This window comes from Alnus glutinosa, chromosome 4 (genome assembly GCF_958979055.1).
Source record: "Alnus glutinosa chromosome 4, dhAlnGlut1.1, whole genome shotgun sequence".
Classification (NCBI taxonomy): domain Eukaryota; kingdom Viridiplantae; phylum Streptophyta; class Magnoliopsida; order Fagales; family Betulaceae; genus Alnus; species Alnus glutinosa.
Genome location: NC_084889.1, coordinates 18,575,371 through 18,643,260, shown reverse-complemented (window position 1 = coordinate 18,643,260; position 67,890 = coordinate 18,575,371). Strand labels below are relative to the sequence as shown.

General features: G+C 38.7%; 3 protein-coding genes across 4 annotated transcripts; 1 reads left to right on the top strand and 2 right to left on the bottom strand.

The window, feature by feature from the left end:
- Positions 1–19,985: 19,985 nt before the first annotated feature.
- Positions 19,986–21,677, bottom strand: LOC133866195 (uncharacterized). Its single transcript, XM_062302736.1, has 3 exons — positions 21,203–21,677; positions 20,610–21,082; positions 19,986–20,426 (listed from the first exon to the last, which is right to left on the bottom strand). The coding sequence occupies exons 1-3, from the start codon at positions 21,675–21,677 to the stop codon at positions 19,986–19,988; spliced, it is 1,389 nt and encodes a 462-aa protein (XP_062158720.1).
- A 7,567-nt stretch (positions 21,678–29,244) lies between these two features.
- LOC133866442 (enolase 1, chloroplastic) lies at positions 29,245–33,619 on the top strand. Its single transcript, XM_062302972.1, has 7 exons — positions 29,245–29,943; positions 30,904–31,211; positions 31,539–31,693; positions 31,803–32,120; positions 32,390–32,536; positions 32,628–32,678; positions 33,300–33,619. Exons 1-7 carry the CDS (start codon positions 29,513–29,515, stop codon positions 33,363–33,365), a joined length of 1,476 nt encoding a protein of 491 aa, XP_062158956.1. The 5' UTR covers positions 29,245–29,512; the 3' UTR covers positions 33,366–33,619.
- Positions 33,620–47,202: 13,583 nt separating this feature from the next.
- Positions 47,203–50,348, bottom strand: LOC133866668 (plant cysteine oxidase 3-like). 2 transcript variants are annotated; one of them, XM_062303271.1, is made up of 5 exons: positions 50,047–50,347; positions 49,313–49,464; positions 48,772–48,934; positions 47,796–47,996; positions 47,203–47,631 (listed from the first exon to the last, which is right to left on the bottom strand). In XM_062303271.1, exons 1-5 carry the CDS (start codon positions 50,258–50,260, stop codon positions 47,504–47,506), a joined length of 858 nt encoding a protein of 285 aa, XP_062159255.1. In that variant the 5' UTR covers positions 50,261–50,347; the 3' UTR covers positions 47,203–47,503. The 2 variants fall into 2 exon arrangements, with proteins under 2 accessions (XP_062159255.1, XP_062159256.1); XM_062303272.1 differs by having other exon boundaries at positions 47,537–47,669; positions 50,047–50,348.
- Between the last annotated feature and the right edge of the window lie 17,542 nt (positions 50,349–67,890).

Genomic DNA, 67,890 nt, shown 5'->3' with positions numbered 1-67,890 from the left:
TAATGACGAGATGACAGTTTTATATGCAGAGTCTTAGACAGTTCAATATAATTATTTCACTCAACTCTCGCATAGGCCGTTCCCCGACAAGCGGCTATCCTCGGGGCACTTTCCCCATACATACTTTTTTATTAAAATATTTTCGTACTATCAAAGACCTTCCTCCTTTAGTACTTTAAGAGCCGTTCCAATCAATGTGATTATTATAGTTTCTGGTTCAGGAATTTCTCATCCGAACCTTTGGGATCCGTCCACTCCCAATATTATTAAGTTCATTATTCACAATATGTAATAATCATTCACACACATCCAATTAAAATAAAACATTTTTTTTTGATAAGTAAAAGAGATTTATAAAAAAACGTAAAAAGGCACCCCTAAGTACACTGGGAGTATACAAAGGAACGGCCAAAGCAACCAAATAAAACAAACAAGCCCAAAAAAGCTAAAACCCACGACCCAAAAAGAACACCTACAAAACAACCCACAAGATAAACCCAACTAAACCCACAAGGAAAACCCAAAATCCTATAACAAAACATCTCAAGACCCACAAAGGCTCCCTCTAGCCTTGGACTTTTGGCGAGCAACCATCTCATTCAGAAAAGCCAAGCACCTCTCGTGGAGACCCCCATCCTTAACTTGCTCAACCGGCAAACCATCCCAAAACTCAAGAGCCTTCTCCCAAGCTGCAGAGGGGTTCTTGGCGGACTTCTTTTCTTCTCCTTTTACTTTCTGCCTTGATTTGAGAGGTTCTTCCTTAGAATTACGATCTGGACCTGCAAAGGCAGACCCATCCACCAAAAGCTGGTTCTTGTCTTCATATTGATCAGGTTCTTGTTCCACAGCAGCAGCACCAGATCCGGACGGCAAAGGGACAGAACCTGAAGAAGAAGAAGAAGAAACTTCCAGGAGAACGCTCGACCCACCCCCGGAAATAGGGTGGGGTGGAGAACCGAGCGGCTTGGAGGCAGGATCCAGGTTTGGATCCACCGAAGCCACAAAAATCGAAACCGCCCCAGAATCCATCGGCGACTTGAGAAACCCCCGCTTGAGAAAGCCCACATCAACATGTTCTCCTTGACCCACAGCCATCTTCGGCGGCATCAGTGCACCTAGATCCTTAGAGGCAGATGCCAGAGCAGAAGTGTCCAGCCCAGAAAAGTTTGCATGACCCTCGGAGGCAGAATCGACAGCCATCAAGCAGAAACTGGCACCTTCAGAAGAACCGGAGAGCTCAGAGATGGTCGGAGCAGAACCACCGCCATCCAGCTCGATCGCCGTCATCCCCTCTGGCCGTTGAGAATCCAAATTAGACCCACAACCCACGAAAGGCTCAGAACCTGTTACAAAATCCACAAGAAGCCCTTGCCCTTGACCCAAAATCTCATTCATCTTCTTATTTTTGGGCTTCGCATGAACTCGGCCAAGACGGAATCCCTTAGTACTATAATTGGATTTAAGACCCAGTCCGAAACCAAACAATCGGCCTAACAACCCGACCCACCACTCTTACTAGAAGGTTCCTCCAGGTCCGAAATTTCAAACGAGGCGATGATATTCTTGTTGTACCTCAATAGTCTTGGGCAGAGGGAAGACGTGCTGAGTGTTCCTTTCTCCGCAACGGGTAATGCTTGGGTGAAGCAAAACTTCCGGATGAATTCCGGAAGCTTTGCTTCACCGTAGCACTGCCCCTCTGCAACATCAGCGTCAACTTCTTGCCCAACGGTTTCTTCTCCATTACCGAGCAGTCCAAATAAGGTGTCACCTCCTCTGAAACTGCTAGTCTCACTGTCGGGACAAAGCCAAGCTCACGCCTCTCAACCAGCGGGCACCGCAAATTCACAGGACCCTCTGACCTCAACACCTCCACGAACGACGGGAACGTACCACCCAAAGAGGGCCACGCCCCACCCGATCCCTCCATCCCATCCTTCCTCGCCACCGGATATAACACACCAATGGGAGGAGAACCAGACGATGTATCCAGGAAAACCAACACCTTGCCCAACTCATCAGCCACTCTGATCCATCCCCGCCCTCCTCGTCCCTTGGGAACAAAATGAATCCTCTCCGGCCACCCTCTGCATAAACCGCCAGCTCCAAAAATCGACCATCCTTATTGCTACCTATCCTAACGATCCAAGCCTTCCCCTTTTCCGGGAATGATTTGACAAAATCCTCGATCCCCTGAGACCGTAACGCCTCCTTCACCGCTGCTAAAACCCACGCAGTACACTGCAAACCCAACCGCACAACCCCTAAGAAACCTTTCCTCCTCTCCTCCAATCTTACCCCACACTTACCATCCTCTACCAAGAAGTGGAAGGTTTTGGCCTGCACGGAGAAACGCCTCTCCAAAGGCATCCCCTAGAACAGTCGAGAGAGAGAAACCCTAGCATGACGCGCGGGCACGCGCCACCTCTGTAGAGAGAGAGAGTCTTGGTGTGAATTTTAATTGTACTCGCAAGTGCACGAATCGTTTGCAATAAAAGGGTTTTGCAAGTGCGAGGTCGATCCCACAGGGAATTGTGTTCTTGAAAACAAATTTATGACTAAATTAATTAAATCTTAACCTAGTTCCAAAAAAACGTTTGATTTTTTATAAAAAGAAAAACAACATAAAGTAAATAAAGTAAAATAAAACAAAAGAAAAGGTACTAAGGTTTTGGAATCCACACCCACCAAATCATAGCAACATATTCTCATGTTCATCAATACAGATCCGAAGTTCTCACCATACAACTCTTATGTATGTTCTACTATGCTTAAAAAAATCATTAAATCATTCAATGAATCCGTTCTTTGCACAAATCACAAAAGATATCCGGTTTAAACCAAATCATCAAATGTATCCGTAGAACGAAACACAATGAATATCTAACGTTTTGATAAATAAAAACCCAAGCAATCAATTCAATGAAACTATCTCAAATCATCACATGTATCCGTAAATCACAATAGATATCCAAGAATCATTCCAAAAATTGAAAAGAAGTAAAACATTGGAAAAATTAAACCAAATAAAATCGGATAGTATAAACTTACATGAAAATATTGTTGCTCTTCAATGGTGAGGCTTCATCCTCAACCTTAGTTGAAAAATTAGCTACACATGGCTATGAAAAATAAATTCTAAACTAAAGAAAAACTAAACTAAAAAGAAAAGAATATATGTGGTCTCTAGCTTCTCCCCTTTTTCTTGAGCCTTAGAGTTTTATTTATAGGGAGAAAACAAATCTTAGAAGCCCTAGAATTCCTAGAAAAATCGGAGGTTAGTCTCCTAGTTTGAGTAGGAGACTCAAAACTCAATCCAAGAAGGAAAATGACTCCAAATCCGTCCAGATTTGCGGCCTTTTATTACGGGGCACTTTTGGCATAGCAGACGTCCGAATTAGGAAAATCATATTTCATAAGGATTTGTAGAAAATTGAGTTATCTTTCCAACGGCACTTGATTCACTTCAATCGGATGCTTGACTTGAAAGTTATGGCCAAAATACTATGATATATGCAAAATCTAAAATTTAGTCCAATCCGATTTTGACTCAAATTAGAGAAATTCCGATTTAGTCATCTCCTTGATTTGGTTGAACAAAACCACATCTTCTAGGTCTTCTTAAAGTGTGCTTTCTTTCACCTTAAAGCTATTGCTTTCTCTTAATGACCTGTAAAATACTAAAATACCAAAACTAACCAAAAACATTAGAAAATAACAAAACTAAAGGTTTAGTAAATGCAAATTAAGGAGTCCACATATGCAATATTTGACACTCATCAAATACCCCCAAACTTACATTTTGCTAGTCCCTTAGCAAAACAAAACACAACATAAAATGAAAGCTTGAAACATAAATCCTCTTTCGTGGGAGAAACGATTGCATTTAGCGTATGCAACAAGCCTTTTAAACCCCTATGACTCCCTAGTGGACGAGTGAAGTCTCGTGAGGGTTTGCCAGGAATGATACCCACAAACATCTTAAAGCACTATGTTGTTGAAAAATAAGAAATCCACACAAACACATAGTTTATACATCATGAGTAAGTTTAACACACTGAACAACACACTCACATCATTAGGACATCAAAAATCATTCAACTCATAGCTAGAAAATTGAGACAACTCAGGTTCAAATGTGTGCAAAGTGAGATTAACATAGACTCATGAGGTTTCAATTTTTCTCAAAGTTTGTGTACCCTAAAATTCATAGGAATCTTGTCAGCTGAAACAACCAAGGCTTAAATCAATTCTTTTTTTTTTTGTAGGCTGTGCAATGTCTGACTCCCTTAAGCTTTCTAGTTGACCCATGTAACGAGTGTTGGGCCAGTGACTCCTAAACCAAATGGTTTTAGGGCACTAGATGTAGAAATATCCCTAAGGGTTTAATTACTCAAGTCAAAAAGGCTACGAAGTCAAACTAGCCATATGATCAACCAAATTGAATTTCTCATCTTTCGACGCGAACACTCAATGCTTAATGAGGCAAGAGGCCCGGTTACTCAATGAGAAGAAAAACTGATGATATTATTGTTATCTTTTTTTTTCTTTTTTTTTTCTTTTTTTTTTTTTTTTTTTTTCTTTTTCTTTTTGGATTTAAGCCAAGGTTTCATCAACAAATCATCCGACAAATGTCAAGACACACATTCCTCAATTCAAATCTCATACCTCATAGAACCAATGTTAATGTGCTTGCGAGAAATAGTTCAAACAACTGAAGTCTCTCTAATCCAGCAAGTGAGTCAAAGATTCAGATTTCTAATGATATACAGTGTTCAACATGTTAAACGAACTAATGATATGCAAACCACAGTTGGGATGCAATCATGCTCAAACAACAACATAACACAATTTTTTTTTTTTTGAAAAGATTTTAGAACAAAAAGACAAATAAACAAACAAACAAATAGACAAAGTGTTTTTTCATACCCCCAAACTTGAATTACACATTGCCCTCAATGTGTAGTTTAGAAATACATTACTAGAAGTAAGGAAAGATCAAGGTGTGAAAAAGGCCAGGGCGTCCCCCAAACTTAAACACCAAAACACCTGTCAACAAAACTACCAACAACATTTTCTTATAGAAACAAATATCAAAAGGTTAATTGCTGTCAGTTCAAAATAAAATAACAAGAAATTAAATGAAAAAGGAAAAAGAACTCAGAAATTAAATGCAAAAAAAAATAAAATAAAAAATTACCATACCTGCCCCGATCATGTAGATGTCCAACCAATCCCTTCCACCTTTTCTTCTTTAAAATTTAATAGCACTCTAGGAGGATATTTCCCCATCGCAGGTAGCCAACTTGCTTGCTTGAAAATATTTTCTTGGGACGATGATTCCTAGATTTATGCCATTGTCTGCATAAATCCTTGAGAATCTTGGCATACAATGGCACTTTGAGACATTGAAGAATTAAAGCTTTGGATTCATGATGTGTCTCAAGAGGGACAATGATGAAGGAATGAGCATCAGTACTCACTTCCTTGTCATTGGACAGACTTGTATCTGTTGGGGGCTCAATTTTCTCTTTATGCTCAATTTTCTCCATGTGCTCAATTTGGTCTCTGTGTTCAATTTCCTCCTCTTTCTCTTCTTGTTCCTCTATGTGCTCAATTTGCTCCTTTTTGTGCCCAATTTGCTCCTCTTTTCCTTCTTCCTCATTGTTATCAATTTCATTACTCTCGAGTATGATGGTGTCAGGGATATTCTCATGACAAGAATGGCTAGCATCATCCTCATCAATCTTGTAATGCCCTTCAGCCATCAGCTGACTTTGAAGCTCTTCTTCCTCCATTCTGTTGAATTCAACAACCAGATAATCGATTTGTTCTTCTTTCTTGGCAAAAGCTTGATGTGTGAACTGAGTTGAATCCCTGATCTCATGTGTAAGCTCTTTTATAGCCGGGCTATTGCTCATAGTGGCATTCTTCAGCTCTTGTCTACTTTGTTTAAGCTCTTGTATAATCTGGTCGTTGCTCATGGTGACCTTCTTAAGCTCTTGTATATTTCGGTTGCTTGTCCATATGAATGCTTGGAGTGTTTCTTCTAATGATAATTTTTTAGGAAGGGGATCATATGATGAAGGATGGAGGACTTGGTTTTTGAACTGCGAATATTCAAGATGATGCAGTTCATTGTGTGAGAGAGCATAATTTCCTATGGCTTGATCTTGCCATGAGAAATCAGAATGGTTGCTCCAGTCCGGGTTGTAAAAACTGGAATTTGAATCAAACCCTGCATTGGAGAAATTAGCTTGGACACTTCTGAGCTTTTGTATATTCTGTTTGCTTTCCTGTATGAATGTTTTGAGAGTGTCTTCCAATGATAATTTTTGTGCTGGATAATTGTAGGATGAATGATAGGAAGATTGGTGATTGAACTGCGAATATTCAGGATGGTGCAGTTCCTGAGGTTGGGGAACACAATTTCTCATGGCTTGAGCTTGCCACGAGAAATTAGAAGGGTTGCTCCAGTCCGAATTGTAAACATTGGAATTTGAATCAAAACCCGGACTGGAGAAATTTATGTTCATCTGCTCATATGAAAAATTGGAGCCTTGTCCCCAAGATGGACAATTACTGGAACTATGATAAGGATTAGAGCAATATGAACATGGTTTATATGGGTAAAAATTGTGAGTGTAGTTGATAGGAGCAGGTGTCCTACCACTAGGTGAAGCATGTTGTGCAGAAAAATTGTTATAATTATCATAAGAAAAATCCATGCTTCACTCTCACTTTTTAACATGCAAGTATCCCACATAAAACATCAACCAATTTTTTTTTTTTTTTTTTTTTTTTTTTTTTAAATTAACAATAAAATAAAATAAAAACAAACAAAACAATGAAAAGAAATAGGAATAACAAAAACAAATTGCAAATAATAATAATAAAAAAAAATCCTAATTATAACTAGTAGAAAGATAAAATCAATTTAGAAATAAACAGTTTTAAAAAATTCAAACAATTCCCCGGCAACGGCGCCAAAAACTTGGTGTGAATTTTAATTGTACTCGCAAGTGCACGAATCGTTTGCAATAAAAGGGTTTTGCAAGTGCGAGATCGATCCCACAGAGAATTGTGTTCTTGAAAACAAATTTATGACTAAATTAATTAAATCTTAACCCAGTTCCAAAAAAACGTTTGATTTTTTATAAAAAGAAAAACAACATAATGTAAATAAAGTAAAATAAAACAAAAGAAAAGGTACTAAGGTTTTGGAATCCACACCCATCAAATCATAGCAACATATTCTCATGTTCATCAATACAGATCCGAAGTTCTCATCATACAACTCTTATGTATGTTTTACTATGCTTAAAAAAAATCATTAAATCATTCAATGAATCCGTTCTTTGCACAAATCACAAAAGATATCCGGTTTAAACCAAATCATCAAATGTATCCATAGAACGAAACACAATGAATATCCAACGTTTTGATAAATAAAAACCCAAGCAATCAATTCAATGAAACTATCTCAAATCATCACATGTATCCGTAAATCACAATAGATATCCAAGAATCATTCCACAAATTGAAAAGAAGTAAAACATTGAAAAAATTAAACCAAATAAAATCGGATAGTATAAACTTACATGAAAATATTGTTGCTCTTTAATGGTGAGACTTCATCCTCAACCTTAGTTGAAAAATTAGCTACACATGACTATGAAAAATAAATTCTAAACTAAAGAAAAACTAAACTAAAAAGAAAAGAATATATGTGGTCTCTAGCTTCTCCCTTTTTTCTTGAGCCTTAGAGTTTTATTTATAGGGAGAAAACAAATCTTAGAAGCCCTAGAATTCCTAGAAAAATCGGAGGTTAGTCTCCAAGTTTGAGTAGGAGACTCAAAACTCAATCCAAGAAGGAAAATGACTCCAAATCCGTCCAGATTTGCGGCCTTTTATTACGGGGCACTTTTGGCATAGCAGACGTCCGAATTAGGAAAATCCTATTTCATAAGGATTTGAAGAAAATGGAGTTAGCTTTCTAAAACCACTTGATTCACTTCAATCGGATGCTTGACCTGAAAGTTATGGCTAAAATTCTATGACATATGCAAAATCTAAAATTTAGTCCAATCCGATTTTGACTCCAATTAGAGAAATTTCGATTTAGTCATCTCCTTGATTTGGTTGAACAAAACCACATCTTCTAGGTCTTCTTAAAGTGTGCTTTCTTTCACCTTAAAGCTATTGTTTTCTCTCAATGACCTGCAAAATACTAAAATACCAAAACTAACAAAAAACATTAGAAAATAACAAAACTAAAGGTTTAGTAAATGCAAATTAAGGGGTCCACATATGCAATATTTGACACTCATCAAGTCTCTTAAAGCTTATTAAGAGGAGCTTTCAGATGTTAACAAATTGCGGCACCATTAGACATTAACAATGTATTTAGCCAATACTACCCTCAGTAAGTATTTTATACTTACAGACCTTTTGTGCAATCTCAGATCATCATCTGCATCAAATACATACATACGTGCATAGAAGGTCAATATTACTTTTTTAGAAATTCGTGCCAAAACATGAACCTTAATCACACAACATTATTACCATAAATTAATTAACTTAATAACTCTAGGGACAATAATCAACTATAAATCAATTAACCGAATTTAACAAAATATACTCAATCAACTAAACCATGAAAATCATATTTTATTACTTTTGAAAATAACCTTTATTCCAAAGCTTTACAACTAATCAAGTACTTAAATTAAACAACATCTAAGATGTTAATTTAGAACATTCAACACAACTGCATATCATTAGAGCATGAATACATAGTATTAATATCACAATCAATTAACCCAATCAGCAAAATCACACATAAATATATACATCATAGGACATCATTATTATCACCCATTAGAGTCATGTCTAAACATGAATCCTATTTATATACATAGAGATATAATTATCGTTTTAGTTTGAAAAGCCATTTATATCTATAAACACTTAACATAACATGTTTTAGTCTTAATATTTACTTAATTAATTAGCAAATCAATACCCTAGAATAATATCCAATCTAGTGATTCAATAATTATTAACAATTGAGTACAATCCAAAAATTACAAAGATTACATGGCTAAAATTATTAAATCATAACTCCTTAACAAACCCGGGTGATTTGAGAACTCAACAATCACTGTTTAATTAATTTTGAAAGCTTAACCTCAACTCGATTGATTAACAATGAATCATGTCCTCTCTCTCTCTCTCTGCCCTAGGAGCGGCGCGTGAGAGCACGTTACGTTAGGGGTTTGCCCTGTTTCGCCTATCAGACTTCCGGTTGCTGTGCGGGGATAGTTTCTTGAGCATTAGGTGTTTGTGGGTTGCGCTAGTAGCTCGCGTAGGGGTGTCAGCCGGTGGGTTTTGTGACTGTGTGGCTCCTTTCCATCGAAAATGTGATCGTTCTCTGGGTCGGCCGCTTAGGTTCCGGGTGTTCTTTGGGATGGAGTTTAGTTTTATCGTGGAGTCGAAGACTTTTGTCTTCTCGGTTCTGGATGGGGCGTCGACGCTGAGGGTGGGGGAGAAGAGAAAGAGCTTCTTCGGTGAATTTTTCATCAGTCCTTCGTGCTCTGAGTGGTTGGCTTTGACGATTGAGATACTTGTGGGTTATCCGGAAGATCAAGCCTTCATCAAATCTTTCAGGGAAGGATCGAGAGTCTTGATTGCTCGGAGAGGGTGTAACCAAGTAGGCCGTTTCTTAGAGGCAACTTCTTTTGGGATGGGTGGCCGGAAAGGGTTTATACTGATTCCTGAGGGACGTGGAGGGTGGGGATGGATCAAATTCTCCGACGAGCTGAGAAAGGCCTCTGATTCCTTCTCTGCTTCAGTGGGCGGGGGGGTCTGGGTCCTTGCATGAGTCGGTGGAGAATAAGGGGAAGGTAGTTGAGGATTGGCCGGTTTTGGTTCCTTTCTCGAAAGGGCCTTCCTTTGTGGAGGTGTTGAAGGCAAGCTCGGTCTCTGTCGTGAAGAAGGTGCCTGTAATGGGGGGTCGTTTTTCCGGGAGTAAGGTCGTGCCAGTGGAACATTGTGAGCTTGACTTTCTTTCGACGATGAGGGTGTTAGATGCAGATCTGAGGTCAGCGTTGGACTGTTCTACTTTGGAGTCGTACGATCCGGTGGGTAAAGACCAGCCTTGCCGTCCGCTGGTTAAGTCTTATCCTCCACGTGCGAGTTTGAAATTTCAAAGTTACGCACATGGAGTAAGTGGGTCATAGGTTTCAACTTGGATTTGGGCCTGGCTGCTAAGAAGCTTCTGGGCCTGCTTGAAAGGAATGGACTGAGACGAAAGGGCTTGCGCTTGGGTTGCTTTATGCCAAATCATAGTTTCTCCCGGTCGTCATTGCCGGAGACGACATTGGTGGCTTCTTCTGGGCTATGTGATCACATTCTATCGGAGATGGTGTTTCCCTGTGGGGGTCCTTTGTGCGGAGACAGATCTAGAAGAGATCTCCGTCTCTTCTTTTCCTTCTCTCTCAGGGGCCTCTGAGTTGGGGAAGAAGCTTCGTTCTTCCCCCTCCCCCTTGCTGCAGAGCCGCCCATTTAAGCAATACTACAAGAGGGCTAGGGAGATCAGGGCAGGGCAGACTGTGGTATGGAATGATGGGTTAATCTAACTCTTTGGTAGCCTCAAAGCTGTCCGCAGAACCTGGTCTTTTTAAGGAGACGGGTGGAGAGTTTCATGCGAAAAAGAAGACTCAGACTCCAGCTAAACAGGGGCTTTTTAGGAAAGGTTTTCTCAATCTTCTCCCGATTGTTTCTATCCCTCCCGTTTTGCTGCGGGAGGTCAAGGACGTTGGGGTGGTTGGTCCTTCCTCTCCTCCGAGTGGCTGCATCTTTCCTTGTTCCGTGGAGGGAAATGGATTCTCCCATTCTCAGAGTTGGCCTGTTGGTTTTGATCATAATGGGGAGATCGTAGTTTGGGAGGAGGAGGAAGATGATTATTGGGATGGTTTGCCCTTGGATTGGGCTTTGGAAGGGGCTTCTGGGGAGGAGGCCCTGGCAATTAGGGATGCCATGGAAGAAAAGTTTCAGCGGGAGAAAATGATTGAGCGTCAAAAGTCTAAAGGAAAAAGGGAGCTTCTAAACCTGCATAGCTCCATCAATTATGGTGATGTGAAAGATCCCACTAGGAGTAGGAAAGGCAAGGCACATTTGTTGTAGGTTTGTGCGCCTTGGTGGGTGGTGGGTTGTTTTGTTCTTAGTTGGGTTATTTTTTATGGGTGGTGGGTTGTATTTTTCTTTGGTGGGTGGTGGGTTGTTTTGTTCTTGTTGGTTCTATTAGGTTTTTGTGGGTGAGCTTTGGTTTTTCCTGTGTATACTGCCTGTGTACCTAGGGGCGCCTTACGCTTTCATTAATAAAGTCTTTTTACTTATAAAAAAAAAAACAATGAATCCTATCCAAAACATCAAATCCTAGAACATTACTAGCAACCGGTTACAATACCACACCGTGATCATTAACAACCAAACATCTTTTAAAACTCATCAAAATCCCAACCATAAAACCAATTACCAATTACCAACTTCCACATAATTACTCACACTTACAGCAAAACCCCTTCTAAATAACCGTCAACACTAGCTCAAAACACATAATATTAAAACATCAAGGCATCTGAATAATTCCTAAGCATAATAAAACAGCCCAAAATATCCATTCGGTCAAACCATTGAAGACTACCCCAAAAGTCATCAACCTAAAATATCCACAATTAGCCAATAACAAAATAGGGAAGCATTACAAAGTAAAACATCAATATATCACACAATCGGATAACCACTAAAATCAGAGGAACAAATTTCTGTTTCAAGACAACATGGCTAACACTACTCAGTCAAAAACCCATACGGCTAAAACATGGAAATATTATGCTATACACAGGTTCGGCCAATACTAACACAAAACAGGAACACTCCAAAACACCCATACAAAAATTAGTGAAGATACGGCTGAGTAGGGGTACATGGTCAGAATAACAACTAATCACCAAATTTCAAAACCAATACCCGGCCGAAGCCTCTAGTCGAAAAACAGGGAAGACACAAGCAAAACCCATAGCTGAAATTTACAAATTTTCAACCCATGTTGGGGATAAAATCAACACCGAGGACACGTGGATCCTGACCTTGAGTCACCTCGGTGTTATATCTCGGACATTCATCGTGACCCTGTATAGAAGGATTGTCACGGTATGATAACACCTCGGACCTACCGAACTCAACAACTGTGCGAAATATCCCGAGATCTCCTAGTATGGTCGGAGCGAACATATCTCCGATATTTACACCTTGGCGAAATATCTCAAGATCTCCTAGTATGATCGGAGCGAACATATCTCGAATATTTACACCTTGGCAAAATATCCCAAGATCTCCTAGTATGATCGGAGCGAACATGTCTCGGATATTTATGTCTCGGAGGATTGGTCGAAGCACACTACAACAGTCTCTGAGGTATCTTCTTAAACTCGACTAATAAGTGATTAAATGTTAACAGAGCACTGGCATGAGTCCATCCCTGAAGCCAGAACGCTGCACAGTAGGACAAGGCCCATATCCCGGAAGCCTAGAGGCTAATCTTTATCCCATAATTAGTGGGATAAGGCCGTAATGGTATAGAACAACGATTAAAGAAGCAGAGTGCTATCCAATCCGGACTCTACTGTTTATTCAAATCTCCTGAAGATAAGGTCAAGATTCAAACCCACTGGGACTTAAACTCCTAGTCCAATTGGGTTTCAAGAGTCCCAGTAGGTCTGTAACGTAACCATAAGCCTATAGATAAGACTGTTACGCTAGGTATGAAAACACACAGATTCTCTGAATCTTTGAGATTACTGATATTCTCCAGAAAATTGGTTCGACCTGACTTAGGCATCGGAGTGGGCGTAGTCGGTAACCTCGACTAGTCGTTTGTTATTTTGCAGGTTTCGAGGTAGGCTGATCGAGGGAAACAACGAATCACCAAGCGACACGTCACCATACCGGAAACTATGCCAACAGTTTGGAGCTGTCTGTGGGAACGAAGAATTGTTCTTACGAAAAATAAATCCGTGATGGTGACTACTCGACGTTCTAATCCGGTTCAAGACGAAATCCAAGAAGAAGCGCGACGCCCTAATCTAGGCCTAGATGATACCCGTGGAGAAGCAGAGTCTGCTGGTCCAGAGGCCAGAATAACCCAGCTGAGCCAACAGTTGGCTCAGGAGCAGAAGAATGTGGAGGACTTGCTGGCTCAGAATGCCTTACTGATAGCTGCTCAGACTCCACCACCATTGAATCATGATGCGGTTGAAGGAACAAATCCTAATGGAAACCCGGAAGGGTCAGGGGAGAGAGGCGAGTAGCGGATCAAGGACCGTGTGGAGCCTATTAACCCGGTTCCACCCCTACCAACGGATGCTGAAAGAAGGTTGCAGCAGATGGTCCTGGACTTGAACGCAAAGTATGATGCATTGTCAAGAAATATGGATCAGAAGCGCGATGGGAAAGAGTCTCTCGTGGATAACCTCTTCTAGCATAAGGAGTCTATATTTACCGAAGAAGTATCCAACTTCGACCTACCCGGAAGGTTTAAGGTACCCGATATCTCTGTTTTCTCAGGTAGTGAAGACCCAGTGGAGTATCTGGATAATTTTCGATCTCACGTGTCCTTACATAAGACACCCGACGCTAAGGCGTACCGGGCTTTTCCCCTCACCTTGTCTGGAAAAGGCCCGAGACTAGCTCAGAAACCTTCCCCCAAGGTCAATTGATAATTTCGATACCCTAGGTAGGAGGTTCCTGGCCCAGTTTTGTCCGGAAGGATCAAGAGGAAACCCCGAGGGTATCTACTCTCCGTACGACAGGGGCCAAACGAATCTTTGAAGGATTATTTGTGGAGGTTCAACCAGGAGAAGTTGGGGACGGAAAGCGCGCTAGACGATTTCATTTATGGTGCAATTTTCCAAGGACTGAAGAAAGATGGACCATTGATGGCTGACTTGGCGTTGAAACCCCCGAAGGATCTCCATACCTTTATGGTAAAGGTGGACAATTACATTAATCAGGAGGAAACGCTTCGAGCCCTTCTCGGTGATTCTCAGCAGCAACATCAGCCTTCCACCGAGAAACCCAAGAAAAAGAAGAATCCCTAGGCCACACAGGATGCAAGTCCCGGGGAGTACAAGAAGGCAAAGAAGAATTTCGGAGATTACAAGTGGACTCCATTAAATGCCTCTCTCACTAAGGTGCTTATGGAACTCAAAAAAGATCCAAACTACCAGAGGCCGAGGCCCATCTCAGGAAATCTGCCTCCACGCTTGGCTCACAAATACTGTGCCTTCCAAATTCATATGGTCACCTGACCGAGCAGTGTGTATCACTGAGACAATTGATTGAGAAGTTCATCGAAAATGGGAAGTTAGTCCGATTTCTCATTAATGAGAGAAACCAACAGAAGCATGACCAATATCCGAGGCCTAGAAGAGAAGAAGATCGGAATGAAAGGAGAAACTATCAACCGAGGCAGGAAGAGAGGAGGTAGAAGCAAATAACCAGCACCTCGGCCTCGAGAGGAAGAAAGAAGGGAAAGAAGCAGGAGTAGAGCTTGGCTGGAGCAGCAAGGCAACCTTCCCATCACTCATACCATCTCGGGAGGATTTGGAGGTGGATGAGAGTCCAATTCGGCTTGGAAGGCTTATGCCAGGCAGCTGGATGATTTCGAAGTGTATTCAGTCCAAAAGCCCCCTAAGTCTCGAAAATGTAACCCTATGGTTGTAGGGTTTTCGGATGATGATTATGCTGGAGTTTCTCTTCCGCACACAGACGCCCTTGTGGTCACTCTAACAATAGTGAATTATCAGACTCGACGGATCCTTGTTGACACAGGGAGTTCGGCCGATATTCTATTTAAGTTAGCCTTTAACTACATGGGAGTCCCACGGGAGAAAGTGGTCCCGGTCTCATGCCACTTATTGGGTTCCTTGGAGAGAAGGTGCTGCCTCTCGGTTCGATTGATCTCCCTGTGACGGCAGGGACTTATCAGAGGCAAAAGGTCATCATGGTGAAATTCCTGATAGTAGATAGAGTTTCAGCCTATAACGCCATTATCGGAAGGACATCTCTCAACGACTTAAAAGCTGTGACCTCCACACCACATCTCAGTATGAAGTTCCCGACAGAAGAAGGAGTTGGAGTGGTTAAAGGAGACCAGAAGGAGGCTTGACGTTGTTACAACTTGTTCCTGAAAAGCACCCTGAGGCAGCACAATCTGGGTGAGAAAGCTAAGGAGGACGGGAAATAGCAATCATCGTTGAGGGAGCCTGTGGAAGGCTTGGAGGAGTTCGAAATAGGTGATCCAGGAAAGAAAGTCGTATAGGCTCACAACTCCCCCAACTCGTGAAGGAAGATCTGGTGGTGTTTTTGAGGCGCAATAGTGATGTATTCACCTGGAGCCATGAAGATATGCCAGGGATTGATCCCTCGGTCATTGTCCATAAGCTGAATGTGGACACGAATCATCGGCCAGTGAAACAGAGAAGAAGAACTTTTGCCGCTGAACGAAATCAAGCTATTGCAGAAGAGGTAGAGAAGTTGTTGAAAGCCAGATTTATCCAGGAGGTGGATTACCCCTAGTGGCTGGACAATATGGTACTGGTAAAGAAGTCTAATTGCAAGTGGAGGATGTGCGTAGATTTCACTGACTTGAATAAGGCATGCCCGAAGGATAGTTTTCCTTTGCCTCGGATTGATCTGTTGGTAGATTCGACGTCCGGGCATGAGCTCTTAAGCTTCATGGACGCTTTCTCGGGATACAGACAGATCTACATGGAAGAAGAAGATCAAGAAAAAACTGCTTTCCTCACAGACCGAGGACTCTACTGTTATAAGATGATGCCTTTCGGTTTGAAGAACGCGGGAGCCATTTATCAGCGACTAGTGAACAGGATGTTTCAGAGTCAAATTGGCAGAAACGTTGAGGTGTACGTAGATGACATGCTAGTTAAAAGTATCTGGGCAGCCAAACACATAGAAGACCTCCGAGAAACTTTCCAGACTTTGAGAAAGTACAAGATGAAGCTTAACCCTATGAAGTGTGCCTTCGGAGTTTCTTTAGGAAAATTTTTGGGGTTCATGGTATCACAGAGGGGTATCGAAGCAAATCCAGGGAAGGTCAAGGCTGTCCTTGAGATGGAGGCACCGAGAACAACGAAACAACTCCAACGGCTGATAGGAAGAATTGCAGCCTTGAATCGATTCATTTCATGATCAACTGATAAGTGCCTTCCCTTCTTTAAAATTTTGAGAAAAGTGTTTACCTGGAGTGAGGAATGTGAGGAGGCTTTCGAAAAGTTAAAGGAATACTTAACGAACCCTCCATTGTTGAGCCGCCCTACTGAAAGGGAAATACTCTATCTCTATTTGGCAGTATCCCCCTCAGCAGTAAGCTCGGCTTTAGTTAGAGAAGATGCAGGGATTCAAAAACCAGTCTACTTTACGAGTAAGACACTTCACGGAGCAGAGGAAAGATATCCTCGGATCGAAAAGTTGACGTTCGCTTTGATTGTCTCGGCCAGGAGATTGAGGCCATACTTTCAGGCTCATGCTATTCGAGTCTTAACGGAGTATTCGATGAAGAAGGTTCTGCAAAAGCCTGACCTCTCGGGAAGGTTAGTCAACTGGGCAATGGAACTAGGACAATTCGATATCGAGTTTCATCCTCGGACAACTATCAAGGGGCAGGTTCTGGCAGATTTCTTAGTAGAATTTTGCAACATCCCCGAAGCTGAAAAACTTCCAAAAGAATTAACCTGGGTCTTGTATGTGGATGGTTCCTCGACACGGGCCAGAAGCGGGGTAGGTGTCCTCCTCAGGAATCCTGAAGGTCAAGAGTTCGGTTTTGCTATAAAATTGGACTTTGTCACAATGAATAATGAAGCAGAATATGAAGCCGTAATAGCAGGTTTGGCATTATCTCGAGAGATGGGAGCAACTAATGTTGAAATCCGAAATGATTCTCAAGTAGTGGTGGGCCAAGTTCAAGGACAATTTGAAACACAAGAAGATCGAATGGCCAGATATCTGGACCAGGTGCGCCAATTCCAATCTTATTTTGGAAGGGAAGTTATCACAAAGATACCTTGGGAGGAAAATATCCGAGCAGATGAATTCTCGACGATTGCATCAGGAACAGATGAAGAGATTGAAGCGTCAAGACGGCAGATTATTGTTTTGACGGAGCCGTCGATAACCCCGAAGACTAACGTCATGGAAGCCGATACAACGCCGAACGAACCAGAATGGGCTACAGAGATTATTCAGTTTCTGTGAAACGGGTTGTTACCCGAAGACAAGGTTGCGGCTCGGAAGGTAAAGATTCAAGCAACACGGTTTTGCCTCCTCGGAGAAGTACTGTATAAAAGGGGATACTCCGAACCCCTGCTTAAATGCCTCTCTAAGACCGAGGCGGATTATGTTCTTAAGGAAATCCATGAAGGTGTGTGCGGAAACCATTCGGGAGGAAGGATGCTGTCACAAAAGACCATCCGAGCAGGTTATTAATGGCCTACGATTAGTAAGGATTCAGCTCTTCTTGTAAAGCATTGTGACAAATGCCAGAGGTTCTCAAGAATTATGAAGACAGTGCCCGAGAAGCATACTCCCCTCACTTCTCCATGGCCATTTGCGAAATGGGGGGTAAATATTGTCGGCCCAATGACTATAAGGAAAGGGGGTCGGAAGTTCTTAGTTGTAGCTGTAGACTATTTTACTAAATGGGTAGAAGCAGAAGCGTTAGCAACTATAACTACAACGAACATCACAAGTTTCCTTTGGAAGTCGGTGGTGTGTCGGTTCGGAATCCCTTATGCTTTTGTCACAGACAATGGGAAGTAGTTTGACTGTGAACCATTCCGGAGGTGGTGTTCAGAACTTTGTATCCGAAACTACTATGCCTCGTACTATATCCAAAGGCGAACAGGCAGGTAGAGGCGACAAACAAGACCCTGGTAAGGACATTGAAGAAAAAGCTCGAAAAGAAGAAAGGAGCATGGGTTGAATATGTTCCAGAGGTGCTCTGGTCGTACCGAACCACAAGAAGAACTCCAACAGGCGAGATGCCATTTTCACTCACCTACGGGACCGAGGCTGTGATACCAGCCGAAGTGGGATCCCCGAGTTTTCGTGTAGCTTACTACAATCCCGGGCTCAATGACGAAAAAGCCAAGTTACATCTAGATCTTTTATAGGAGAAAAGAGACGACGCTCAAGTTATATGGGCAGCATATCAGAATCGAACAACTCAGTACTTCAATAAATTGGTGGTCCTTATAAAGTTTCAGCTCAGAGATTGGGTACTCAGGAAAGAGAGCTTAATGACAAAAGATCCAACGGAAGGCAAAATGGCACCCAAATGGGAAGGTCCCTATAAGATAATAGGATGCCATCAAAAAGGAGCTTATCGTCTGATGACCGAGACATGGAAGATGCTCCCAAGATCGTGGAACGCCGAGCACTTGAAGAAGTATTATATGTAATTCTTTGTTTTTTCTCTACAAATTTTATCAACAATAAAGAAGATCTCTTTCCAATTCGTTTCAAAAATTGTGGAAGTCTAAGAAATAGCCCAACTTCCCCCCTCGAACGACTTGAAAGAGTTATGGTGGGGATACCCAGATAAGAATCCGCCCGCATCCTTTCCTCGGACAACCCAAAAGGGTCATGGAAAGGACGCAAAGGGAAGAAGCCCCTCGATTGGGGTTTTCCGAAGGGCTAAAGTTAAGAATTCGCCCGATTCCTTTCCTCGGACGACCCGAAAGGGTTATGGGAAGGAAATCAAGGCAAGAAACTCCCCAGTCAGTCCAAAACCGAGAGGAAGGAAGAATTGGCAGTCCCCACGAATTGATTGATCTCTGCTAAGAAGAAAGCAGCAGTCCAGAACAGAGTAAAAACACTTCTTCATCAAACTTCTCCAAAGATGATCAAGCTACATCAACATCCACCCGACTCCCAACCTCGAACAACTCAAAAGGGTTATGGTGGGGATGCTCAAGGAAGAATCCGCTCGAATCCTTTCCTCGGACAACCCGAAAGGGTCATGGAAGGGATGCAAAGGGAAGAAACCCCTCAGTTGGGGGTTTCCGAAGGGATGAGGATAAGAATCTGCCCGATTCCTTTCCTTGGATAACCCAAAAGGGTCATGGAAAGGATACAAAGGGAAGAAACCCCTCGGTTGGGGGTTTCCGAAGGGATAAGGCTAAGGATATCCAGAAAAAAATCCACTCGAATCCTTTCCTCGGACAACCCGAAAGGGTCATGGAAAGGATGCAAAGGGAAGAAACCTCTCGGTTGGGGGTTTTCGAAGGGATAAGGTTAAGGATATCTCGATAAGAATCCGCCCGAATCCTTTCCTCGGACAACCCGAAAGGGTCATGGAAAGGATACAAAGGGAAAAAACCCCTCGGTTGGGGGTTTCCGAAGGGATAAGGACATTCAGGAAAGAATCCGCCCAAATCCTTTCCTCGGACAACCCAAAGGGGTTATGGAAAGGATACCAAGACAAGAAACCCCTCAGTCGGGGGTCTCCAGATGCTATGAATATGGATCATCTAAATTCAGAGATAAGGAAATTGAAAGGTCAAGATTTCAATTCAGTGATTTCAATTCAGTGATTTCAATTCAGTGATATATAAAATCTTTTACAGGTTACAAAGATTTCAAAACGAAAGAAAGAAAAATTCAAGCCCAGGAAACAATCCTTAGTCCGCAGCTTCTTCAAGAGGGTCCTCTCGGGGATCCGGTGTGTCAGCACCCCAACTCGGAACATCAGGCATGAATTCTTTACCGAAGTCATCCATTTCTTGGACTGTTTCATCCGGAATACCTACTAGATGCGGCCCAACAGTTTCAGGGTCGAACTTATACTGAGGGTTCTTCACCAAAGTTCGAAAGTTTTCGAACCCCCAGTTGAATCCCCAAGCCTAGCTCTGGTCTTGAAGAAATGGCACATAGCTTAGCTGCTTCAGATAGCGCTTCAGTTTCACTTGGCCCGCGTCATATCTGGCTCTAAGTTTGATCAAAAGACTCTCCAAACGGTTCTGTGCCTTGACAACTTTGTCTCTTTCGGCCTCAAGCCTTTCAACCTCGGCCTTCAGCTTCTCCTTTTTGGCTTCAGCATTTTCAGCATTCTTGCACGCTTCGGAGCATTCGTTTTGCACGGCCCGCAGGTGAGAAGCCAGTTGATCTGCACGGTCAAGTTCAGCAAAAAGACTAGCAACAGAGCGAGTATACCGCTCATTTGCCTTAAACACTTCCTTTTGTAAACGAGCTTTAGCGGAGCGCTCCTCGGATATAATCAAGTCCCGAGAAGCAAGCTCTTTGTCCCTGGATTGAAGGAGAGCTTTCAAAGTTGCTACTTCCTTCTATAGACCCGAGAGTCGAGCTTGCACTTCGGGAGTTGGAGCAGCGGGCTGCACTTCTTGACGATTTTCATATCTTTGCTAGAGAGCTGTCATCTTCACCAGAAGCTATAAAAAGAAGGTAGGCAAATTTAGAATAAAGTGAGAAAAATTGGTTAAAACAAAAGTTTGTTTTTGGAAACTCACCTGGTAATGGGAGATAAGAATGCCTTGGGCAATTTTCTCTGGGGAGGAAGCCCCTGCATTTCCCAGGAACCCTTCGGGGATTAGGTTTTTTATGGCCTCCATCGGATGACTAAGAAGGCCTCTGCCCAAGACTTCAAAGGCTGCTGTAAGTCTAGAAGAAGAGCTAGGGCCCGCAGAAGGAGCAGCTTTTGTATTCGGGGCTGCCTCAGACTCATTAGGCCTTAATTCAGAAGTGCTAGCCTCGGTATGGGATCTATTTCTATCAGAAGCTTCAGGATGCAGATCTGCCTCGGGAGTAGTGGCCTCAGTATTGACTCTAGATCCCTCAGGCACTCCGAGATGTTGGCTCGCTTCGGACTGATCCGCGCCCCCTACTTCAAGGTCAGCACCCGGCGTATTCTGAACCCCCGCTTGCTGAGAACTTCCTGGCACTTTAGTACTTACCCCCCGGGTGTTCCCATTTGAACTTCGGTCTGATCAGGAGCCGTGTATGATTCTGGAGGGGTAGCATGCTCCATCTTGCAGTCATAGCTAGGGGGTGGAGGAGTTCCTAGACGCTCTGTTGAAGGAGTTCGAGGAGTATGCTTTTCCACCATGTCTTCGGCAAAAGCTTCGTCTTGGGGGGGTGCTAACATCCTCATCCCTCTCTTCAGCAGACTCTTCACCTGAAGAGGCAGACTCTTGTCGGACCTCCTCGGCATCAGAAGGCCTTATGACTGGCCTACCCCACATACATTCAGCCTCCGAAATTATTTCGGCCAGGTGATCTCGGGCACCGAATTTCTTTTTCCTCGCCGGGTTCTTCACCCGACGCATGGCTTGCACGGTACAGGCCTCAAGTATCGGTTCACCCTCCCCTTCTGATCTCTCTGGCACCGGACTTGTTGTTGTGGAGGCACCGGCGTTGGTTTCCTCAAGAGGAATATCTGAGCCCCGGTATGAGGCGTCAGAGCCAGACTCATCTCTTAGGGCAAAATGGGGCAAAGAGCCAGCTCCTCGGGTTGGGGAGACTTCCGGAACAAAACCCCGAAAGCTCGCTGATCCCTCTTCAGTGTTGGTTCCAGCCATGGACACCCTCGGAGAAGTTCTCTTCGCACCTGAGGCGGCCAGAGGAATGTTCCACTTTTTCCTCAAAGGAACATCCTCAGGAATTTCTTCAGCTCTGCCAGAAGGTCTCTTCTTGGTGACAAGCCTCGGAGATGGAGGTGCATCACTTCTTTTCTTGGTAGCTCCTCTTTTGGTGATCGTCTTCTTGTCCCTTGGATATTGTATCCAAGAAATTGCCTCAAATTCTCCTTTGTCACAAGGTTGTCAAATTCAACTTCCTCAAACTTCTCGGCTTTAACCCTAACTGCAGACCAGTCGCTTATCTTCATGACATCTTCCCAGTCGGATATGCTAATTGAAGGTTGTTCACTTCGGTTAGGCTGCAACAATTGCCAGGTCCGAGACATCCTATGGTTCTCAGGCAAAACAGTACCTTCGGGGCATTCCCATTCCCCAGATACTCGAAAGAACTGTTGCTCCCAGAACTTGTTGTTTGTCAACCCACTCTTAAGTTTGATGAATATAGGGGGGTGACGGACAGACAATTTGATCATTCCCTTTGAAGTCTGGCTCGGCCTATAAATGTTCAAGAATTGAAGAATCTTCATCTCCTTCTTCAATACTAGCCTCCAGAAGATGTACGAAGCGAATAGATATCTCCAGGCGTTGGGCATGATCTGACTAGGAGCAACCATTAGAAAGAGGACGAAGTCCCGTGCAATCTCCGGGAAAGGTAGTGGGAGTCCAGCCAGAAACATCCTTTCGAATAAAGTGACATCGCCGCCACCAATAAGTCGAGCCCCAAGGGCCTGATAGAACATCCTCACTGTAGGACGAATGTCATAGTTCAGCCATAGTACACCCTCATGCCTTTCAAAGAGGACGGTTTCCACCCTGCTCTCCAGGGGAGAAAGGTCTACGTGGCCGTCGGACCTTTTGGTTCGAACCCGAGAGGTAGGGGGAATATTTGAGGTACCTTTCTTGGGAGCCATTTCAGAGAGAGAAAGGAGGAGTAGAAGTTTCATAGAAGGAAAAAATTCAAAAAGATGGAGACAATGGTGGATAATGAAAGAGTACGAAAGTATGAAAGAGGATGAATAGTGAAAGCAGTCAAAACATTAAATATCCCCCACGCGTCCAGGATATCAAGAGGCGCCATCATTTCAGTATCTCCGAAAACTGAAGGGGTGTACGTTTCAGATCCAGAAATTAAATGTACCAACAGAGACGCAACCTCGAGAATATCGCTTCATGATTATAAAGGAGTGGCGGCGTTAGGGCTTCCGTCATTATGAGAAAAAGAAGCGGTAAAGTTCAAACTTTCAAAAAGGCGCGGCATTTATGACAAAAGTAATAGCAGGGTACAGGTTCGCAGGCAACAAATAATTCCCATAATTTCAATTTATTATTGAAATTAGAGAATTAGGGGGGTAACTGTTGGGGATAAAATCAACCCTGAGGACACGTGGATCCTGACCTTGAGTCACCTCAGTGTTACATCTCGGACATTCATCGTGACCCTGTATAGAAGGATTGTCTCGGTATGATAACACCTCGGACCTACCAAACTCAGCAACTGTGCGAAATATCCCGAGATCTCCTAGTATGGTCGGAGCGAACATATCTCCGATATTTACACCTCGGCAAAATATCCCGAGATCTCCTAGTATGATCGGAGCGAACATATCTCCGATATTTACTCCTCGGCGAAAAATATCCCGAGATCTCCTAGTATGTTCGGAGTGAACATGTCTCGGATATTTATGTCTCGGAGGATTGGTCGAAGACAACCGTCTCGGAGGTATCTTCTTAAACTCGACTAAGAAGTGATTAAATGTTAACAGTGCACTGGCATATTATCCCTGAAGCAAGAACGCTGCACAGTAGGACAAGGCCCATATCCCGGAAGCCTAGAGGCTAATCTTTATCCCATAATTAGTGGGATAAGGCTGTAATGGTATAGAACAACCATTGAAGAAGCAGAGTGCTATCCAATCCGGACTCTACTGTTTATTCAAATCTCCTGAAGATAAGGTCGAGATTCAAGCCCACTGGGACTCAAACTCCTAGTCCAATTGGGTTTCAAAAGTCCCAGTAGGTCTGTAACGTAACCATAAGCCTATAAATAAGACTATTACGCCAGGTATGAAAACACACAAATTCTCTGAAGCTTTGAGATTACTGATATTCTCCAGAAAATTTGTTTGAGCTGACTTAGGCATCGGAGTGGGCGTAGTCGGCACCCCCGACTAGTTATTTGTTATTTAGCAGGTTTCGAGGTAGGCCGATCGAGGGAAACAACGAATCACTAGGCGACACGTCACCATACCGGAAACTGTACCAATAACCCAAATTAAGGGAATACCATAAACAGACCATAATCGGCTAAATCAAGAAAACATGACTAAAGATCGGCAAACCCACATCACAGTACACACAGCTGTCCAAAATCCCACTCCACCGGCCAATCAAGACCCAGAAAATACCCAATCAACTTCAACAAGAAATCAAACTTTAACCCAAACACTCAAAACCGATATTGTGAATCCACCATGCGCGGGTTCAATTCCCGTCGTTCGCCCATAAATAACACAGTTCTATTCTCCTATAAGTTAATTATCCTATTTACTACGGCGACGAAGAATCAAATTATCACTATATTTATTCCTTTTTCTACTTCTCCTTCCAAGTGCAGGATAACCCCAAGGGGTTGCGGGTTTTTTTCTACCAATTGGGGCCTTCCCTTCACCACCCCCATGGGGATGGTCTACAGGGTTCAACATCCATAAAAATAGTATGAAATTCTATAAATCACAAACATCCAATTTATCTATCAATAACACTAAATAACTGGAATTTACCTTTGGGGATTTTCACAGAAAATCCATTGGGAGAATGGTGGAATTGGCTTCATGGGTCTCTGCAACGTCACTTGCTGGAAATTGCCTCACATCGCCGGAAATCACCCATTGAAAACCCAGCTTGCTCACCGGCGTCGCCCACCGAAAATCGCACCTCTGTTCCGCCGAAAATCGGCTCTGCCTCGCCGACCTAGCCCACCCACCGAAAGTTGCGCTCCAAGTCGTCGGAAGTCGCGTCCTCCTACGACCCATGGAGGACCGGCCTCCTCTGGTTCTCTCTTCTCTGGTTCGGTCTGGGTCCACCACGATCGGCCCTCTCTCTCTCTCTCTCGCTCTCTCTCCCTCCCTACAGATCTCTCTTCTCATCTCTCTCTCCCATTCTCTATGTTAGAGCATTCCTAGTAGGCTCACCAAATTTTACTCACCAAAATAGCTAAAAATCACTTTTTGTTATTCTGGTGAGCCATTTTTTTAAAGTTTTCCCAACAGTCTCACCATTTTAACTAGTCAATATTCACTATTCCATTTAAATAATAATTTTTCAGATTTTTTTATTATTTTTCTATTTAATATTTTTTGAATGTTTGTCTTTTCCTAACGGTCATATTTTTGAATACTTATCTTATTCTAATGGTCATATTTTAAAAAATTTTGCTTTTGCTAACGATCATATTTGTGAATATTTGTTTTATCCTAACGGTCATATTTTTGAAAATTTGTTTTTTTTCCTAACGGTCATATTTTTTAAAATTAGTTGTATTTCCTAACGGTCATATTTTTGATAATTTTTTTTTTTTTTTTCTAACGGCCATATTTTTGAAAAAAAATCTGTCGTATGCTTTACATAAATAAGACAATTTCCTCCACAATTATCATTCACCCCAACTAATACTTATTTCCATTCAATCTCTATTTTTACTCTATGGCTCGTTTCTTCTTTAAGAGTCCCTCTTTTCTTCCCAAAATCCTTCATGATGACTCTGATGATGATTTAGAGATAATTACGAGGGCGTTGGAAGAGGAAGGATCAACATCACATCGTGGTGGTACCCAACGTCGTAGGCACATCGTGCGTAATCCGTTGCAAGGCCACGAAAGGCTTGTGCTCGATTATTTTGCAGAGTCACCAATATACCCTCCTAGACTATTTCGAAGGAGGTTCCGTATGAGGCGTCCTCTTTTTCTTTGTATTGTATCCGAGGTTGAAGATTACGAGCCATACTTCGTCCAAGAAAGAAATGCAGCTGGAATACTCGGTTAAAAGAAGGGGAAACACAAAGGAAAATGAAAGAAATGAAGAAGATAGAAGAGAGTGTGCTGAAGAGATTAAATAGGCGTGGAAACAACTTGGTTAACAAGTTAGAACGAAGGTGACTCATAAGGATCAGTCATTAGCCTCATCATGAGAAGGCTAAGTCACAAGCTGAGTTATCAATTGAAATGATAAGTATATAAAACATAAAGATATTTTGATTAACCTATGATTAAATTTTATCTTAATTAGTTTAACCTGAGTTAATATAAAGATATTTATTCAAAACTTACTAATTACCTTTTTACCGCAAATATTTATTACCTCGAGTTTTTACCATTTTAATCTAACTCATTAGGATTATAATTTTAAGTCCGTTTAGAGTCTAATTCGTTTCATAGTAAATATTATTATCTCAATAATATTATGACATCTTATATATATTACACAATAATATTACACGCAGTAAATATTACACAATAATTTTATTCATCAATATTACTATATCAACTAGTATATTGAATAATTCAGTCTGTCTATTAATTAATCCAGCAATATTATTAGAGTTTAATAATATTATTCTTTATTTATAAAATCATGGTTTATAAATAATAAGACTAAAGAATGTTTATTTTCATCAATATTCATATAACCTTATTAATTTATCGGGAATAAAATATTGTGTCATAAGCCACGTATTTTATTAACAGCTGGACATGAATATTGTTTCCAACAATATTAAGTCATTTGAGTCTTGCGAATTGAACGTCAATTCTATACTTGTCCATTTTACGCAGTCTTAAATTCTAATTTAAGACATTTTATTTTATGACTTCAAATTTGGGGCGCTACAGGGGTCATTAGGTTGATTGGGGGCGATTTCTCCATTTGCCCGCACACTTTGGGATCGAGTTCGAGGCATTGGTCTTTTGTTACATGACACAGCCAGATTTTTTCATTCCCATAAATAGCACCAAACTGCTAATATAGTATAACCGTCGCCCTTAGACTTGACCTACCTATAAGATGAAAGGAACAAAGGGTGACTTGTTGGCGTCGCCAGCGGGAGCACTCCAGAGAGGATTTTTACTGACGAGAAGGCAATGCAATGATCATAGAAGATTTAATTCAACATACCTTATAAGGAAAGTATTAGTAGCGAGGACCTCTTATAGGGAAGTTGTTGATATTAAGGGGATTTTCCTCCATTCTAATATCCCCATGATGGATCCTTTACTTAATAGTGGTACAAGGACCCATATCGGGCGGCGTAGTTAATGACTTGCGTGTTGCGATTGAGTTGCCATATATGAATCCTTTGGCTAGGACTCGAAACACCCACCATTGGCTCTTCACTATTTGGTTTGCAGGCGGTCAACCGACAGTCCGCTTACGGGTCACCCCGGGTTAGTTAACCTTCGTCCAATGTGCATATTGTTGGTACAGTTTCCAGTACGGTGACGTATCGCCTTGTGATTTGTCGTCTCCCTTCGAATTGATTCAACTTGTGACCTGCAAAATAACAAACAACTAGTCAGGGGTGCAGACTACGCCCACTCCAATGCCTAAGTTAGTTCAAACTATTTATTTTCTGGAAAACATCAATAATCTCAGAGCTTAGAGAATTTGCGTGTCTTCATACCTGGCGTAGTAGTCTTATTTATAGGCTTGTAGTTACAGACCTACTGAAGTTCTCAAAGTACAATTGGACTAGGAATCTGAATCCTGATTTGCTTGGGTCTCAACCTTATCTTCAAGGAATTTGAATAAGAAAGTAGAGTCCAGATTGTGAAATACTCTCCTTTTTCGATCTTAATTCCATCTTATCAGCAATCTTATCCTATTGGTGATGGGATAAGAGTCAATCCCGGAGATCCAGGGAGTGGAGTCTTATCTCTATTCTAATTCAATCGCAGATAGGAACCTGTGTCCATGAATCTTGGACATTGAGTTCTATGGATTCTCAAACACTTGTTAAACCTAAAACAATAACCTTGAGGCGATCATTTCGTATACTGACCAACTTTCCGCCAGGGGAATGTCCGAGACATGTTCGCACCGACCAAACTAGGAGATCTCGGACAATTCCGCACTGTGCAGAGTTTGGGAGGTCCGAGGTGTGATCTTACCGAGATGAACTTTCTATACAAGGTATCTGACACATGTTCGAGGTGAAAATATTCGAGGTGTCCCGCGGGTCGGTTCTGCCGTTCGAACCTCTGACTGTCACAGAATCCACGTGTCTTCGGAGTTGATTTTATCCCCAACACATATTGTTAGATTCCTTGACGTCATTTGAGGGACTCGATGGTTGCAGGTTAGGGGAGCCTATCAATTCGGGATACTTGAGGGGGACCAAGGGCCAAGTGGCAAGCCAGCGGTATTGTCTATCACCATAAAGTTTGAAAGTAAAAATATCAAGGTAGTAGCCTCAACATTATCTTCCAGGACTAAAGTTTTTGGAGAATACAGCAAAAAACCTATGTTTTCTCTCCACCTCTGATAAACCCTCCGAGCCAAACACCATGGGAGGGAAGCTCAAAGCTTCCTCCCCTTCTCTTCCGGTTTTCTTCCCTTTCTCTCCCCTTCCCATCTACTCGCGCTTTCCATGAGGCCCCTATCCAACTAGAGATCCATCTAGTCCTATCCGCCTCTTTGGAGGCTGTTTATCTACTTCTTTGTGTTTTTCGTTTCCACAACGCACCTCCCCTGGGTCATTTGCTGGATTTCGTTTGGTTTTTTTTTTTTATCCAAGTTTTTGAACCTAGATCTACACTTCTACTCCAGATTTGGAACAACACATTGTGCTGCTTGTCGTCCTCCGCCTCCGTCGACACCAGCCGCTTTCCTTCTGGACCTCCCTGCCACATAGCATGGTTTGCACACGCCAGAGAGTGCTTCCCACTCACCGGCGAGTGACAGCTTCACCCATCCCTCTTGCCTTTTCTCGCCCCTGCTGTTGGCAGGACATGATTGTTTGCAGCAAAATCAACCAAACAGAGGTCGTTCAGTGTTGGCGCGTGATCTACATGCGTCGGCACCGACGACTCCCAACCAACCGGTGCCGTGTTGTGGTTGTTTTTCCACTTTCGTATTTCTGGACTTTGTGTTTTTTGTTTCTTTATTTTTCCTGTAACTATATCTAGGTCCTCTGGACTCTTTGCACACTTTTAACCACCTTTACTGGTGACTCAGGTTTCTGGCATCCGTACCAAAAATCAATAGGTCGGCGTCATCGCGCATTGCCTCTGTGTACTTTTATTCTTAAGTATTTCTTGTCGGGTGCCCAGCCCTAATTTGTTGTTATTTTTCTTTATGTTATATGTAGTTTTTTTTCATATATCTACAAAATAAATAAATAAATATCAAGGCAGTACAACTGTTGGGGACTAATTGTATTTTTCCCATTAATTTGTGGAAGATATTTAAAGCCCATTTGACCGAGGACTCGGAACTCTGATGCGCCCAAGTGAGCAGCAAGCTTTGGCAAATTGACAAGCGAAGTTGGACGCTCATGCACGCACCTACCTCACACGCCCTCTTCGTAATTCTCAACTCCTTTCCAACCACCACGCCTCCAATTCCCTTTTGTTTTTTTCGCACTATACCAGACAGACTGCTTTCATCGCCCCTCGGCGGACTTTCCCACGCTTTCCCAACACTCTCCCTATAAGGCTATAACCCCCCACCCCACCTAACCCGATCGCCCCTCTTCAAACTCTTCGCCTTTCTGAAAGAAAAAAATGGCCTTAGCTTCCCAAGCTACCAACACTAGTCTCCTCCAAAACTCCTTCATTCCCTCCAAGCCCCTACCAAAGCCTCAAAATTCCATTCCTATCCCTCCCTTCACACCCCACAAAGCTCGGCACCCAACCACCGTCCGGTGCTCCGTGGCGGTTGCTCCGTCGTCCGTGAAAGCGTCGAGAGAGCATGCGGTGAGGTCGGTGAAGGCGCGCCAGATCGTAGACAGCAGAGGCAATCCGACGGTGGAGGTCGATCTGATCACCGACGCTCTCTACCGATCGGCGGTTCCCAGTGGGGCCTCCACGGGGATCTACGAGGCCCTCGAGCTCCGAGACGGCGATAAGAGCGTTTTTGGAGGCAAAGGCGTCCTCAATGCCGTCAAGAACATTAACGAAATCCTCGCTCCAAAGCTCGTCGGCGTCGATGTCCGGTAAATTTTAATTTTTGTTTTTTTTTTGTTTTTTTGGGGGTTGAGATATTCTTCAAACTATGACTAGCAGCTCGTGTTTGTTTCCCTGGAAAATGAATTCGTGAAACTTCTTTGTTTGTTAACGTGTTTTTGGGGTGTTTCTTTTTATTTTTAAGAGTATTAAGTATTTTTTTTTTTTTTTTTTCATGTAAGTGAGTATTCTGTATTTGAATTGTTTGATAATTTTTTTTTAGTTGAGAAATAAAAGATCGGAACAAAAATGTTAACATTTACCGAGAAAAGATTCGATTTCAGTAAAAGTGGACTTTTTATCTATAGTAGTAGCAACTAGGAAGTTGTAATATGGAATCAAAGAAAAGGTCTGGATGTAAGCCACGGTATGTTCACACGTTTTTTGGCTGTAAAAAAATTATTTACATAGAGAATAAAAATAAGTATGGATGTTATGGAAATGGAAGATCCTGAAAGAAGTGCTCATTGTTTGAAAAGTGAGAACCATCGAATCCGAAGGTTCTGTGAATAACATTAAGCGACCGTTTAAAATCCTTCGTAACCGTTAAATGGGATTGCTGAGAATCTAAAATATCTCTGGGGAATTTTAATTTTTTTTTTTTTTTTTTTTTTTTTTAAAAAAAAAGGCCTATCATTTTAAACAAAGAGTACCAATTTTTGTAAATACTGTTTCGTTATGCAGAAGTAGGAGATTCAAAAATAGGAAGTGGTTGTGAACAAGATCACTGTAACTGGACTGTCATACAAACAGGCTGCTACTGTTAACTCTCCTTGTGTGTTGTGCTTAGCTCTCTGCCTGTTGAAACCTAAGCTTTCTCAATTTTGTGGCCTTGCTCTTTGCTTCTTGTGGACCTGGATGTCTGTTTACATATACTGTTAATGATTACAGGTTGATTTTTCTTGTTTGTAGGTTATATAGCTCTGACATTTTTGCCTCTGTTTAACAAGGAACCAAGCTGATGTGGATGCTATTATGCTGGAAATTGATGGAACTCCAAACAAGTCAAAATTAGGTGCTAATGCATTATTGGGAGTATCCCTAAGTGTGTGCAGAGCAGGTGCAGGAGCAAAGGGGGTGCCCTTATACAAGCACATCCAGGAACTATCCGGAACAAAGGAGCTTGTTATGCCAGTTCCAGCTTTTAATGTTATAAATGGAGGCAGCCACGCTGGAAACAGTCTGGCCATGCAAGAATTTATGATATTACCAGTAGGTGCGAGCTCATTTGCTGAGGCATTCCGCATGGGTAGTGAAGGTAAGCAAAATAATTGGTTTCTTGCCACAGTTGTCTTTTTATGGGGTATTGTATCTGCCATTGATACTATTTTAGAACCATGCACATGCCTTCCTTTTCTGGTTGGCAATCTGATTGTTGGATGTGAATCAATTTGGAGTACAATTTCGAATTTGATATTGCGATTTATTTTCCACACTTATGGTTTTGATGCAAATCCATGGATCACAGCTAATTGAAGACTTGCTTTGTCATTGACATTATAGTTCTTAGATTTTTGTATAATTACATCAATTACCCATCATCAGTAATAAGAAAGCTAACCTGTTTATCTTTTGGATAAAACAGTTTATCATATACTGAAGGGAATAATTAAGGCCAAATATGGGCAAGATGCTTGCAATGTGGGAGATGAGGGGGGATTTGCTCCCAATGTTCAAGATAACAGGGAGGGCCTGGTGTTACTCATGGATGCCATTGAAAAGGCTGGTTACACTGGCAAGGTAGGAGGCACTAATTTAAATTATATTTTTGTTTGCAACGTACTTATCCAAAAAGAGTTATATTTTTGTTTGCAACGTAAATTTTTCAAGTTAAATTTTTGGAATCCAGATTAAAATTGGAATGGATGTTGCGGCATCGGAGTTTTTCACTAAAGATGGGAAATATGATCTAGACTTCAAGAAACAACCAAATGATGGAGCTCATGTGCACTCAGCTCAGAGCCTTTCCAAACTCTACAAGGAGTTTGTTAAAGAATTTCCTATCGTGTCCATTGAAGATCCCTTCGATCAAGATGATTGGAGCTCATGGGCTTCACTACAGTCTTCAGTTGACATTCAACTCGTAGGAGATGATTTGTTGGTCACAAATCCAAAGAGAATAGCTGAAGCCATTCAAAAAAAGGCTTGCAATGGCTTACTTCTAAAGGCAAGCATCTACCCTCATTCATTTTCTGATTCACTCAAAAGGAGTTATGATTTTACATTTTTCATTTTTTTCCTTTCCTCTTTTGGTTGAACGCCTTTCTTTTTTTAGCTCACTGTCATTGTTTTCTGCATTGTCCTCCAGTTTCCTTTTATCATCCATTCATTGTTCCAGTGTTTATCGTTTATAAATTTACATGGATTTATCATGTGAGAGAGAGACAGGCCATGTTGATGCTGCATTTAGCTCATCTTTTACGCATTCAATTGCAGGTTAACCAGATTGGTACAGTGACTGAATCTGTTCGGGCAGCACTTGACTCTAAAGCTGCAGGTTGGGGTGTCATGGTCAGCCACCGGAGTGGTGAAACTGAGGATAACTTTATTGCTGACCTTTCTGTTGGCTTGGCTAGTGGACAGGTTTTTTAATTTTTGGACTCTTCAACTTTGCCATCTCTCATGTCTTTATGTCATTTCTATGAAGTTGACCACTACATGTTCTGTCATGTAGATCAAAACCGGAGCTCCATGCCGAAGTGAGCGGTTGGCCAAGTATAATCAGGTAAACTGGAAACTTTAGTTGGTTATCTTCTCTCTTCCCTTTTGAGAATTTCTTCACTCTTTCTCTATAGCCTCCTTGCGATAATGACATGCTTTTCCAGATATGGACAAGATGTCTGAATTTGATAAAAGAATAATAATAATAATAATAATAATAATACAAAAGAAGATCATGAATATATGTGGAGAATTGAAATAAGCTAGGTTGTATGTTGTGTTATTGCATAATCAGGAATAAATTTGAATGCCTATGACATAGATTATAGTCTATTCAATCAAGTGGATCGCATGAAGACCAAATTCTAAAGGTTGGTCTGATTGCATGGTCCAGATCACCAAATTTCAGAAGTATTTGACTAGCAAAGACTAGAAGTATTAGAAATTAAAAACTGAGAGGCTTACTTTTTGATAGTTCATTCTTCTAGTTCTACTAGACTCCAACGTGAGCCCATATGATCTTTTCTAATAGGTATCCTGAAAATCGTTCTTGTTAATTCTTTACTTAAAATATTCCCAGAATACATATACATATATATATATATATATCATGATTATTACTCATGTGACCGGACTAATCTCATGTTAACTTCCCTTTGTTTCTGGGATTTCAATTTGATTGCAGCTTCTCCGCATTGAAGAGGAACTTGGAAATGTGCGTTATGCTGGTGAAGCTTTCAGATCACCTTAGGGAGAAGAAAGAGCCATTTCTCAATCTCCCAACCTTTTTCTTCTGCAATAATAAGGTAGTGGATCAAAGTCAAAGTGGGGATGCCATTTAAAAGTCTTGGAGACAAATTTTTGGTTGAGCCTATCAGCTTATTTAAAAAAGCATTAGCTGATCAATTATATTACATTCTGAATTGAAACTATAGTTGTGTGTGAGTGAATAACAAACAAGGTTGTGCTGTTTTTTAAGCATCTATTGAAATGTTTTGTCATGCTGCTTGCTGTAACTGTAAGGGCATAGATCGGTATGTTCTTCACAATGGATGGAAAAATACACATATGCCCTCGCATCCAACACATTTCAATAAAATTAGAACAAAGCCTACATGCGACCTTCATTATTATCAAACAAGTTATGCACACCCCACTGACCGCCAGAAACATAATCAATCAGTATCAAACGAAAAGGTTACGAGTCTCTTTTTCGAGCAAACGTACACGTACGGTTTATACCCCCCCATAACATAAACCTCTGCTTCTTGAAACTAAACAACAGCCCATTCACTCGATCCTCTCAGGCAAAAACAGAACGGAAATTTTAAAATTAGCCCTTGGGGTTTTATGCTATGACAGATAACTCCTTCAGATTTCAATCGCAGCAAATAACTCTACGTAGAATACTTTTATAATACATATTTCCATCCGTACAAATTCTCGCTATTTTTCCCTCGGTGTCATTATGAAATTACGCATTTATCCTCAAAAATTATAAAAACCATACGGGTGGTTAGCGCCTTTTTTTTATTTTTAGTTTTTTATGGTAAATGTGTAATTTCATAATGACCCCATCAAAAAAAACGGCTGAAATTTGCATGGAGGGAGATATTGATTATATAGGCATACACCACCACAAGTTATTTGTCACAATTAGGGTTGTAATCATGCCGAGTATTGCCTCTTCGAACTCGGCTCAACTACATCAGGCATGTGATCAGAGTTTTCAAAATTAATTTGTTTGAATTCAACTTGCCAGGACCATAGCTGAATTCCCAATCGAGTATTCGATTGGTTTTTTTTTTTTTTTTTTTGGTACGCTTCATCGTTAAGCAACCCTCCGCCCCCCCCCCCCCCCCCCCCCCCCCACACACAAAAAAAAAAATACACTTAAAAAACTTAGAAAACTAAAGAGAAAATACAAAGCGTTGGGCTACCATCAACCAACCCTCATGCGGTAGCCACTTCCTCCTACAATTCAACACGTGGGTTGCCTGGGTCTATGACTATATGCGGCGTTTTGTCGCTTCCTCCTAAGGTGGTTGTGCACGGTCGCATGCGTCGCTGATGGACGCGCAACATAAAATGAGGAGCGACGACCGATCAACATCCAACGTAGAGGAAAGATGCACGGCAGATGGCGCTAAGACGCTGAGCTATCTTTTTTCTAAGCAAAGAGACACTGAGAGAAGTTTAGAAGGTATGCAATGGGTTAGCATGTAGTGTTTCTGAAGGTAGAAGAAGAGAGAAGGTCAAACAATTGTCATACATTTGGAGAAATAAAGGGTAGAAATGATAGATTTGAAGTATTCCTGAGTAAAAGGTGGGGGGGGGATTTAAATTTGCTGAAAATATAGTTATGTTCGTGTACATTTAAAGATAGAAGGGAGATTGAAGAAAAAAATAGGAAGGGAGCTAAAGAAGAGGAAGATGGAAGATTATTTGTTCAAAGGGTTTCCACTTCATCAACAAATCTTGTGTTGTGGAAGTGTGATTGATTTATTGCTTATAGTGGTTTGTGTTATTATCATTGCAATATTTTTAATTTGATCTAATTTGTTTATGTTACTGTATTTGTAATTGTGGTTGTTTTGGGGTTGGAACTCGGTCCCTAGTTCCTTACAATTGGTATCAAAGCCAGTTCACTCCTTTTGGAGTAACGTCCTTAGTATGTTCCTTTACCCCTTGTGTTATGGCTACTTCTCGGTCCCTTAGTGTTCGGAGTAATGATAGGGACAAGAAAGAGAAGGATACTCAAGGCATCAAGTGCCATGAGTGTTTTGGTTTTAGACATAATCAAGTGCTTTTCCCAAAGTGTATGTGGTCCAAAAGAAAAGCCATGAAAGCCACCTTGGAGAAAAGGATATCCATGGCTTCTTTCACCTCTTTGACAAGTGGTGGCGGGTCATGTGTGGTTGACCCATGTGACCTTAGTGAATCATTTCAAGATGATTTATTTTATGAGGAAGAGGCCTTGTTTGTCAAGAAGTTTGGAAAATTCCTCACGCTCATAAGGGTACTAGCAAGAACCCTTCATTGAATGCAAAAGGTCAAGCCATGAATGCCTCCTTATGTGATGATTTCGAGTCCAATGACTCCAAGAACACCAAGGAGAAGAATGCTAATTACATGGCTTTCACCACCTCTATGAAGAATGCGGATGTTTCTTTTGTTTGTGACCCTTATGTGCTTGTTGTGACTTGTGAGGATGAATCACAAGGTTTTGAGGATGAGGAGATTTCCAAGAGGTCTATAATCAGCTTCATATGAAGTAGGAGGAGGTAGTGGTTGAGAATGAATCTTTGTGTGCTAAATTGCATGATTTGAATGTTGTTAATGATTCCTTGAGATATGAGAAATCAGTGCTTGTGGATAAAGTTAAATCTCTAGAAGATGACCTTGTTATTTGCAAATCTGATTTTTCTAACATTTCTGGTATTGATTATGATTGTATCTTGAGTTCCCAAAAACCCATTGGTTACAAGTGTGGATATGTTTTTTTTATAAAAGTGCTTCCGCTCCAAGATCCACACATGTCAACAAAGGGATTTTTAATCTTGTCCCTCTTTCTTGTGTTGATGATGTTTGCGCTACTGCTGTCAATAAGGGAAAGGGTGCCTTAGTGTCGATGGAACTTTGTGCTACTGTTGTTCATGCATCCTAGGACATGAATTTTTTAGTTTGTTTACATGCATATTTCTTGTTTTGCGAGTCTTTAGATTTGTAATGTATATTTGTTTTGTGTGCTTAGTTTTTAGAAAGAAAAAAAAAATGAGAGAAGACCATGATGGTTAGAATGCGCATTTAAAGTATCACAATTTACTCTTGTCATTCATTGATTGGTTCACTCATATTGTCATGTGTATACCTTCTTGCCTGAAAATTTATATATATGATGGATTTGTTTAGTGTGTGTGCATTTGTTCTTAATGGATTGTTTAAAGAATGTCATCTTCTTGCACGGTTGTTTCACAAGCTTGAGGCAGGCTACACATGTAAGATCGGGTAGACATTCTTGTGTAGAAATGTGATTTACCCAAGTTCAAATTGACCCTGCAAGTCGAACCTATGGCTAAATTTTCATGGCATCACCTTTTTCAAAGACATGCAAAACTTAATCAAAGATCAAATGTTTAAAAAAAAAATATAAAAATAAAAAATTGCTTCTAAAGTCCTTGTAGAAAGACGGTGTCCAACCATTGCCAAAAAAAAAAGTGAAATTCCTACGAGATTTAAATTGTGAATATACCTTGGACAATTGAGAAGGAATTGGTGTGTAATTATTTTTTTGGGGACCAGGGAAAAGGGTTTGACTTTTATTTCTCATGGTTTACCTCATTTTCATGTGAGATATGTTGAGGTCCTTGCATACGTAAGCTTGTGTCCTCACTTGTGGAATTTCTACGATTGCCTTGGATGTGTTTTAAAAACTATCATGTATATGGAAAAAAAAAAATTGTGCATTTTGGTACACATTGTAATCATATTTGGTGCATCATTGTATATGACTATCACAAGTGTGTGATTGAATTTCTTCAAAAAATGCATGTGCTTGTTTATGAAAAGAAGAGAATTTTGTTTCAAAATATGATTGAGATGTGTCTCCTCAATCTTGGTCTCTCACTCTCACAAAAATGTGTACTTGTCTCAAAACCTTTTTGTTGATTGTATGTTTCATTCTTGTATGCATTTAGAGTCTTCATCTTGTTTTGCATCTCTTTTCATGCCTTTTAGATCGTAGGTTTGCATTCGTCATTCTTTTGCATATATCCTAAGATTAAAACTCAATCTGGAAGACTTGATGATCTTCGTTTCTTTCTACCTTGAGTTTGTGTTTGTATTGACATTGCATTATAGGACATGATAATATGCATCAGGATTCCACATTGTCTTTTTTCTTAGCCTTTTGGATGTGTGTCTCATTGTGATTATTGTTTGAACTTTGATGATCATTCATTCAAGTTTAAATCATATGACTTGTTGTAACGACTCCCCCTTATGATATAATATTGTCCGCTTTTGGCTCCCTAAATTAGATTTTCCAAGATGTCACCCACCTTGGTACTACTCTCCCATAAACACGCTCAATTGCGGAGTTCTAATAACTTTATGGCCATCGCAACTTTAAAATGCATTATGTCAAGAAGTGTGCAAATATACTTAAAAGCACATCCAAATTATATTCTAACTTAACTACTAAACAAGGCTCCTCACCTTTACATACTTTTTTTTATCATTTTTATATTTGTGCTACAGGGACTAATTTAGCATTCGTATTTCATATTGTGCTGCTCGAACTAGTAAACTGGAAAATCAACATCTTCAATCCTACATAAGATGGATGAGATTGTGGTATATATAGAGATATATATTGTTTAGCTAAAAGCATAATTGTTTTAAGCAAGGACAAAGTGGCATAATTTGGAATGTCCAATATCTAATGAACAATGATTAAGATTAGTCCAACTCTATCATGGATTTAGTATATTATATCTTCAAACTTGTACTCAATCTTCAACATGGCATTCATTCATTAATTTATTTTGCCAAGCAACGTGATACATATATTAAACAAAATGTCCAATTAGTTACAAACTCTAGTATCATTAAAGTGACTACTTATGATGTAATATTGATTCCCATCCCCGTGGCTAATTATGTTGGTTATGTTCTCCCAGTGAGAGCTTATAGCGGAGGATTCTATGGGGAGATATTGTAGATACAGACCAAAGACCACAGAGGAGCCGAGAAGCAAATTTCTTAACTTGCTTCTGTTAGGATTTTTTGTTAAACAAACTCTTGTCATTTTATTATCGGTGCTGACATGATAGATTGACAGTTTCCATCAAAATTCAAATATGAGTTATTTGTCATTTTTACTTGCCACAAGAAAGTTTAAGCCATTTTTTTATGACAATTGCTAAAGTGTCTACCAGCGTCCTTCTCGAGTCCTTCCCGATGAGGTGGCATTCAATTTTTTTTGAAAAATTTGCATTGTCCATATGAGTTGCAGCTCTTTTGAGATTTAAAAAATAAAAATAAAATAAAAGAGTTATTAAATACAATTTTTTTTTAAAAAAAAATTAAGGCTTCTCTCTCCACATTCCTCTTTTCTCTCTCCCTTGTTTCATCCATGGAAATTGCACAGCTCCTTCTCTCTCTCTCTCTCTCTCTCTCTCTCTCTCACAGAAAACAATAGATTTGAGTCTCATCTCTCTCTGATTTTTCCTCTAACCCGAAAATCAAAACCCAAATTTGATTCATTGTAACGAACTTCTAGTGAGCTTGCCACTTGGATGGACATGTGGGGTGTCAATGGACGCCTGCCAGGAATAATACGCTGTTGTTGGTGGCTAGCTAGAGCTTAGGCGCATGCAAAATAAGTTTTGCCTTTTTTACATACGATCTCGTTTAGTCGTTTAGACTTGTTTTGAATTCCTGATAGGGGCAAGATGGCGCTAAACTTTGTATAAAAGGGAATGGGTAGTTTTGTAAGGATTCATTCAATGAGTTGTGAACGAACTGAATTTGGAGGTTCTTTGGCTCCTCGAATTGCCAAATTCTCTCAATAAAGTTTGCTAAGCTTGTTCTTCCATTGTTCTTCTCTTCTCTTTTCTCAATTTCTTCCTCTTTTCCTCTTAATTGCTTGAAGAATTACAGTAATAGGATCAAACCTGTTACAAGTGGTATCAAAGCGCTTTGATCCATCACTTATGTTCTGCTTCGTTCTTCGATGATGACTCAAACACGATTGGCGACTGTGGAAACACAGGAGTTACAAGACGGATTTTCCACGATCCAGATGGACATGGTGGAGGTTTAGAAAACTCTCTAGCAGAATCAAGTACATATGGAGGATATGATTCGGAAATCGCAGGTGGGTCTTATCTGCCAATTCTGAGCTATGCTCAAAAGGAAGGAACCGGAGATTGGCAATGATAATGCTCGAAACAACCGCGACGGAGCTCGCACTGGCGACGATCATGCTAGAACCAGTCGTGACGGCACTCACTCTGATGATGCGCTACTTTATTCACATTCTTCCGATGAGGCTTTCCAACCTAGGCCTTTACGCCTAGATTTTCCTCGATTTGACGGTGAGGATCCAGAAGGTTGGTGCTATCGCAGATAGGCAACGTTTTACAATTTATGGCTTTCATTTGGAAGGCAAAGCCTTAGTTTGGGTTCAGGCATTGAAAAATGATCATGCCACTAATTAGGCTGAATTTTTAACAACTCTGCAAACTAGGTTCGGAAAGGGTTCATATGACGATCCTATAGAAGCTTTGATCAAATTGAAACAAACTACTAGTGTAGAAGAGTATAAGTCTCAATTCAAGACTTTAGCTAGCCGTGTTATCGGTTTATTGGACTGCCTTAAACTTAGTTGTTTCTTGGGAGGTTTAAGTGTTGACATTCGACTTTCTGTTAGAGTGTTTCATCCGAATACCATTACTGATGCTTACTCTTTAGCAAAAACCCAAGAGGAGTTGCTATTGAACAGTAAGAAGTCAGCTAAGAGTCCTTGGAGTTCTACTCAATATAGGAGTACTCAATCTGTGACTAGCTCCTGTAATCCTAAAATGACTTTGCTAGGGCCACCAAAGACTTATCCAAACTCCATGATACAGGGGCATATAAATGGAGGGGATAACAATAGGGATGTAGTTCCGGTCCATAAAATTTCTCCTGCTCAAATGGAGGAGAGGAGGAGAAAGGGACTTTGTTAATCCTGTGATGCCAAATGGAGTCAGGGCCATGTCTGTGAAGTTTCAAAATTATTCCTTATTGAAGAGATCGATGCTAAAGGGATAGGAGAGGATGATGAAGATACTTATGTGGATGCTGTTGAGGAAGAGCCAGAAATCTCCCTCAATGCCATTATGGGAACTCCCACTCCTAAAACCATGAGGTTAATAGGATGGTTGAGAAATCAGCAGGTTATTGTGCTGATTGATTCAGGCAGCACACACAACTTTGTGGATGTGCATTTGGCTGCCTTACTTGGAATCCAACCTAAAGGGCAGGATACCATAAAGGTCTGGATTGCCATTGGTTACTAGCTCGGGCAAGAGTAGTCATAAAGGTCCGAATTGCCATAAAGGTCCGAATGTGCATTTGGCTACCTTACTTGGAATCCAACCTAAAGGGCAGGATGCCATAAAGGTTCGGATTGCCAATGGTCAGGAGGTTACTACCTTGGGCAAGAGTAGTCATACTCCTTTGAAGTTGCAGGGAAAAGAATTTGTGGTGGAATTGTATGTGTTACCTTTGGCAGGATGTGATCTTGTCCTCGGAATTCAATGGCTATAGCTTTTGGGCCCCATTCTCTAGGACTTTCAACCTCTAACCGTGGAATTCTCCTTTAATAACTATAAATGTTTGTTGAAGGGCTTCCATCAGGGGAAGGCTTGGAGCTTAGAAGATGCTAACAACTATAAGATTTTTGGGCAAAAAGGAGTTATTTTCCAATTGCTTCAAAGTTCTTCAGCAAAAATGGCTCTCACTGAAACTATGCAGCATCGGAGTGCAACTGAATTGCAAATGTTGGAGAAATTACTGCAACGTTATGCTGATGTTTTCCAAGAACCTATTGAGTTACCACCTCATCAAGCTCATGGTCACTCCATTGTGTTGCAGGCAAGGATACAAGCATTATCTATTAGTCCATACAGATATCCTTACTATCATCAGAAGGAGGAGATTGAAAGGATTGTGAAGGAATTGTTGGCTTCAGGGGTGATTCGACCCAGCACAAGTCCCTTCTCCTCTTCGGTCTTATTGGTCAGGAAGGCGGATGCTAGTTGGAGGATGTGCATGGACTACAGCTCCCTCAACAATGTCACCATAAAAGATAAGTTCCCTATTCTGGTAGTAGATGAATTGTTGGATGAGTTATGGGGGTCTCGGGTCTTTTCTAAATTGGATTTGCAATCTGGATATCACCAGATCAGGGTAGTTGAGGGAGATATACCAAAAACAACTTTTTGTACCCATGAAGGCCATTATGAGTTTTTGGTTATGCCTTTTGGCTTAACCAATGCTCCATCTACATTTCAAAGCCTTATGAATTCTGTTTTGGGATAATTGCACCATTGGTCCCTGTGGTATGCCATAATTATTTTTCACTCCCTATGGTTTAAAAAGTTCATGGGAGGTCCCTGTGGTATGCAATAATTACATTTTACTCCCTGGGTCGATTTTCCGTCCACCATTTTGACGGAATCTGTTAGCCATCCATGTCAGCGCCACGTGTCGCCAATAAGATGGCGACACGTGTCCATCTTAATAAAAAAATATAAATTTATTAAAAAATAAATAAATAAACTTATTTTTTTAAAAAAAACAAAAAACAAAAAAAAAAAAAGAAGAAAAAAGGGCAGGCCAAAGGGTGGCCACGCGCCACCCCCAGTGGCCGGGGGTGGCCATCGAGCCACCCCAATTGGCTGGGGGTGGCCCAGCCACCCCTTGGCCTCCCCCCCCCCCCCCCCCCCTTTTATTTTTTTTTAAAAAAAAAAGAAGTTTATTTATTTATTTTTAAAAAAAATTATTATTTTTTATTAAGATGGACACGTGTCGCCATCTTATTGGCGACAAGTGGCGTTGATGTGTAAGGCTAACAGATTCCGTCAAAATGGTGGACGGAAAATCGACCCAGGGAATAAAACGTAATTATTGCATACCACAAGGACCTCCCATGAACTTTTTAAACCATAGGGAGTGAAAAATAATTATGGCATACCACAGGGACCAACGATGCAATTATCCCTTCTGTTTTTAAACCCTATTTGAGAAAGTTTATCCTAGTTTTTTTTTTTTTTTTATGACATCCTTGTGTTTAGTCCAGACTTTAACACACATTTAAACCATCTCTCTGTTACATTGAACCTCCTTAGGGAACACAAGCTTTATGCTAAGCATTCAAAGTGTAAATTTGGATGTCATACAGTGGACTATTTAGGCCATATCGTCTTGGGTGATAGGGTGCAAGCTGACCCTGAAAAAATACAGGCCATGGTTGATTGGCCCCTTCCTAAGAATGTAAAATCCTTGAGAGGCTTCTTAGGCCTCACAGGATATTATAGGAAGTTTATTATAAATAATGGAACATTTGCTACCCTATTGACTTCTTTACTTAAAAAGAATGCTTTTGCATGGAATGAAGAGGCTACTCATGCTTTTCAGATGTTGAAGGAAGCTGTCACCCATGCTCCTGTCTTGGCCTTGCCAAATTTCACTCAATCCTTTGTCATTGAGTGTGATGCAAGTGGAGTAGGCATTAGAGCTGTCCTTATCCAGAGTAATCGGCCCATTGCATTTCTGAGTAAGGCTTTGAAGGGTCGAGCCTTGTACTTATCGACTTATGAAAATGAGCTCTTTGCTCTTGTGACGGCCATCCAGAAATGGAGATCATATCTGGTTGGGCAGACCTTCGTGGTCAAAATGAATCAACAGAGTCTCAAATTTCTACTTGAGCTGAAGATTGGCATGCCATGTCAGCAAAAGTGGCTTACTTAGTTGCTTGGTTACAGCTTTAAGGTGGAGTTTAAGAAAGGGTTGGGAAGATGATATCAGCCTGTCTCTTCTATCCATACCTACTGCTACTTGGATTTCAGAGGTCAAAGCTCATTACCAAGTGGATCAAGACATGCTAGATTTGCTTACTAAATGGAATGCTAATCAATTGGATACTAGAAAATATGCTCTTCGGGATGGACTGCTTTTTTATAAGGGCAGACTTTGTTTGGGCACTAGTGCAGACCTTCGAGCTCAAGTGCTGCATTTTGTTCACAGTGATCCGTTGGCAGGATACTCGAGGTGGGCTAGAAGGGATTTTTATTGGAAGAGCATGAAGGCTGATCTTAAGCGATTTATTAGAGAATGTTTTGTATGCTAGCAGAACAAGCATGAGAACACTCTATTGGCCGGACTTTTACAGCCACTTCCTATTCCTCATAGGATTTGGTCCGACTTAAGCTTAGATTTTATGGAAGGCTTGCCTACTTCACAGGGTTATTCAGTGGTCTTTGTAGTGGTGGATCGTCTTTCCAAATATAGCCATTTCATTTCTTTGCCCCATCCATACACAACAACTATTGTGACCCGGTCATTCATTGCCAATGTGATTAAATTACATAGCATGCCAACTTCCATAATGTTTGATCGTGATCCCACCTTCACCAATGCTTTATGGAAGGAGTTTTTTCGCATGCAAGGCAATTCGCTGAATATGAGCACCAATTATCACCTCCAAAGCGACGGCCAAACTGAAATTGTCAACAAAAGTCTTGAACATTACTTGCATTGCTTTTCTCAGGATCGCCCTAAGTAGTGGACTGCTTGGCTCCCTTGAGTTGAATACTGGTACAATACTAGTTGGCACTTTTCCATCCATATGACCCCTTTGAGGCAGTGTATGGCATTCCCCCCTCTAGGCTACTCTCTTGTGTTCCAGCAACTACTACTATGGAATTAGTGAATGTTTTGCTACGGGATAGAGCCCAGCTTATCACTCTCCTTTGCCACAACCTGCAGCAAGCTCAACACCACATGAAGAAATATGCGGATTTGCGAAGGAGTGAGTGCCAGTTTGAGGTTGGACAGCAAGTCTACCTCCATCCTCAGCCTTACCGTGAGAATTCACTAGTTACTCGACGTGCTCTCAAGTTAGCCCCTCGCTTCTACGGCCTTTATACTATCCTTCGGAGAGTCAGCTCTGTGGCTTATAAATTGGACTTGCCACCTACTTCTAAAATTCACCCTGTGTTCCATGTTTCTCAACTGAAACTGAAACTGGGGTCTTCTTCAATAGCTTCTGCTACTTTGCCTCCTGTTGATGTTGATGGCATTATACAGCTAGAGCCTGAGGAAATTCTTCTCCGCCATTTTCATCCCCAGAACAACTGCTCCATCACTGAACTACTAGTTCGTTGGGCAGGTCAGTCTCTAGAGGATGCTATGTGGGAGGAGTACCATTCCCTTGCGCATGCTCCCTCACCTTGTGGGTAAGGTGCTTTAAGGGGAAGGCAATGTAACGAACTTCCAGTGAGCTCGCCACTTGGATGGACACGTGGAGTGGTAATGGACACGTGTGGCAGGAATAATAAGTTGCGGCTATTGGCTAGCTCGAGCTGAGGCACATGCAAAATAAGTTTTGCCTTTTGTACATACACTGTCGTTTAGTCTTTTTGTCTTTTAGTCGTTAAGACTTGTTTTGAATCCCTGATTGGGGCAGGTTGGCGCAAAACTTTGTATAAAAGGGAATGGATAGTTTTGTAAGGATTCATTCAATGAGTTGTGAACGAACTGAATTTGGAGGTTCATTGGCTCCTCGAATTGCCAAACTCTCTCAGTAAAGTTTGCTAAGCTTGTTCTTCCATTGTTCTTCTCTTCTCTTTTCTCAATTTCTTCCAATTTTCCTCTTAATTGCTTGAAGAATTACACTAACAGGATCAAACCTGTTACATTCATACCCCATTTTCTCTTTCCCCCCCCCCCCCCCCCCCCCCCCCTCCCCCTCCCCCTCCCCTCTCTTTTGGTATTACTTTTTTAGCTAAACCCATAATGGTTATGATCTAGATTTTTTTATTTTTTTCTTTCTTTCAGTTCTCACTTCTCACTCTTGTTAGTTTTTTAAATTACTAATTACTGACCCACAAGAGTTTTTAAATTACTAGTTACTAACCCGAAAATCCATTCAATAATTTACATAAAAAAGAATGATAACTCTCTTCCTCTCCTGACAGTGGAGAACGGAAAAGGGGAGAGAAAATGGGGTATGAATCAAATTTGGGTTTTCATTTTCGGGTTAGAGGAAGAATCGGAGAGAGACGAGACTCAAATCTGTGTTTTCTGAGAGAGAGAGAGGCTTTATAAATGATTCTAAAAAAATTCTATTATGGCATATTGACATGTTTGGGTCAAGAGGATTTTTCAAATACTGTTTTTTAAATATTAAATTCTACTAAGATTTTATTTAACTTTTTTTAATTTTGGCTCAGATTTTCTAAACCATCCAAACATAATTTCAAAAAACAAATTATCTCGGTCTTCACAATTTTTCAAAAAATTGCACACCCAAAAATTGATTAATCTTTTAAGAATAATAGCACAGTTATGATTAGTACTTTTTTCTGATCATTACTAATTATGTTCAATAAAGCAACTTCAATAATCCTTTTAGAAAATTATGTGTAATGAATAATTTTCTGCAATGAATGTTACTTTATTGAACATAGGTGTCTCTCTTTCTCCAGAAACTGATCATATACCCTGAAATGTATTTGATCATTTTCTTCTAATTTTCTCCATATCCACCTTTCATATTTTCGGAATCTTTTTAAGTTCAGTGATGAGAGAGCAAGTGGTTGACATAATGGGAGAAAATTAAAATCCAATTCAATCGGTGTAAGGATAAAAAAAAAAGTATTAGTCACAACTGTACTATTATTCTAAAATAATTAATCAAATTTTTGAGTGAAATACTGAGATAATTTGTTTTTCGAAATTATATTTGAATGGTTTAAAAAATTTGAGCCAAAATTAAAATAAAATAAAAAAAAAGGTTTGATAAAATCTTAATAGAATTTAATATTTTAAAAACAATATTTTAAAAATCTTCTTGACCCAAACATGCTGCATATAATAGAATTTTTTTAGAATCACTTAAAGTCTAATTTCTTTAGGATTACTATGGTGGCTCAAGCCTTAGGCGGTCCTAGGGAAGAGAGAAAAGAGGAATTATATATATATATATATATATATATATATATATATATATTAATCTCAAAAGACCTGTTGCAACTCATTCAGACAATGCAATCAATTTTTTTTTTTTTTTTGTTTTTTTTTTTTTAAAAAAAAATGTAACCTCATCCGAAGCTCTATAGGGCCCTATAGAGCTATTTAAGCCATTTATCCCGGCCACCTAAACTACTTTATAAGTTGAACTAGTCCTTTTGAAGAAGGGGACTTGTATTATGTTTAAGAGTATTATTAGACCTTATTCTAGTGTATTTTTTGGTGTCAATCTTAAAGGACATAAATGTAATAAAAAAAATTAAAAAATTACATTCATGTCCTCCAAAATGACATAGATTTAATTTTTTTTTTATTACATTTATGTCATTTCAAATAAACACCAAAAGAACACTAGAAAAAACTTCAGCATTCATGGGACCCATTCACTCATCTAGAAATTTATGAAAAATGCCACTACAACTGCACCCAAAATAGGTAGGGTTCAGAAAAAGAATTAAGGTCTGGGCCAGACCAAATTTGTTAACACATACAAGTGTGGAACAAAACAATTTTATGTATATGATTCTCCACCACCTAAATATACAACTTTTCACCACCTTATCTATGTGGCAAGATGGTCCCCTACTACCTTTAGAGTTCTTTATTTTAAAAAAATAAAATAAAGTGGAGAACCACCTTGTCACATAGACAAGGTGATAAAAAGTTGTATATTTAGGTGGTGAAGAACTATTTTTCTTTTTATATATATATATATATATATATATATATATATATATATAACGAAAAGAAAAGAAAGAGCATAATATTGTAAAAACCCTGGGCCATAAAGAAAGGATCACTCGATATTTATAACATCAAAATTGGTGTAACGGAAGCCCTTGAATACATTCTTAGAAAAAGTGACCATCGAGATGACTCATTCAATTCACGTTACAGTTCTATGAACACAACCCTCCAATCCAAGTATATTTTATCAACCAACTAGAAAGCACACTGCATCAGCATCTCAGTACCCCTTTAGTCAGACTACAGTGGTAAACATTCAACAACATTTTCTGTGGTTTAAAGCTCCAGCCAAATGCAAATGAGAAATGTGGGCTATCTACCAAACAAAAGTGATGAGAGCTAGACTTGAATAGCTGGGCCAGCATATTTTCCCTGGCGCATATAGAGATCATCTGGTGTTTCTATCTCTGCAAGCCATGCATAGTCCTCTTCTTTTCCATCAATTATCTCCATTCCATTTCTTGCTGCTGTGTTTGTTGCTCAACAACCCACTCAAGTTAGTTGTCTTCATGTGATAAAAGAAGAGGATGAAGAACAAATATAGAACCAATTACAGAGCCATATCTGCGTGCACAAGGGCAAAACAGAAAGAGAGAAAAAGAAAACAATTTAACAATAAAAGGCTACTTACAGAAGGTTGAGTAAGGGTAGTCATGATAGTAAGTACACTTTCTGCCAGCTTCTTCTCTGTAGGGAGGTGAGAGGATGTCAAGCATAGCACAAGGAGTGACTGCCGTAAAACAATGCAAATTACCCCCACTCTTTGCATACAAAACTGTTGTCCCACACGGTGCTGTTAAAACCTTATCAACAGCCAACTTTGCCAATCTTACTGCAAATGATAGAAATTTACATCAAAAGTTCCACCTATTGACCCTCAACATCTGGAAATAAAGAGCAAGATATAGGACAAAAGCTCATGAGTGTTACAACCTCTCTGATTCACAATAATAAGATAATGTCAAACTACTCGAAATTTGGCTGCTTCACAATCAAGGAAACAGCCATCCTGTTGCTTTTCAGACGATTGTACAGCAATACAAAAGAATAAAACTGCTCTCTCTCTCTCTCTCTCTCTCTCTCTCTCTCTCTCTTTCAGTAAACAGTGGCATTGCCAAGTTAGAAATGCAGACCAGCTATTGGCAATAACTGGTGACTACAACGATTAGGGGAGATTGTAGAGGAGTAAAGCCCACATTTCAATATGACCTGCACAATACAGTCATGCAAGCTGAAGTTGATTATTTGATCATAACAGTCATCTGACTGGCTGAGATATGGCATTGGACCACTGAAATTGACGAGATGAGCTCAAATCAATGGTGTAAAATTTAGCCCATTGATTTATTTTTTTAAGGGCTTCTTGGGACAAACCAATAGGGGAAAGTTCAATATGACCATCAAATTGGTAAATTATTACGGGAAATTGTGAGATTAAATCCCCATGCATAAAAGCATGTTACAAATTCCATTCTCAGAAGTAGAATAGGGGTTTCATAAGAGAAACTATCAGAAGGGATATACACAATAATCAAGCCAGAGTGCCTTTTGCTAACTGTAAGTCCTAAAACTTTCATCACAAGCTAAAAATAACATAGAAAGCATACCTGGAAAGGAACTTGGTCCCTTGCTTTCCCGGATTTGGGCAGGCTCAACCCAATCATAAGCTTTCACATGCAAAGAGCCATAAAGAACTTTGCTAAAAACAGTCATCCTGGGGTGGTCATGGAGTGGAATAACTGCGGAAGTAGGAAAGCAGAATATGCACATCTACAAATACAAATACAAACAAAAATGCCAAACTCAGTTTAAGTTATATTGAAATAGCTTGTCACAAGCACAACACCAGCCACACAGATAACCACAGACACGTGTGCACAAAGAGGCAGTCTAAGAACCTGCTGTTAAATTATCTAAAGAACCAATCTGTAAACAAAATTCGTCAAAAATATATTTTTTCTTTTAATTGAAGCGAAATTTATATTTGAAAAGGCATGAATACAAAAAAGTCCAGGCAAAACGTAATGAAACCATATTTCAAATTTTGTAGTAGTAAATATACGTAATAGGAACTCCTAGCAGCAGGACCATGAATTACAAACTTAAACAAATTTTCCTTCAGAAGATTATAAAGATGCTAGAAATTACCGTAAAACTATCACATTCATATATGTCCAGATAAGATATTGGTTGTGCCCATCGTGCTACCCTGTTTAGTTCGGTAAGTCCAAAAAAGCCATGTCCTCGATCATCATCTGAATGTTCTTCTTTGAGCCCAACATCAGCTGGGCCAACAGTGTCTGTGATATAATTAATATCAATGATGTATCAGAAGCATAAAGCTAACATTTTAGAACATAATGAGTATTAATAAATAAATAAAAACATGAAATATAGCTTTTCATGAGAAAGCAATGTTTAAGCAGCAATATTTAAATTTTGTGGAAATCCATAATCAATCTCCAACGATTCGCATTTTAGAAATTGCAACTGTAGTAGAATTAACGCCATCCATCAATCAAAAGAATCTCCTAATAGAAGAAGCAAATTTGATTCTAAGGCCCAATTCCATGTTGATTTCATCCTCGCGTATCTCAAGATTTCCAAAGATTAAGCCTTTATCTTCATTGTTTCCATTGCAAGATTAGCTTAACTTAATTTTAATGCTAACATTAGATTGTAGTTCTCTAATCCCAGTAGCATTACAATTAAACTTTACCAATCAAAAATATTCACTATTAAAAGAATCCAAAAAATGCATAAAATTGATGAAGTTGAAGAAAATAAGAAAAGTTGGCAAATTTCACGAAAAAGTTGGAAAATTAGACGTAATATCAAAGCCTATTGATGAAGTTGAAGAAAATAAGAAAAGTGAGGAATACCCAAGAGAGAAGAGAGCCTCTGGATAGCTTGAGAAGAGGGAGGAGGTGTCCCTGAGGGCGTGAAAGTCTTGTTGCAGAGGTCGTAGAGAGCCTGAACTTTGGAGCTCTTCTTGGTCATGCTTAGGTGCCTCAGAAACACACAGCAACTGGCTTTGCCTTTGTGTTGCCAAAATATCCTCGCCTTATCGGATGCTTTTTGGAGTTTCGAAAACATTTTGGTCTCGATTGAGATTTTAAGGAAAAGTCGAAACCAGAAACAGAGAGAGAGAGAGTGTGTGTTGTGTGTTGCATAATTGCATTACACTGACTTCTTTTTATTCCTGCCGCTAAATTATTCAACCTGTTTATGCAACCAACACCTCTTTCTCAAATTTGTGGGCAATTGTGTGATGAGTAATGCTTCCGGCCCAATAAATGCATATACTTTTACTTTGTACCAAAATGTTGACGTTTTTTTTTTTTTTTTTTTTTGGGAAGAAATATTACTCTTTTTTTATTATGAAAATCATTTTTACGTTAGCGTTATTGTACAAAGTGTGTACATTTATTATGCAGAAAACATTACTCATTGTGTAATAGCCACGTCCATATTGAAGAAACTAATAATAAAATGGGAATTGAATATAAAAGCGGAATAAATAGAGAATTGATTAAGAAATAAAGATTTACGGATGTATCCTGTTAGACACCTATATCTACCATTAGGATAGAGCTCAATAGGACTGACTACATTTTCACTCTTATTGCTTGAATGATTGTGTACAGTATAAAGCTTACAAATGATTTGAATTTATGCAAATCTAATCATAATCAAATCTCTTCATTTAGGGTATTTCAATCTCATCAAATTCTTAAATTTGAGATAATCCAATCCTCATTTATGAAAAGGATAAAATATACTCTACCATGTTAGATTATTGATTAAATGATTAAATTTATTATTTCTTATCAGTTTAAGCTTTTGAGATAAGTGGTAATTTAATATGATATTAGAGCAAAGGTCCTGAATTCGAATCTTATCTCATAACCTACTAAGGGAGAGTTAACCTACATGTGAGAGAGAGTGTTAGAATATAAATTAAATGATTAAATTTATCACTTCCTACCGAATAGATTCAAAATAAAATAAAAATTGTGAAAGAGAAGAAAACAAGAAAAGAGAAAATAACACAAACGAATTTTACGGAGGGTTCGGTGTTAGCAGTGACGGAGAGAGGGGGGGCCGGTGGGGGCCATGGCCCCCCCTCAACTCTTAAGAGAAAAAAATAAAAAAAAAAAAAAATTAAGGTAAAACAAAAAAAAAAAAAATTAAATTAAGGTTTTTTTTTTAGATGAATAAAATTAAGGTTTTTTTTGTCTATTGGCCCCTAGCAAGATTTTTTTTTTTCCTTGCCCCCTTCCCTTTTATCATCTCTTCAACTATTTTTAAAACTTTTTCCTTTAATATTTCATGGGTAGCAAGGGACATGCCTAAGAATCTAACAATGGAAAGATCTTTACAAAGTTGTAGAGACTATGTTCAAAGTAAACGAAAAGAGTTTAGTAAAGTAGTGCATTGGAAGAAGGCAGGTGTAGATTTGAGGAGTCACAAGCTTAACCAAGCTCGATTTCCTAAGAATGTGTAGAAAAAAATAACTAAGACCTTTTTTATTTTTTATTTTCTGAATCTTTGGACAGTGGTTTTCTTTACTTTTTTTTTTTTTTTTTTTTTTCTAAAAACTCTTTTTTACTTTTGCTTATTGATTTTTAATTTGAATGGAATAATAAAAATATCAAAACTAGGTTATGTTTAATTTACTTAAAATTTGCCTTTATACATATACTTTAATCCCTACTTAAGAAAAAAAATTATTTAGCCCCCTCCCATTAAAATGTCTGGCTCCGTCCCTGGGTGTTAGGCACTTAAATCCACCACTAGGGTAAAGTCTTATAGGGCTACATTGTGTTCTTATCAATTGATTTTGATTGTTTACAAAAGGCTCTAGGATAATATCATGCTTTGCCTGGACAAACTATATTTTGGACTATTTTTGAAGTTCGAGTTGCACATATTGATTCAATTCACTATGATTAAAAGCAAATAAAGTAAAAGATGTTACAATAACATATTGAAACACGTAAACTCCGTGTCTTTCTTTCTATGCTTTCATTTGTTTCCTTGATATGAAATTTTACAATAAGAAAAAGATGGGAAGGAAGGTGTTAAAACTTTCAACTCAAAACATTTGCTCTATATTATATTAAATCACCACTTATTCTAAAAATTTAATCTGATAAGAAAAAGTGAATTTAATTATTTAATTAATACCTTTTCAAATATATATATATATAATTAATACTTTAACGAATGAAACTTTTGAAGGAAATAAAATAATCAGTGTTAAATTTCAATTACATCTTTGTTTAAATTTGTCTTTAACAAGATAAAATTATTACATCATTTGTATTTGTTATTTTCTCTTATCTTTTTTCCTATTTAGGGAAATGAAAAATGGTGAATCTAGATTAAAAATCTCAAGTTTCTCATTTTTTTTTTTTCCTTTTCCTTTTCCACTCTTCCAAATAATTAAAAATATCAATTTATCCTCCAATTTCCTTCCACATTTTTCAACTATTTATATAAAAATTGACAAGGCAAAATGCTAGTTTTCAAATAAGAAATATCGATTATACTACTCTTTGCCCAATTGACATGCTAAGGCTCATCTTGAGCTTGGTGGGTATTATAATCACTATTTGTGTTCTCTACTTGTACAAGTATACGTAACTAGTAGAATCTGGATCAGACTGTTTGCCATAAATTATTGAAACGTTTAAATGAAAAAAAGAAACCAAATGAGATTTCACTCAACATTTGCCTCCTTAAATAGCCAAATTTTTCGTTATCGTACACGGTAGGTCAAACGGAATATAACAGCGTTCGAACGACGTTGTGTCAGCCTCAAAATATCTTCATCACGTCAGCGCCACATCTCACTACACACTAATTGACACTTGGATATTCTCTCCGATCGAACGGCACGTTTCACCGTTCGAATGCCATCTAGCATTTAGCATTAAAGGTGTGTCAAATCAGTCTTTTCGGCATGTGATAAAATATGGACCGTTGATCTTCTCTCATCACGTGATCTCATGCTGTCACATGGAGATGCCCTTCATGCATGGGTCCCACACCCTATGTGTCTTAGTATAGGATTGATGTAAAGTAATGTGATGTAGAAAAATCATGTCCTGTTTATATTAATGAAGTTATTATGTTTATTTGAAATGAAAATATATAAGCTTTTAATACTAATGTTGTGGTAATGCCCGTTTTAATTTAAACATATTTTAGACATTAATTAATAAACGTCATAACAAAGCCTACATGAAATATGTGGTATTACAATCGGTCCATTTTATATGCCGTTATAATATCTAAGCGATATTAGAAATAAGGTTAAGTGTTTAGAAGTCAACGGTGGTAAAAGAGTTTAAATAGGTTTTTAGTAAATTATTCTGATTTGTTGTTGCATATATATAACTATGCAGTTATCATTTCTGTGGATCTCTTTGAAGCAGAAAACTATGAGTATTCTACTCACTGAGAATGATAATGGTTTCTATAATGTTATGATTTCTGCTTTATTTAATTGTATGCGAATTGTTTGGCATTTTACATGTTTTGTTTGGTACTTGGTAGATTTTACCGTTTTGCATATTTTGCTGTTATGACTAATAAACCGATTAATTATAAGTGGAAAAGTCGTCGCTACCTCTGGTAGAAACATTAATAAGTTTGAAAGTCGTCGCTACCCATGGTAAAAGCATCAATAAATTGGAAAGTCGTCACTACCAACGATATGGGAATGTCGTTGCTGCCCATGCCAATAAGTTAAATAAATGAGACTATGCTTATAGAACTATTAATGAGATTGTGTCTACGTATATATAACTGTCATCATATTGTTGCATAATGTACTTTTAAATGAATGAGTATTTCATTATATTATTGAATGCAGTTGACTCACTTGATTACAGTATTATCACCACAATCACATATATGTTTATGCAGGATAGGAGGAAGATCTGAACCTCTAAGATTATTATGCTGATATTTAATAATGAGACATGTATGTGATATTTTTAATATGTAATATTCTATGGTTATTGGGTTAAAACAATGGTTACATATTATTAGTGCTGCATGTGGCACATAAGTTAATGCTAGTTTGTATTTATTATATGAGAGCATGTTGATCATTATATATTGAGGTTTTTCAATCATCTCTATTGTGTTATATACTTGTGTTACTAAGAAAAAATATATTCCGCTGCCAAATCTCAACTCTGATGATGTCGTAATGTCACATAGAAATTCAAAATTTTCACTTACGTTTTTTGTAAAAGGTGGGGTGTTGCACCAACAAAGGGCCATATGGGCCAATATTGGCTATTGACATTTTTTCAACCTTTTTTCTACTTTTTTTTTTTCAACCAAAACCCATGATAACTTGAAAACATTATGGATGGCTCCGTAAGCACAATGTCCAAATTACGTTTCCAATCCACATAATTTGGACCTGTCAGCTTATTTTGATTCAAGATAGTTGAGAAATGACTAAACAAAGACATTATAGTTCTGAAATATTAATTGAGCATATATTAGGCATATCATCTAGCATTAAATATAATATGTAAAACCCAATTTAAAACACATAATATTTGCAAATGCAACGACAGCCTAATCCTGTAATTTAGAAAACACCATCTAAAGGGAGCAGGGCCCACGGCTAAGGCGAGATGCTTTTAATTACTTTGATTAGACGATATTGTTTCTCATTATTAATGTTGCTAAGACATTAATAATTTGCTGCTTTTACTTAAGTCTCTAATCTTTAAGATAACATAGCTTCGAAGGGAGATTAATATCTCACATTAATCAAGTGTTATACCATCAAGTAGATTTGATGTGATTGTCAAGTAACTCTACGGAAGCATAGTCGTTCTCGATACATAACCACATCTTCTCTATCCCTTACAAGAAATCTACCCTTGTAATCCGCAAAGTAAAAACACTATCCGAAGGGAGCAAGGCCCACGGCCAAAGCGAGATGCCTTTACTTCATCATTACATGTAGACTTATGATGAAGATCGCAAGATTCAAAATCTTGAAACTCTCTTCCACTTGATATTTTAAAAACATATGAGTTTTAAAACAATTGTAATCTTATTACAATTGAGACCTTACCTTTTGTGTTTTTAAAAGAAAACACTCTTTATAATCACATTAGGAACCTCTACCATCCATCATGATTTCTTTATGTTAAGAGATCAATTTTCAATCCTTTTAATACCATTGGAATTTGTCAATTAAAACTTGGTTGCCTTTTGTACTAACTTCATAAAGAAACACATCTTGATTATGGTTTAATAAGACAACAATCCATCCATGAATCAAACTCATGATTGATATGCCCAAAGTACCTTAATTATGTGTCCAACAAATAATTAACCTCTTTGTTTTTTATTAATGATCAAAATAAAATTTTAAGTTCTTTTATACTAACAAAAGAAAAAATAATACTTTGCATAACTTCATGCTTTTATGCCTAGACTTGAAAACCGCTTTCAAGAATAGCAAAACTTCATGAAATTTATCTTGTAAAATTTTTAGTTTATGTTTATTAATACATTGTTCTTCTTTACAAAATATTTCATAATCAAACCTTTTAAAATCTTTGATCATGACACAAAACATAATTTTACAACTTGAAATATGCTGCAGGATTTTTGAATTCTAGATCCATCGACTAATGGTGAACGGATCATAATTCTTTCGATAAAAATTGAAACGCAAATATGTTCAGACCAAAACGTCAACCATGATTTTCACATGCAAAAAAAAAAATTGCCAAAACATTTTTAGCAATTGTCTATAAGCATTTAGAAAAAATTGTAATCCTCACAAACTTGCTGTAAAATAAAATAACAGATGTTTCAAATGCAAAAAATAATTAAAATAGCAAACGACCTCCAAATGACTTGAAATTTTTCAATATAGATCTTGACATGTTAAAGAACATCTTCCAAGTCTTGGAACAATTTTACAGTCTTTGGAGATAAGCAGAAAAAAATTGAATTTCATAAAAGAAAAATAGCCAAACAGATTTCTATGAATTACTTTCTTCACCATGTTTTCTTTAAAGTTGGCTCCGATACCACTTGTTGGGAATTGGTTTGTAAAAATAATAAATGCGCAGCAAAAAATAAAATCCCCAAAGCCAAGAACGAACTTTATGAAGAACAGGTAAAGAACAATGCTATTTTAAAATAAACTGCAAAGCAAAAATACTTACTTGAACGTGTTTAAAAATAAGCGGCCACTCCTTGGCTTTATGGGCAAGATTAAGCTCCTTGCTTCTCGACGAACATGTGATGAACCTTTAGATCTACCTTCAGATTTTTTCACCAATGACTGATGATAACCAAGAGAGTAAGCTCTCAACTTGGTCTTCAAAATTTAAGCTTATTCTCGAGAGTTAACTCAAGAATACTAGTTCTTAGTAAAACTAAAGAATTGTAGCAGTTGTTTATTTTTTGAAGAGCTACAAGCATATTTATTTATAGGCTTTGAATACTAGGAGAGTGGGAGATATAAACAATGTGGGACAAGCTGTAGTAGGAATTAATACCTTAGCCCATGCATCATTTGGTATCCCATTGGGTTTGGTTTTATCCCAAGGCCCAATCTCCCCTCTTGCATCTTATGCACAATTTCTCTCTAGCCCATATTTTTACTAAAGAAAAACAAGCAGCCCAATAAATAAAAGCCTGATTTGGTTAAATTAAATCAGCTTGATGAGGGACCTAAAGGAAAAATAAAAACTAGCCAAAATAGTTCCGAATCATCAAGTCACTATGTAATTACAATTGATTCCATTAAACAATTGTAATTGCACTCCAGTTTATATTTTTTTTATTAAAACACTTAACCCTTTGAACTTACTTAATTTTGACTTTTGATTCCTCCATGAGATCTTCCGTAACAAAATTAAAGCCAAGATATTGTTGAAAATTATTTTATGAAAATTTAAGTTTATCTTAAATTTGAATATTTCAACTTTCCCTCTATTTCTTTTATTACTCTTTGTCCCACATTGAAAAGCTATGAGTATTTTGTATGTGTGTGTGTGTATATTTTTTCTGATGTGTACAATTACTTTTCTAACAGTAATATTTTTGAATATTTAACTGTTTTTCTAAACTGTCAGAAACTGTGTTTTTAATAGTTTGAAACTGTATTAAAACTGCTATAAATTGTTTCTAAAATTTAGATAAAACTATATTTTTCCAGCATAATTTCAATATCTTTTTTCTTCTCTTCTTTTTCATCTTCTCTGCTGTTACAAAATTTCTGAATTTAGAGTAGTGTTCAGAATTTTCAATATGCGCACTACATTCGGGCAGTATTGTATCCTGAGGACAAAATTCTTGTATTCCCTTTTGTAAAACTTATTGTTTAAGTGGGAGGCAGTATTTGTCTAAGAGACAGATTAATATTCGTCTTACTGTCTAGTGTTATTTCTATACAGTTTTTATTTTTCTGCTTTCTTCAATTTTCCGTAGTTTCACATCTTTATTTTCCAACAATTTTTAGACAAATACTCTTCATTTTTTTTTTATGGCACATTCAACTATGAATTCTGCGATTACTTCTCTGAATGTGATGCCATAAGACCTTTCCAAACGCTGGAAGAAGAAAGTGGAGTTTCTGCTTACAACACTGAAGGTTCGTTATGTGCTCGACACACCATGTCCTGTCGTGCCTAATGAAGGAGCAATTGTTGAACAAACTAATGTAAAGTTCAAATGGGAGGAAGACAACTACACATGTTGTGGGAATATCCTCAACACCCTCACTATTCCTCTGTTTGATATGTATGCACCAAAGAAGTATGCAAGGGAGATCTGGGAGGCGTTGGAGAACAAATACAAGACTGAAGATTCTGGAAATAAAAGCTACCTGGTAAGTAATTATTTTGATTTTAAAATGGTGGACAATAAACCTATTCTGAATTAGGTTTATGAAATTCAATTGATTGTCCAATAACTTAATTCTGAGGACATTCCTATTGATAAAAAACTTCAAGTGGGTGCTATTATTGCCAAACTTCCACCAACCTGGAAGGACTACCGTAAGTCAATGAAGAGGAAAGCTGATGCTCTGACTCTAAAAGGTCTTCAAAGACAACTTTGAATTGAAGAAGGGACAAGGCTTTGAGACAAACTCGAAGATAAGGCTGAAATGAACAAATATGCCCATGTTGTTGAAATAGACAACAAAAAAGGGAAAAATCCCAAATATGAAGTTGGTGGTCCTAGCAAAACTGGTCCAAAGAAAAAGAACAACAACTTCAAGAAGAAGGTGATTTGTCATTACTGTAAGAAGCCTGGGCACTTCATCAAGGACTGTAGAGTTCTGAAGAAGAAAGAACAAGCCAACAATGTTGAAGAAAATCTTGTTGCTGTTATTTCTGAAGTGAATATGGTAGTGAATGCTTCTGGTTGGTGGGTCGACACAAGTGCAACTCGTCACATTTGTGGAGAGAAGAATCTCTTTAAAACGTATGAGAAAGTTGGTGATGAGATTGAACTACATGGGAAATTTAACTACCACCAAAGTAGTTGGGAAAGGCATCGTGGAGTTGAAGTTTACTTTTGGCAAAGTAGTTACTCTAGTTGATGTATTTTATGCACCAGAAATTCGAAAGAATCTGGTTTCTGGCAGTCTTTTGTCCAAACATGGCTATAAGCTTGTATTTGAGTCAGACAAATTTGTCTTGACCAAAAATAGCATGTTTGTGGGCAAGTGCTTTGCTGAAAATGGAATGTTTAAACTTAATTTAATAAGGGAGAACGCTTCTGTTTATATTGTTGACTCTTTTTCATTATGGCATGCGAGATTAGGTCATCTGAATTATGATTCTGTTAATCGTATGGTTAAATTAGGCTTGTTGCCTTCTAATTTGCATGATGATTGAAACAAATGTGAAACTTATGTTAAAACAAAATTAACTACAAAATTGTTTCCAAGTGTTAATAGATCATTTTCGAATTTACTTGAATTAATTCATTTTGATGTATGTGATTAAGTGGTAAAATAACAAGAGGTGGTAAAAGATATTTTATTACTTTTATAGATGACTTGTCTAAATATGCATATCTATTTTTACTTAGAACAAAAGATGAGCTTTAGATTGATTTAAACTGTTTAAAACGGAAGTTGAAAAATTACTTAATTGCAAGATTAAATCACTAAGAAGTGATAGAGGTGGAGAATATTTTAATAATGATTTTGACTATTTTTGTGAGGGGTCCATTCCCCCTCGAGGGGTGGGTGTCCTCATCCTTTTTGTCCCAATCCTGCCTCTCCTGTGGTGATGGTGGATCGTCTTTCAATTGTTTTTCCATATATCTCAGCAAGCTATGCATAAAACTATTGAAAAGAGGCGGCCCTTCATAAGATAGGTTTCTTTTGGACGTCTGCAGAGTCTCCTTGTAGTGTCTTGATGTGTCCTTCTTTGAGATCCATTTTTGATTAACAGGAACAAATCTCTGTTGTTGACGTTGATGCTGTGGAGCTTGATATCTTGCTAGAGGTCTAGTTCCTGATGGAGCATGTCTTGATAGCTTCTTCTGACCTTGACGTTGAGGACACCCGGGTCGGATGTGACCGCTTACACCACAATGATGGCACATAGGAGGGCTTCTTTTGGTAGAGTCTTCTTAATGATTTCAGCATCAACCAAACCTTCTCCTCCAATGACAACCTTTCTCCTATCCACGCAGGCGGGTGGAGGCTCGGGGACTGTGGGCTTGACAAACACAGTCTTTGATGTAGAGGGGATACCCGAGGTAAAAGCTACATACCCGAGTCCGATTTTGTTAGTTGGGCTCTTCTGAATCGATAGCATATGAGTGAGTTTCTCATCAACGACCCTCTCCAACTATAGCTGTGTCTCCAACAACTTCTCCTCTAGATCTTGAATCTTGAGCAGTAAAGAACTCTTCTCAGTATGCAGACTGTTCAGCTCATGTACATGTTGTTGGCGAATCTCTATTAGCTTCAAGAACTTTATATAGAGGACTTTATAGGCCTCTTTGAGTTCTTCCCCGTCTTCATCGCTGCGCTCTGAGTAGTAGGATTGAGAATCCTCCTGGTCTTCATGTGGAGCCACAAAGGCTAGAAATTTTTGATCTTTACCAAGAGTTTCTTCTTCTTCTTTTGACTCATCATTGAGAGTAGCGTTGTAGGCCTTCCCTTTAGCCTGCTTGAGATTCCCACAGTCAACCCAAATATGCCCAAAGTCTGAGCACTCAAAACATCTGGGATCTCTTGAATCCTTCTTCTTAGCTTCTTCTGGCTCATATTCTCTGGGGGCCTTCTTCAGTCTTTCAGTGAACTTCTTCTTGAATTTATCATTCTTCATCAGTCTCTCGAAGTTCTTGGCCAGCATTGCCACTGCATCTTCTTCATTATCGGAGTCTTCCTCATATGAGACTCTGGCATTCTTCTTAGATGCCTTGAGGGCAACTGCCTTTACCTTCTCGACTGGAGGCAGAGAATACTCATAAGCTTGAAGAGATCCAACCAACTCTTCAATCTTCATTGACTCAAAGTCTTTGCTTTTTTTCAATAGTTGTAACTATGATCCTGAAATGTTCTGGCAAAGACCTTAGAATCTTTCGGATGAGTTTTACATATGAGATCGTCTTCCCGAGACTCACCATTGAGTTCCTCAAGTCACTGATCCTGGTGTTAAACTCGCCGAATGTCTCATCCTCTAGCATCTTAATTTCTTCAAATCTAGAAATCAACATCTAGAGCTTGACAAATTTAACAAGTTTGGTGCCCTCATATGTTGTAGCATGAAGGGCTTTATCATTGGAAAGTCGCGCGCTAGTTTGAGCAACTGTGAGTTCGTTAGTTGTTTCCTCTGGCTTAATCCAACCAGATTCAACAATCTTCCAAACATCAATACATTTTAAAAAGAAACGCATACGAGCTTTCCAATAGCCATAATTTGTGCCATCAAAGGCAGGAACATAATTAAGAGTTTGAGACATGGTAAAAATAAATAGAAGTAAAAAAAATCACACTCAATAATTTAATCTAACAGAGTGTACCAAGCTTTGATACCAATTGAAAAATAAAGAGACTTGTGATTTACGGTGTGTGTGTGTGTGAACAATGTGCAACAAAAATATCAAAGTGCGGAATTTAAATGAGACAGATATTTTGTTAATGAAGTGAAAACTCAATTAAGAGAAAAACCACTCCAGGGTAGCCAAACTTAGGAATTCTACTATTTAGAACAGAAAGCCAGTAACAAATCAGTAACACTTACATACCTCGATCCAATGATCGTACATTGCACTTTGACACGTAACCCAACGTGAACGCTTCCCAATCAGGCCTCCTACCTAAATGGGTCTTCAATAGATTCCTTTAGCTTAAGGCTCCTCCCTAAGCTAAACTTTGCATGAACAAGAACCACACACCGGGCAGCACTTAGAGAGCTAGCAAATCTTCATCATTTCTACATAAACACCCTCTTTTAAGCTCTAGAGAATTCAATACCGAATTCTGTAAATAATATATGCCGAGAGGCCTCTATGTATAGTCTTAGAAGACCTAAATCACCACTTATTCGGATTTCTCTTGGCAGCGTCCAGACGGTGAACTGTGCAACCGCCTTTCCATAACGTGCTTCACACGTTTCCATATTAAGGCCGCGTCCGGACGGTGTTGCCCTAGCGTCCGAATGGTTGCAAGCTATCTTTCTTGATCCTTGTCTGCAAAGAAAAACTGGATTCTTCTCGAACACTGAAGAGCATACAGACGTGCTGTCCTGAAGTCCGAAAGGATGCAATGCTGAGCTGACAAAATCTTCTAGACACTGGAGGGCGTCCGGACGCTTCACTATACCGTCTAGACGGGAATAAGGGATCTGACTTTTGCTGAGTTGGAAACTACGCAAGATCTTCCTGGAACTCTGAAATTGCCTTCTTGAAGCTTGCAACACTGAAACTTGTCATAATAAGGCTATTTCCATATTAGAGAACTGAATATCTGAAGACTCTGAAATAAAACGGCATCCCTGTTAAAATAGCATCATGACATGATAGTGATTTTATCAACAGAATTAAGCCAATAAAACTAACAGTATTGATTATTTTGATACTTATGCTCTTGTTGCTAGGATTTCATTAATTAGAACTTTGGTATCTTTGGCTTCCATTTATAATCTTGAAATCCACAAAATAGATGTGAAAACAGCATTCTTAAATGGTTATTTGGATGAAGAGGTATATATGGAACAACTTGAAGGATTCAAAATTACAGGACAAGAAAACAAAGTTTGTAAATTACTTAAATCTTTATATGGTTTAAAACAAGCTCCAAAACAATGGCATGAAAGATTTGATAATGTAATTATTTCTTTTTCGTTTGAATGAAACTGATAAATTTATCTATTTTAAAATGTTTGATAATGATATTGTCATTATATGTTTGTATGTAGATGACATGCTAATTTTTAGTAATAATATTTTTTGTATTGAAGATACAAAAGATTTTCTTTCATCGCATTTTGAAATGAAAGATATGGGTGTTGCTAATACCATACTTGGTATTAAATTACGTAGAATTGGAAATGCATATGCCATATCTCAAACTCATTATATTGATAAAATTTTGAATAAATTTAGTCATTTGCATGACAAAATTTCTCGTGTTCCTTATAACTCAAGTTTAAAGCTTAGAATAAATAAAAATCGATGTGTATCACAACTAGAATATTCTAGTGTTATTGGTAGTTTGATGTATGCAATGCATTGCACATGTCTAGACATTGCATTTGTCGTGGGCAAATTGAGTAGATACAAAAGTTGTCCAGGTGTTGAACATTGGAAAGCAATTTCCATAGTTTTGGGTTACTTAAAAGGAACTAGATCTTATGCTCTTCACTATGGAGGATATCCTTTTGTGATTGAAGGGTATAGTGATGCAAATTGGAATTGTGTGGATGATGGATCTAAATCCACAAGTGGATGCGTTTTTACCCTCGGTGGTGCAGCTATCTCTTGGGGATCCAAGAAACAAACTTGTATAACTCACTCAATTATGAAGTAAGAGTTAGTTGCTCTAATAACTGCTAGGAAAGAGGCTGAATGGTTGAGAAACCTTTTGATTGATTTGCCTATATGGCCAAGTCCTATGCCTCCAATTTCCTTACATTATGATAGTCAAGCCAATTGTCAAGAGTATATAGTAAGTCCTATAATGGAAAGTCAAGACATATAAGTCTTAGACATAACACTGTGAGACAATTGTTGGAAGAAGACATTATCACAATTGACTATGTAAAGTCGTGCACAAACTTAGCAGATCCTTTTACAAAAGGCCTATGTAAGGATCTGATTCGTAAAACCTCATTTGAGATGGGTCTAAAACCAATTGAATAGATCACTACAAGATGGCAACCCAACCTAGACTTTGGATAACAAACTCTAGGTTCAATGGGAAGAACAAATTTTTGATAGTGATGAAAGTAGCCCTTAATTAGACTATCGAGAGGAATAATTTCTTATTAGTGCTAGTCCTATAGAGAAAAGGAAAGGTTGAGTAAAACTCTTAATGAGTTCGCATAAAATGTGTTTTAATCTACAGGAACACCTAGAAGAACTCTACCTATGTGAGTGTAAAGTCAGGCCGCTTTTGTCGAGGCTTGGTAAGCCACCTAGAGCACTCATGAAGTCGGGATAACGCGTATGACCATTAATGCGCAACTGAAAATAGCAATAGAAATTTTTTAAAATGTTAGTATGTGTTAATTCTCTGGGTTTGTCACCAAGTATGATAGTTCAAAGACATAAAGTCTACTATCACACTGATAAATCTTTGAGGATTATACACTAAGTGAAAGTTCAAACCCTAAAGGGATTTTCATTTATGTATCAACATTTTAGTGTAACAACAGATTCTGTTTTTTTTTTTTAATTATTATTATTTTTTATGATATTGTCTTTTCTTGAAAACATATTTTCTTGAAATAACTGGGGGATTGTTGAAAATTATTTCATGAAAATTTAAGTTTATCTTAAATTTGAATATTTCAACTTTCTCTCTATTTCTTTTATTGCTCTTTATCCCACATTGAAAAGCTATGAGTATTTTATGTGCTTTATAAGCATTTATCATGCTCTTATACTATATAAGATTTTTGAGTATACAAGTGCTAGTTGCATCACCCAGTGAGAAGCACTGGTCGTCGCACGCATGCACCCATGTCTCTTAGTCGCTTTAGACGCACTTAGAACCTCGTACACGAGATTATTAATTACGTGTGTATTTTTTCTGATGTGTACAACTACTTTTATAACAGTAATATTTTTGAATACTTAACTGTTTCTCTAAAGTCTAATCTATCAGAAACTATATTTTCTAACTGCTTTTTCAACAGTTAGAAACTGTGTTTTCAATAGTTAGAAACTGTATTAAAACTGCTATAAATTGTTTCTTAAATTTAGATAAAATTATATTTTTCCAACATATTTTCGATATCTTTTTTCTTCTCTTCTTTTTCATCTTCTCTGCTGTTACAGAATTTCTGAATTCAGAGTAGTGTTCAGAATTTGCAATATGCACACTACATTCGGGCAATATGGTATCCTAAGGACAAAATTCTTGTATTCCCTTTTGAAAAACTTATTGTTTAAGTGGGAGGCAATATTTGTCTAAGAGACAGATTAACATTCGCCTTACTATCCAGTGTTCTTTCTATACAGTTTTTATTTTTCTTCTTTCTTCAATTTTCTATAGTTCCACATCTTTATTTTCAACAGATACTGCCATTTAATTCTCTACCTTTTTTTTCCTTGAGTCCCATGATTTTATATATTATTCTCATATTCGTGAAAAACTTATCACATGTACTTTGTATTTCAGTATCTCCTACCAAAACGCTCCGGCCAGAGACTTAGAATAATCCAATCCTTTTCTCAAGGAAAAATTTCTTACCCTTTTAATAAAGGACTTGAATTCCTTCTTGAGAAAAGCTTTCTCACAATATTCATTGCGATCATCCAATGCACCGAGTATGTCGACCATCAATTTGATCTTACCTATAAATGTATCAAAGTGATCTACACTTCACATCTGAGTACACATTCCTCTCAAGATTTAGAATTAATATCATAAGTAATATTGGGAATATGAGTTTTTCCTTCAACAGTAGTTTTACGGAAAAACAACTCCCAAGGTCCGTTCAATGCATAACACTTACACATCAATCCGAAGCCTTCAACTTCGCTTGATCAAGATAAATCACAAAGATTTGATGTGTAATAGTCTTCGCATATGGAGTGCCCAATTCCATTACTGACTGCGAACTATTCAAAGTTTAAGACTATAAGGATTATAGACTAAGATCTTGTGTTATAACTCTTTACTCACACTATAGACCATATTCAATGTAATCCAATGACAATTCATATGTAAAATATACATAGAATAATATTAAGTGTGTAAAATAACATATGCCTTATGCTCAAAAATAGATTAGTGAATAACAACTTTATTCATAATAAACTTATATGTCAATAGTACATTGAGATTTATGACATAAATCTCAACACATGCAGTGTTGACCTATGGCATGATTATCTTATTACAACATATATTATATATATACTACAACCTTGATGACATTGCCAAATGATAAACTGTAACCTTGCATTGTTGCATATGATTTATAAATAACTGAGTTCACTACATAATTACTCGTACACCATGTGTCTTATTACTTATTAAGTCATGGACTTACGCTTGTATTTTTTTATTTTTTATTTTACATATGAAATATGTGTTGTTTTATAGTTGGACTATCTTTAGATGTTGGATTCAAGATGGACCTTGAGGCTGATGCGGCCGTTTGGCATAGTGATATCGATCCGGTTATGCTTGAGGGCTAATTGCAGGATTTTGAAGATATTTATTGGTAATTAGTAATTTTGGATGATGTTGTAGGCTTTGCATTTAAGGCTCGATTGTGTATTAAGGATTTAGTTTGGTTCGTTCATATCGATGATTTGTGTAGTGTGATTTCAGTTTTGTAATGACTCTTGGTAGATGCTCTAGTTGTAATTAATGTTGATAGAATATCTTATGTTTCTGCTGTGTAGTATTATTTTTTTGAGGAGTAGATATCCCTGAGTCTTATTCTTGGTGGAATGATATTGGGAGATGAACCATGAAGTTAATTACCAATTAATTAACTTTTCAGGGCATTACATGATCCGACCCGACATAACCCACTTAATAAATAGATCGTGTTAGGTTGAGTCAATTAGGCATGTGCAGATCGGCCGCCTGCCGCCCACCGGCCGTCACCGCACCTACACCGAGCCGCAACCGTCAACCGGCGACCGGTAGGCGGAACATATTTTGCCTGCCGACGTCGGTTCGGTCGGTAGGCGAAACTAGTTCTGGAAAGTCAGTTTTCGCACAAACCCGAGCCGACAGTGTTACCATTTAACAAAAATATATAATAATAAAAAAGCAACACCGTTTAATGTTTACAAAAAGTAAAAACTAAAAATAGACTCCTTCTTCGTTCTTCTTCCATTCTATATATTCATCACTCACTCAAAAATCTAACCTAACCTGAAAGACTGCTTCTCTTTTGTTGTTGCCATTGTCAAACTCTAAAACTCGTTCTCTGAATCTCTTGCTGTGCCGTGAGTCCGTGACTTAGTTTGAAGGGTAAACTAAACTGAACCCTTTGATCTTTTATGCTTTATTTCTTTGTTTTTTTTTTAATGTTTTATTCCTTATTTCTCGTTCACGTGTATTTGGTTATTGAAATTTATTAACTATGCACACTTTTTAAGACTACACAGTACACACCATAACATGTCTTAAGCCTAGGGGCTTGAGTGAAAACACGACTGACACCGTGACATGCCATTGTGAATTGTGAGAACAAGTTGCTGAGAAAACGTCTCAGTCTAGGACCCTAGGGCTCGAGAATACGAGTCATACGACTGAAAAAACGCTGGACTTTGGAGCTTTGGTAATTTAACCAAAAGAAGCCTATTAGAAAAAAAAAAAAAAAAAAAAAAAAAAAAAAAAAAAACCTTAAAAGAAAAATATCTACTCATTATACACTATTACACCTCCTTTCCCTCCATCTTTTGCTACAAAGCCTACAATGAATTAATAATAGCCTATAAAAATAGCAGTCTTATAAAAATTCTAAAAAAAATAAAAATCCACGTACATTTCCTTTCTCGCCATCTTTTGCTACAAAGCCTACGGTGAAACATTGATAACCTATAAAGCTAGTTGACAGCCAGCCTCATAAAAGTTCTTAAAAGAAGTTATCTATGTATCCATATATTTTGCTACAACGAATAATGATAGCCTATAAACTAGCTAATACTACTGCATAATGAGACCTGTCTTTGACTCGTTGTTATGGAAAACATGATTAAGGTGTACGTGCTCTTGCCACTATGTAACAGTTACATGATCCATAAACCATCTCTGCCGTAGATCATGGTCGTCCCACCGAAAGCTTTTGATCCATTTTCTAAGTATTAAGACATGGTTCGTGCTCACCTTCCAATCTCTCTCTCTTGGTAGTCTGTATAAGTTTGGAACCAGGTTTATTTTGTGAACATCTCTCTCAAGAGTTGATGTCTCTCATTTGCTCTTTCAAAGCAATAAGTCAATAATCAGATCAAACAGTCGCTGCCAACCCATCGCCGCCGTCGCCACCACCACCGTAACCGTAGTC

Excerpts from the sequence above, each read along its gene's own strand:
- LOC133866195 (XM_062302736.1), bottom strand. The coding sequence starts at position 21,677 with ATGGCTGGAACCAACACTGAAGAGGGATCAGCGAGCTTTCGGGGTTTT. Across the intron at positions 21,083-21,202 it reads AAGCTTTTGCCGAAGACATG|ACCGAAGTTCAAATGGGAAC; the intron begins GTGGAAAAGCAT and ends GCTCCTGATCAG. Across the intron at positions 20,427-20,609 it reads TTCTTATCTCCCATTACCAG|AAGGAAGTAGCAACTTTGAA; the intron begins GTGAGTTTCCAA and ends TCGGGTCTATAG.
- LOC133866442 (XM_062302972.1), top strand. The coding sequence starts at position 29,513 with ATGGCCTTAGCTTCCCAAGCTACCAACACTAGTCTCCTCCAAAACTCC. Across the intron at positions 31,694-31,802 it reads AGGCTGGTTACACTGGCAAG|ATTAAAATTGGAATGGATGT; the intron begins GTAGGAGGCACT and ends TTTGGAATCCAG. Across the intron at positions 32,121-32,389 it reads GCAATGGCTTACTTCTAAAG|GTTAACCAGATTGGTACAGT; the intron begins GCAAGCATCTAC and ends ATTCAATTGCAG.
- LOC133866668 (XM_062303271.1), bottom strand. The coding sequence starts at position 50,260 with ATGTTTTCGAAACTCCAAAAAGCATCCGATAAGGCGAGGATATTTTGG. Across the intron at positions 49,465-50,046 it reads GAGGCTCTCTTCTCTCTTGG|ACACTGTTGGCCCAGCTGAT; the intron begins GTATTCCTCACT and ends ATTATATCACAG. Across the intron at positions 48,935-49,312 it reads ATGAATGTGATAGTTTTACG|ATGTGCATATTCTGCTTTCC; the intron begins GTAATTTCTAGC and ends TTGTATTTGTAG.